The sequence below is a fragment of the Orbicella faveolata genome, unplaced genomic scaffold (genome assembly GCF_042242905.1).
Source record: "Orbicella faveolata isolate gen_17 unplaced genomic scaffold, um_ofav_v1 contig_34, whole genome shotgun sequence".
NCBI lineage: Eukaryota > Metazoa > Cnidaria > Anthozoa > Scleractinia > Merulinidae > Orbicella > Orbicella faveolata.
The window spans coordinates 29,741,647-29,812,271 of NW_028301563.1; the positions used below are offsets into that span (position 1 = coordinate 29,741,647).

The 70,625-nt window shown below is 38.8% G+C and overlaps 5 protein-coding genes, 2 long non-coding RNA genes and 1 other non-coding gene across 9 annotated transcripts; 4 read left to right on the forward strand and 4 right to left on the reverse strand.

Moving 5' to 3' along the window:
* Window positions 1–2,440: 2,440 nt before the first annotated feature.
* Window positions 2,441–5,310, forward strand: LOC149105705 (uncharacterized). The gene is made up of 3 exons (XR_016201319.1): window positions 2,441–2,494; window positions 4,420–4,491; window positions 5,163–5,310. It is a non-coding gene; the product is annotated as an uncharacterized LOC149105705 (long non-coding RNA).
* Window positions 3,565–3,637, reverse strand: Trnat-ugu (transfer RNA threonine (anticodon UGU)). Its single transcript has one exon. It is a non-coding gene; the product is annotated as a tRNA-Thr (tRNA).
* Window positions 5,311–9,000: 3,690 nt separating the features above from the next.
* LOC110048694 (protein phosphatase 1K, mitochondrial-like) lies at window positions 9,001–13,336 on the reverse strand. The gene is made up of 2 exons (XM_020754474.2): window positions 12,774–13,336; window positions 9,001–11,237 (listed from the first exon to the last, which is right to left on the reverse strand). The coding sequence occupies exons 1-2, from the start codon at window positions 13,306–13,308 to the stop codon at window positions 10,654–10,656; spliced, it is 1,119 nt and encodes a 372-aa protein (XP_020610133.2). The 5' UTR covers window positions 13,309–13,336; the 3' UTR covers window positions 9,001–10,653.
* A 1,214-nt stretch (window positions 13,337–14,550) lies between these two features.
* Window positions 14,551–23,356, forward strand: LOC110048603 (uncharacterized). 2 transcript variants are annotated; one of them, XM_020754374.2, is made up of 4 exons: window positions 14,551–14,829; window positions 15,818–16,037; window positions 20,406–20,720; window positions 21,425–23,356. In XM_020754374.2, exons 1-4 carry the CDS (start codon window positions 14,683–14,685, stop codon window positions 21,550–21,552), a joined length of 810 nt encoding a protein of 269 aa, XP_020610033.2. In that variant the 5' UTR covers window positions 14,551–14,682; the 3' UTR covers window positions 21,553–23,356. The 2 variants fall into 2 exon arrangements, with proteins under 2 accessions (XP_020610033.2, XP_020610039.2); XM_020754380.2 differs by having other exon boundaries at window positions 21,428–23,356.
* Window positions 23,357–23,738: 382 nt separating this feature from the next.
* LOC110048617 (leucine-rich melanocyte differentiation-associated protein-like) lies at window positions 23,739–31,087 on the forward strand. Its single transcript, XM_020754390.2, has 6 exons — window positions 23,739–24,001; window positions 25,385–25,485; window positions 26,793–26,919; window positions 27,498–27,637; window positions 28,037–28,166; window positions 28,717–31,087. The coding sequence occupies exons 1-6, from the start codon at window positions 23,960–23,962 to the stop codon at window positions 28,876–28,878; spliced, it is 702 nt and encodes a 233-aa protein (XP_020610049.1). The 5' UTR covers window positions 23,739–23,959; the 3' UTR covers window positions 28,879–31,087.
* Window positions 31,088–33,234: 2,147 nt separating this feature from the next.
* On the forward strand, window positions 33,235–36,331 carry LOC149105707 (uncharacterized). Its single transcript, XR_016201318.1, has 2 exons — window positions 33,235–35,140; window positions 35,177–36,331. It is a non-coding gene; the product is annotated as an uncharacterized LOC149105707 (long non-coding RNA).
* LOC110048705 (wings apart-like protein homolog) lies at window positions 35,426–52,064 on the reverse strand. The gene is made up of 19 exons (XM_020754484.2): window positions 51,436–52,064; window positions 49,560–49,643; window positions 48,663–48,803; window positions 47,795–47,860; window positions 46,849–47,031; window positions 45,550–45,631; window positions 45,172–45,259; window positions 45,002–45,068; window positions 44,575–44,686; window positions 44,079–44,191; window positions 43,495–43,571; window positions 42,602–42,735; window positions 42,084–42,151; window positions 41,194–41,241; window positions 40,518–40,740; window positions 39,665–39,820; window positions 38,299–38,387; window positions 37,755–37,850; window positions 35,426–36,520 (listed from the first exon to the last, which is right to left on the reverse strand). The coding sequence occupies exons 1-19, from the start codon at window positions 51,910–51,912 to the stop codon at window positions 36,455–36,457; spliced, it is 2,370 nt and encodes a 789-aa protein (XP_020610143.2). The 5' UTR covers window positions 51,913–52,064; the 3' UTR covers window positions 35,426–36,454.
* A 5,046-nt stretch (window positions 52,065–57,110) lies between these two features.
* On the reverse strand, window positions 57,111–59,356 carry LOC110048749 (zinc finger protein 503-like). The gene is made up of 2 exons (XM_020754531.2): window positions 58,882–59,356; window positions 57,111–58,724 (listed from the first exon to the last, which is right to left on the reverse strand). The coding sequence occupies exons 1-2, from the start codon at window positions 59,029–59,031 to the stop codon at window positions 57,525–57,527; spliced, it is 1,350 nt and encodes a 449-aa protein (XP_020610190.1). The 5' UTR covers window positions 59,032–59,356; the 3' UTR covers window positions 57,111–57,524.
* Between the last annotated feature and the right edge of the window lie 11,269 nt (window positions 59,357–70,625).

Here is a 70,625-nt window from a genome sequence, read left to right on the forward strand (position 1 = left end):
TTGTTAAACTACCAGCCGACAAAGGACGTGCCACTGTTGTTATGGACAAGACTGATTACTCTGACAAAATGGACGCAATTGTTAACGACAAACAAACTTACGAAGAACTTAAACGCGACCTGACGCCAGCACTTCAACGTAAACGTAACAACTAAATAATTACGCTTAAAAAGACTGACGCCATTGACACTCAGCGCTACTATCAACTGAGGTGCTCAGTACCACAACCACTGAAACTTTACGGACTGCCGAAACTGCACAAACCTGGTATACCGATGCGACCTATAGTGTCATTCTGTGGGTCCCCTACGTATCAACTGTCTAAGTACTTGACGACCATACTGCAACCCCTTCCTGACAAATCAAGACGCAAACTACAATCTACGGAGAACTTTACTGACGCTATTGAGACAGTACGGATACCTGACGACTACAAACTTGTGTCTTTTGATGTGAAATCACTGTTCATTAGTATTCCACTTCAATTGGCATTACAGTGTACCGAGACCGCTATACAACAATCTACTTTTAAACTACCGTTACCGACAGAAGTCATCATGGACTTACTGAACCTTTGCCTTACATCGACTTACTTTCAGGGTTTAGGGTTAACCCTAACCGTAAACACCACAAACATTTGCATGGAACAGCCATGGGGTCGCCTGTTTCTGTTGTTGTCGCAGAAATTGTGATGCAACACGTGGAGGAACGCGCCCTTGCAACTTGCCGACAAACGATACCGCTTTGGTTACGCTACGTTGACGACTCCTCTACCGCCGTTCAAAAAGACGAAATTGACGAAATTGACATCCAGTTTACTATATAGATCGAAGAAAATGAAAAACTTCCTTTTCTAGACTGTCCGGTAAACCGCGACAACAACGAGCTGCGAACGACAGTGTACAGAAAACCGACGCATACCGACAGATTACAAAGAACCAGTTACTTGCTGTACTGCTGCCGGAGTCCACGGTTTGTTGCACAGTTTGGTCGGTGTTGCTAGGAGAGGGGTTGATTTCAGCTAGGTCTGAACCTCCATTAACAGTTGCACTAGCCCCCACAGTGAGATCTGCAACAAACAGTATCGCTAGGACTGCTGCTGGTACTGATGGAGGAACCTGGGCAACTTCCTGCAAGGCACGTTTTCTTTGTCCTGTGATGAAACGTGAACATTTCAATTATAACTAGAAGTGGTGTAATTAGTAACCAATGGGAAGACTATTGTTCGCACGCCTATATTAACCCCATTTGCTCAAATGTTTCTCGACACTTCTCTGTGTTTTGAGGAACGTTCTGGATCGAGCAAGACGAAGTATGCTGTTTAATCTTCATTAATTGCTGGTGTAATCGTGAGCCGAGCTAATTGTCCTTCTCTTTACTGTTTGTAGGTATCATTTACTTTACAGGCAAACGGGGACAAAAGCTGCGTAAGTTTCAAACGATTTTTATTATTCAATATTTTTCCAGTTCCTTTAAAACGGTCGCTAACTACAATCGCATTGTCTGCAGGACTTTCCTACTCTAGCTGAATTTCGTAACTTCGCTCATGCTGTTATTAGGTTTAACGATCTTAGTATTTCAAACGTTTTGTTTCACTGAATCCATAACATGCTTATCCAAGTCTTGATGAGGTTTCCAGGCAATTAATTTAATTTTTGTAGAATTCTCGTATTCGGGCATTTCGAGAACGTTAAGCAAAGCCTAAATTTCTGGTCACACGTTTGTGAGCGCCTTCCCCGTTACACAGTTTGGAGATTCTGACTTCGGGAATGATAAAAGTGTCTTTTTTTGTAATCTAAACTTATTACAGTTAGAAGTTTGAATGGTGTCTTAAACTGGTCGCAGTCAAAGAGAACTAATCAACAAAAATAATCTTCGCGCTTATTTTAACCGACCTCCCTTGTTTGTTTGTTTGTTTTTTTTTGCCTGTTTTTTTTTTTTTTATATATATCTCTTTTTAGTGGAAATGCATAATACAGTTATGTTTTCAGTATACAGTTTTATATTGCTGTATAGGTTTGCCAATCTTCTTTGTAAGAATCATTTCTTCAGACTGATGTATTTTCACCCACAAACGCCAAAAGAAACTACTCGAGGTGTTTTTGAGCGAGACTTAGCTGGCAGTTTACAGCCTTTGTCGGATAAATCAAAATCACCGTTAATATCTAGAGAAGCTACACATTTTCAAGAACAATACTTCCAGTCTGTTAGTTCTCAGAGATTTATTATAAATTTCACAAAGTTGACCTAAGGAATTATTTTTATGTCGCCAGAACCACATCATTAGTGTTGTTTTCAGTTCGTGAATTTGTTGCTTCCACAGTACGATTACATTGTTACTAAACAGAAAACTTCCTAACGGTAAAAGACAGTTTAAAGTTAATATTTGTTGGTCACATGATATTTTTGGATTTTCATATCCCACAGCAAATTACCTTCCTAAAGAAAAAATGACTCAACTAACCCTTGTCCTTCTGGTTCTTGTCATCTTTGGGTAAGTGTGCATAGGATGAGGAAAAAACATTGAGGTGTTCATTCACATTTGTTCAGTTACTTTGATCAATTGATTACGACTTTGAGACAAAAGCTACATTTTGCTCTTTTACTGAAGAAAACTAGAAAATATTGAACGCTTTCCTAATTGATTTCACTTTACATAGTAGAACTCAATGGGATTATTTAATGATAACCGTTTTCAAAGTGTTTATTTTGACTCGGTATTGCTCATGACAAAAAAAGAATTTTTTTCATCGTCATATATGGCTATCTAAGCATATAGAAAGAGATGAAGGCAAAGACAAAATGCAAATAAAGGAAAAGCGCGAAAGCTTCACAACCAGAAACAATGATGTAAACAATGACAGAGTAAAATGACAAATACATCGTTATATGACAAGACCCTGGCTCGGTAAGAGAAAGACAGAAACGATTTATATAACCTAGAAGAACAAAACGAAACAAACAGTCATTGGAACCACAGATAACAGTCCTTTTCTTTGTGCTTCTATCTTCAGAGGCTATATCCCCGGGGGAGGGGAGGGGGGACTCCCATATGGAATGGACGGGGATGATCGTCGTCTCGCTTAGGGTGTTCTGGGCAAAATGTCATTATTTTTAACCGTCAAGGTCTCGTTAAGGGTTGCACGCGAAGAAATAACAAAACACAAAGAATTTTGGTTCTTCATATTTACTCAATTCATATAAACAAATTCGCCATCATTAAAAGTCACTGTACTTTTTATTTGTCTGTTTTATAAACTGGTCTCTTTTAGGGGTCTGCATAAGCTTCGGCCACGCCCAGATTGGTCTCTTTTAGAGGTTAAATTCAAAATTTCCGACGAGCATCCCCGTCCACTCCATATGGGAGTCCCCCCCCCCCCCTTCCCGGGGCTATATCGCCGATGCTCGAGAGAATCACTATAAGATCACTGTATGTACAAAATCGCACTGTCTTAATGAATAACATTTGTCAGGACTGGACATTTTTAACAATACCATTCTTGAAAGAATGAAAGATGCGAATGCAGCCATAACACTACTGGAAAATGACCTGAAAAAATTTCAGGCTCTGAACGGGATTCAAACCCACGACCCTTGCGTTACAGGTGCAATGCTCTACCAACTGAGCTATCAAAGCCACATGAGAGCGGTCGTGTGTGGGTTCGGCCCTATATGTTCAGTGGACGTAATACTCGGCTCAAGTATATGAATTCCATAGTAGCAATTAAATAATGAAAGAATGAAAGATGCGAATGCAGCCATAACACTGCTGGAAAAATGACCTTTGTTATGGCTGCTTTCGCATCTTTCATTCTTTCATTACTTAATTGCTTCTGTTGGACATCAAATCTAAAATTCACGGTGTTTTTAACAGGTTGTATTGTTGCTATAGTAACATGTTATATTAAAAGGATGACCGCAACTTGTTTCCTAATGATTGGGTGCTTGAGTGGCACCATTATTGTAGCATTACTTGATAAACAATGATAGGATTCATCCTTCAAAGTACACTTGTTGAGAATTCGAAAGTACTGGAAACTGCTGCCAGCCTCCTTAAAGGCCTGAAAGATTATACAAGTCTAATTAGGCAGTTGCGAAAATAAGAGGCTGCTTCAACGGAATTCGAACCTCTGGTCTGCTATATCGTGTTCAAACATCTGACAAGTACAGCACAAGGGACTAGCCAGTTTCAAGCTAAGGGTTAGGTTATCGATCGAGGGTCAGTGCCCTAAGGTTCCCCGGCCAAATATAAATGGGCTAAAGATCGAACAGATATTTTAAGAAACAGCCGTTGCATCCCTCTTGTAATTCTTCTTGTTCAAGGTCGTCGTGACCACAGAAAGCAACAGAAGGAATAGTGCAATGTGGTGAACTCCTTTCAATACTTAAAAAATATTTTGATTTTCTCTTGTATTTTAGGAAAGACTCTAGTGGACGTCGGAAGCAATATCTTTTGCTGTGCTGGAGATGCACATTGCTGGGGCACTAATTGTAGGTGGCTTTATGGTAGCTAAATCTATACTCGTACGTGGTTATAATATAAAGAAAGGAAGCTACCGGCGTGTTTTTGGCTCCACCTAGAGTGGAGAAGACGAACTAACTTCTGTGCTATTTGGTTACCCAAGCACGGCAATGCTGCCTCCTCGGGATGACCCGCTGTTTCCCCAATAACACAATGTTCTTTATGCAACAAAGTAAGGTGTAAAACTAAAACTGAGAAAATCATCAAGAGAGATCACGCGGAATCCTTCGGGATGGTTCCCGGTCACGAATACTTGAAAAATAATGGACCGGCAAGAAAGCAATTTGATTGATTGACTTAAGTTATTTGCCCACTGAAATATTAAGTCGTTTGATAAAAGTTTGCACGCGGTGAAAAAACCAACAAACAAACAAACAAACAAACAAACAAACAATGGTTTTGAAAAACACAGATGGCTTTTTCCAGCCGCACATGCTAAAATCTGTATTTTGGCTTTCTTTTGCTTGACCGGTTCTTTTCCTATATTATTCTTACCAAGGGCGAGCAAGAAGACACTCGCTTGTTGGTTGTCCTTACAAAGTTGCATGCCAGATAATCTTACGTACATTTTGTTTACAACACAATGTAGGCGCTTGCAAAGACTACTAAGATCTACTAACGACGTTCATTTATATTTTAGACGACCTGTGTAAATGTGATGGTGGCAAATCAGATACAGTCAGTCCCATGAAAATGGATTTGCTCAAAAGTGTATCGTAGTGTGCTGACAATTACAAGCGGTGGCTTTCTCACGCTGTGCATTCAATTAATGTAACTGTGTGATTGAGAAGGAAAACTAATAAACAAAATTTCTTGAAAGAGAATTCAGAAAGAGTACATGTGATTTGCTCAGAAAGATACCCCCATGCTATTTATGCTTATTTCAGTCTGGTAGCACCCATTCAATAGTACAGTCGAACCTACACTAACGGCTACCTCAGCGCTATGGCCACCAGGGGGCACTTTTTTATGAAGATAACGAAACTTGATCGTACCGTGCGTCGTTGGTCTCTTGTTTCTTTTTTATTGATATATCATGAGGAGGCTGGCAACAGTTTCCAGCACTTTTCTTATAGCTATACTTTGAATGATGAATGCTATCATTGTTTATCACGTGATGCCACAATAATGGTATTAGACAAGTGCTTAATCATTGGGAAACAATATGCAAGTCGCGATCACCCTTTATATATCACAGGTTAAAATAGCAACAATACAACCTGTTGAAAACTCCTTCAACTTTAGCTTTTAAGTGCTTATAACTCAAAAACGAGCTCGGTGACCCCTATTTTTTATTACCGAATTGTGATGAGCATGACCTGATGGAACATTTTACAAAGATTAAAAACATTCTGTAAAGGAATTCAGAGCCGCCTTAATTTTTTTTTTTTACCAGCCTCCTTAGTTGCGTTACTTATCTACATGCTAGAATAAGCATTTTTTAAAGATAAGAATGTTGCACCCCCGAGAAAGACAAAGGGGTCATATTTCACCCCAACCTACCCATAACGACCTCCTCTGGCCACTTTCCTCCGTTCCAAGGTGGCCGTCTTGGAGACGTTCGACTTGTAGCCTTTGTCACAACTGTTTCATTTATTTGTTTCAATTTATTTATTTTTAAATACAAACGTCACAATACTTACAATATTCACTACTTACAGACTTACAGAGATAGAAAACAAAGTACGCACTTACCGAATGATAAGAGACCTTTGTGAACTATTCTGTTTTAAAAAATTTCTTGTCAGGCCGTACTCTTTTTTTTTCTCCGTTTAGCGTCGCCCGACACACCCAAGTTTTAGCCATTTTCCAAAAAAAACAAAAACAAAAACAAAAACAAAAACAAAAGTAATGACGTACAGTCAAACCTCCCGTAAGCGCTTACGGGAGGTGGTCGCTTACGAGAACTTACGCCATAATAGGTCAAAATTTTGCCTCATTAGCATATGGTTACTGCAGGAACTTATATTATCCCGTGTTTTAAATTCAATATTCATGTGAAAAGTCAATTTCGAGAAAAAATCCGCTACTTTCCGTTGTGAAATGCCCGTCTCTTGTACAACCCAGGAATGCGATAATGTTAATTTTAATACAATTTTTTAAAATACAATTTTTGCTCTATTATCTTTCAAGCGGTCGTTTACTGGAGGTTAAAAACAAAAGAAAATTTCAATCTTTCAGCTCTGAAAGTGGTCGCGGTTGCTTACGAGAGGTGGTCGCTTACAGGAGGTTTCAAATATAGTGATTTGACTCAGAAACTTTTCAATTGGTAATTTGGAAAACTGGTCGCTGATGGGAGGCCGCAGGTCGCTTACGCAGCTTACGAGAGGTGGTCGCAACCGGAGGTTCGACGGCTGTAGTTAAACCTTTTTTCACTTCAATTAATTCTTTTAATCTGAAAAATGAGCATACTAACAGCATAGAGAAAAACAGCTGTCTTAATAAGTCCCACGTTGCCTTAATTTTACAGTTACAGCAACCAACTTTTCCGCCATATTGATTTTGGGTTCATGTCTTGTTGTTCTAGGCGGCTAGGCTCCACACCAATGATGCTGAGGTACCAGGCCTCCTATTCAGAGACTTCTTGTGAATTTTTTTGTAGTTTTTAGTGCAGAGTGCACTATTGGGATGGTTTTCAGTGGCAGATCTAGGGGAGGGGCCCAGGGGGCCCAGGCCTTCCCTTATTTTGGGTGAAAAAGAAGAAATGACTGAAGGAAGAAAAGCCGGCAGGGCAAGTAAAACAAAACTGCCCCCCCCCCCCTGCCCCCCTATAAATCATTTTTAAAAATATATATTTTGTATTTTCAATAGCTTGGAAATAAGCGGATAAAATATTTTAAAATTTTAGTTTATGTGCGCCCACGCAGTGGGTTTTTGAGTGGGGTGCTTAAATGCGAAAATTGATTTGACGTCCTCTGAAATGGCTGGAAATGAATCTGAAATTAACAAACGTATTAATAATTTTAATAATAATTTTAATTGCTCCTTGTTTCTGATATCTATGTATTCGTCATATGATAAAAAAGAAACCACCACGAATATCTGAGACTAAATCGCGAATGACATAATTTGAATCTCGTGAAACCTGAGGGCAAAAGCCCTTCCAGCCCTCACCCTGTGCGGTGCCTGTCTTGTACCTTGTACTGGACATACGTCAGTCTGTCAATGTGCGACAGATGCCATTGATACGTTTCAGGGTCGAAAAGTACAAATTTTAGAACTCTGTTCCCTCGTCTTTTTGAACTGTATACAGTTTTCGAGGCATCTTTCAGTCTTATTTTACATTGATCACCTGAGTCAAGAATCTCTGCTTCAGTGAAAGAAAGAGCAAGGCCCGAGACAGTTTCCACAACCGCACGTGGAGTTGGCGCTGTCTGGAAATATATTTTTTTTCTGTGGTTGTGCAGATTTCGTGAAGAAACATATAATGTGGACATTACTTAACATATGTCGACTGCAGGAGAACAGTAATCTGTTGCAAGTGAAGAATGATCATCGCAGTTAATTTTCCAATTTAAGCAATTGGAAAGAAGAAGCCTGAAAAAAATCAGGGCTTCAGCGGGATTCGAACCCGTGACCTCCGCGATACCGGTGCGATGCTCTACCAACTGAGCTATGAAGCCACACACTGGGAGCGAGGTCAATTAATTGAGTTCATATCTTCCCGTGAGGAGTGAAATGATGTGAAGTTTATATGAAATAATTCATATATGAACTGCGGTTGTAGATGAAAGTGAAGAATGATCATCGCAGTTAATTTTCCAATTTAAGCAATTGGAAAGAAGCCTGAAAAAAATCAGGGCTTCAACGGGATTCGAGCCCGTGACCTCCGCGATACCGGTGCGATCCCGTTGAAGCCCTGATTTTTTCAGGCTTCTTCTTTCCAATTGCTTAAATTGGAAAATTAACTGCGATGATCATTCTTCACTTTCATCTACAACCGCAGTTCATATATGAATTATTTCATATAAACTTCACATCAGTAATCTGTTGCATCAGCTGTTTTTAACTGATAACGAGGCCTTGGCTGTTGTTGGAAATTTCTACTCAGTCATTCCACAAAACCTGATGTATAAAAAGGGCACCAACAAAACTAGAAAAGAAATAATACAGGACCTTCTTTCAAATAACCCTCGTAGTAAAAACCAACAAGTCTGGACTCTAGAATTAAAGAAAAAGAAAAGAAGACCAGAGGCCCGTTTCTCAAAAGCCCCGGAAACTTTTCGGGCCCGCAAAGCCATTTTTAGTTAATCGGTATTTGAAGTCAGAGAGGTGTATACGCCTGAAAATTCTTGTATGAAGAGAACCTCTGTTTATATTATGAATATGTGTATAAAACAGCTCTGAAGTGATAAGGTTTGAGATTTTGCTACGGCTTTTCGGGCGCGAAAACTTTTCGAGACCTTCGAGAAACGGGCCCTGCAGCACCAAGATGCCGGGCTTGTAGAAGAATACAAAATGAAGAAGAATTAACTGTCAACGTTAAAGGACTTTATCTATTCTTTATTAATAAATCCAGATAAATAATACTAATAATCCAGACACAACATAAATAACTTACTGGGTGGCAGATCCTGGGGGGGTGGGGGGGGGGGGCAGTTTTTTTGGCATTCCCTGCTGGCTTTTCTTCCTTCTGCAATTTTTTTTAACCCAAAATAAGGGGGGAGGGGGGAGGGGACCTCCCAGGCCCCTCCCCAAGATCTGCCACCACTTACATGTTTGTAACATAATTCAGCAACTTTTAAAGCACAGGTGGATGCCGAGTTCATTTACAGAAATTATGTGGACATGACTGTCTACACAAGGTAGTGCAATATTAACATCCATAGCTAGTATGGGGCGAACCGAGGCACTAGCCTTAGTCATTTGTTTCGTTTCTGTTGTTGGCTTTTTTTGCTGTTGAAGGGGGAAGGCAAAAGACTGCTAAATACCTCGGAAGAAAATTTAATCAAGGATTTTGCCTCAGTTATATTTTTTTTCTGGCTACGACCCTGATTAATGGCGTGTTCAGAACACTCAACATTTAAATACAAAAATAAAGCAAATTAATCTAAAAGGAAATAAATATAATATACAATAAGGAAATAATGTGATTCAATGTATGTCCATTGATGAAGAGTAGTTTTTGTGATTTCTGCAGTTGCTCAACTGAATTGCTCACAAAAGAGTATGGATTTTTTTTTCTAATTATTATTTTAAATTTAGACCATTCACATCATCGCTTTTCTTTGCTAGGCAAATTACTTAGATCTCACAAATTCTATATTTAAATGTGCCTGCATTGTTGTCAGTCACCACTGAACTCAATATTTACTGCATAGAGTTATTGCATAATCTCGAGTAAAATATGGGTTATTTTGCCTTCTGAGATAAACTTTATGCAAGTATGTTAAGAGTGACCAAACGAGGATGGTTATGAAGCTCAGCAAACTTCAAAGGAGCAGAAAAATATAACTTAAGGTAAACATGTTAGATGATTGATGACCGTGCACAAAAATCTTTGTTTAGCACTGATCATGATAAGCTGTGCATGAATTATGTAACCAAAATGTTTCTTTGGTTAGTTGCTAAAGACAAAAGAAACCACTGCGTCTTTGTGTAAAGTTCAGGCATCCCCCCCTCCCCTGTCCCCAATCAAAAAAGGAACAAAAACTAGTGTGGGTCACAGTCTATTAACTATGGTTCATACGCAGGGGCAGATCCAGGATTTTTCTTACGAGGGGTGCATCACTAAGAAATAGGGTAACTGACTGATAAGGTAAACAAATCTGAAAAGCGAATACAAAGAAGAAGGCTTAATCTTGGGGGGGGGGGGGTGCAACCCAGCTGCACCCTTCCCTAGATCTGCCCCTGATACATTATGCTTATTCTACACTGAATATTTCCCTCGTTTCTACTTTAAGTGGGCCACCAAGTGAGCTGGTAAATAACCATGGTCACAAGCCAGTGCACAACACTATTGAAACCAGAGATCTTTGGAATATTGGCGATGCAATACAAAATCCCTGAAACTAATTAAAAGAAATCAGTGGAGCCAGTAGGGAGAATTAGTATTTTGAACTAAGGACTAAAATATAAACCAAAATAGAAAAACCAAAAAATATATTACATCCCAGCAACAAAAATGATTTTTACACATAATTAATTCTCACATTCTTTATCAAACTGTGTTCCTTCTTTACCCACTGTTTGTTGTTTTTAGGCCATAATCTCAGGGGAACCACGACTGCTGTGACATTGTCCTCAGACCCATACTGAACGGCACAACTAGTCAATATATTGGCAGCATGCTCAGCATCAGGACAAGTCCGGACTACATCTGTTATTTCCTTGTCCGACATGACGTGCGACACACCATCAGTGTGTAGAACAATAAAAGAATCTGTCTTATGGTCCAGTTTGAGATGCTGAATTTCAGGAGTGGCAATGACTCCATAAGGCTTTAAATGAAAGTCACCGATCGAACGTGTCATTGCCAGTCTGCCATTAACTTTGGGAGAATTCAATCCCCAATCGATCCAGCCATTGAATAAGTTTATTCTTTGATGTTCTTCCTCTCTTGTTGGGTGATGCGCATTTGCTAGCGAAACAGCTTCTCCCAGTCTGCAAATCAGAGCACCACTGTCGCCAACACTTGCCACTGTCAGATCAGTACCATCCTGTAACAGAGCTACAGTCGCTGTAGTACCACAATGAAGAACATTTTCATTATGCCCTGTAAGGAAAAAATATCAAACACAACATTAAGATTTTTTGACTAACTGATCCCTGAGTAATAAAATGAAAATATATAATGATAATTCAGGGCTGTGCTTTAGGAGTGCCCGGGTGCCACAGGCAACTAACTTAATGCCTTTGGGCGACTGGAAAAACTTACTTTTTCATATAAGCTTAAGTGCTGGGCACCCAGGATTTGATGGCTGGACACCTTTGGACTCCTCGAAATTTTTCTTAGACCATGTGGCAGGAGTCCGATTTGTTAAATCACATCACTGTCAATTTTGTTTCCCGAGTCTTCATTCCCCTTGACCAGCGGTCAGAAAACGAGAGGTCCAGGAGCAACCATTTCAGGCATACACCATAGATGCAGACTGTGCAGTGAAATCAGATGGGCAGAATTACCAGGATTTGCTTATTTCAAAATGGTTGCTCCCAGAGCTCTCGTTTTCCGACTGCTGGTCAAGGGGAACGAAGACTCTGGGAATGGGATTGCGTGACTGTACGATCACAGGCAGAATTGGATAACATGCAGTCCAGTTACTATTATCTTAGTCACATCAGTCTACAATAAAATTTGTTAACCATAACATAATGTAACCATAAACACAAATTAAAATGAAACAGTTGCCTTTGTTTTTGACCAGACAAATATTATATACAAAGAAAGAAACCCATAAAAATACAGCTTCAAAAATATACACAGTGGGTGCATTCCTTTGAGGTGATCCAAGATCACTTGGATCAAGGTGCATCAAAGGAACAGACAAATCCACTCTGGTCATGGATTCATTGGTTCCTATGATGCACCATGATCCGAGTGATCTTGGATCACTGATCCTGATCCAGATCATCCAAAAGGAACGCACCCAGTGTGTCAAATCCAGTAACACTATCCAATTACCTGCATAACACATACATGGTCCAAAATTATTACATAACACATTAATCTTGTTTGGGCTAATATAGGACCTCCTGATAGCCAATCAGATCTCTGAATTTTGTTTTGTTTCAATTAACCTCTTAAACATGCAGGGTTTGAAAAGAAAATTATCTGAATTGAGTGACATATAAGTAAACTCGTTTTCCACAAAATAACATTATTTGTATCATCAAATCTGCAAAGGATAACAAGTACGTTTTATTGAAAAGGAATTGAACAGCCCACTTTCGATAATCAAAATTGTCCGCATTCTAGTACGCACGTGAACAAGAGCGGAACAAATAGAATACGCTGACCTACGTCATTGGGACCTTTACTCAGCAATGAACCGATAAACATAATAATTTAAGATTATCGGGGCCTCAAACAACCTACCAATTCTCAGAAACTTTCATTTAAGGAGCGTAATAAAACAAAGAATTAACGTGAATTAACATAATCAACTCGTCAAAATTTTTAAGCCAACAATCAATGATGCGTAAACTGCCTCAAGGGCAAGCTTCAGCGACCTTTAGCGCCAGTCATAGTTGCATCATACTGTCTCGTAAACAAAAGCACGCAGGCCAAATTTATGAGTACCATATAGCTTACCTTCTGCTATTAACCATTTACAATACTCTTCCAAATCGCTGTTACATTTTGCGAAAGCATCGATTAACACACTTTCGATGTTTTTATCCCGACTGTAAAAGTGAGTAATACATTCGTGAAGCTGGTCGCTTACAAAGTCCACAGCTACCGACCCGCCGTGTCCATCGAATACAGCGTAGTAGTGTAAATCTGGCTGTAATTCTACAAGTTTAAAACTGTCTTCGTTCGCCTGTCGATGTCCTATGGTTGTACTTTTACCAACAGTGTCCACTGAAACATTGTTAAGGAAGGATTTCGCTTCAGCGTCGTGCCAAGCGCCTAAATCGTCAAAGGGATTCGACTCAACTTCTTCCCCGCCGCCATCACTCCACAGACGAAGAGTCGATATTTCATTGTTTGGGACGGCTTCGCTGGCGAAATAACGCGCACATCTGTTCAAAACTGCGGCAAACTGAAGACCGCCTCTTCTTTGAACAACCTTAGGTAAAGAACGTGCTCCGATTTGAGCAAAACCCGTAATTCCGCGCCAAAACATTAATCAACTTTCCCTCCACATCAGGGAGCGAACTATAGTATTGTTATGCGGATGACGAAATGCAATTCGATTTATGAAGAGCATGCCATTCAAACGCGGTTTGTGATTGGCTAGCTTTTGCTCTCATTGAAAAACAAATTGGGATTGGATCAAATTAGGGACAGCGCCCCCGACGTGCCTCCGTGGCTGAGCGCACGTTGCACGTGGCACGAGAAATTCCGATCGTGCAGTTTGTCTCACGTTAACTTTTTGTTGTCTTTACACCTGTTCCCTCGCTGCAAAGAGAACATATATAACTTTATAACCATCGTTTTTCTCAGAGGAAATACGAAACCTCAGCGAGACGCGTTCTAAGTTTATATTTCGACAACATGTCTTGGTGAAATGTACTTCCAGAATTTTGTTGTACAAAGTTGTGATCTGCCTAGACAAAATTGCTTAATACTCTTCCTGCAGGTCTCAAATAAGTCTCTTCTCGGAGAGGAAACCGCAGGAAAGAATATTTCGTTCCGCTCAACCGAACCTTCAGATAAAAATGTATAGGTTGAGAAGGGTTTTCATTATCACTGAAGCAGCTTTAGTAATATGATAGGTTTTTATTCTCTTGATACTATATTAATTACTAATTAGTTTACTAGGCAGACTTACATATTGTACTTTAAATATTGCGCTGAAGGAATTTTTACTGAACAGTAGAGGTAAATTTATCAGTCAATCAATCTATCGATCAATCAATCATTTAAACTAAGGATGTTGGCTAATTCCAAGCCATTGTCTCTACTCAAACAAGGCTATCTTAACCGGATCTTAATTGCTTCCCTTAATTGTTTTCCGTGGCAAAAACTTTAGTTTTGAGTAGTACATCCACCGAATGTTCCGTGAGCTAGCCAGATGCCCAGGATGTCTGCATTTCCTAATTTTCTCAACTTCTTCCGCTTTATTTAAATTCGTTTTTATAGCGAGACAGACAAACTTTAAAGACAAGGAAATGAATCAAACTGCTCATTCCATTTCCTCTTCTGTTCAGATGAATTCTATTTTTAACTCTGGGTGGCAGACGCTTCCTTTTCCAGGCGAGGGGATCGAACGCGCCTGAGGCGAACAAAAAATGGGAAGAAGTAGGGAGAGGTGAGTGATAAAGGGGAGGGGTGGGAGGGATTCATTTTCTACGCCACCCCCTCCCTCCGCAAGAAACGAGTTGGAACACACAACAATACAGAATACATGACGCAGTGTATGCTCCACCATGCGTATGCACGTCCTCGCTGCAGCGGTTTCACGCAGTAACCGTGGTTACAAGTCAGCGAGTTTGGAAAATACGGATTGAAATCCTCGGTTGAATCGGGGGTAAATTTCTTGATTTCACTTTGGAAAATGGACTCCGAGTATCTCAAAAAGCACGTGGGAAATGCGCTTGCTTCTGGTCTGGCTGAAATAGCCGAGAAAAGGCCCGTTGATCCGATCGAATATCTCGCTCACTGGCTCAGGAAATATGTCGAGAATGAAGAGTTTGCAAAGAAGGTAAGCTCGAAAGACATTTGTTCTTACATCGTTTTCACTGTCTTCCTTTACTTTTGCACTGTAAGCTTAGTCTTAAACGAAGATGACGAACATTCATAACACAGATTTCACAGTCCTTTGCCTTCTCCTTTCAGTACTACTCGTTATGAAAGCGTCTTTAAACTGTTGCCATAATATTTTATCAGTTGAGAATTACATTAAAGCTTACAGGAAAAGCGTTCCAAGCATGGTGAAAAATTAATGAATATTCCTACAAGGGAAAGTGGCAGCAAAACTGAGCAGACTGTTTTATAAGAAGTTTCTTTTTCGCTTGTTGTGAACATTTTCTTTTTGTTTATCCACGTGAGATTTTCACTACTGAAGGCTTTGGTCAAGAGTTTGAACTCACAATTATTCTCACTAGTTTAATTTTTGTTTTTTCTTTTTGTTAGATGTATGCTATAATTAAATCTGGGACCAAAGGAAATGCAAATCAAACTAGTTTGAAATCATTACGACGTAAGGTTATAGTAATATACCAAATTACAACGTCTACAGTTTAAGCCTTCAAGTGGCTAATACAGGGGACTCACAATTTGTGGGCCAGGCAGCAGGCAAATTGATGGGTTATGGGGATGATTTTGTCTGCCTGGTTTGACCATCTGGAGAGAAATTTTTCTTATAAAATTTAAGTTCGGTTAAAAATGTTCTGCCTGCCTGCAAAAACTAATAATTGTCTTCAGACTTTTAGCTAGGATTTTAGCCAAATTGTACTACAGGCTCTGCTCTGCTTAGTTATAAAGTAACATTTTAAGTCCACAGGATGCCTGGACACCCATCTGGTTAAAAAGCTGGTAATCTTCTGGCCTGCTGAAACCTGCAATGAAACCACTGCTGATACTTTGCCTTTTCTCTTAACATGATACTCAGAATATCATACTAGAAGCTGCACAATCACCCAATAATGTTCTTCATTTTTTTTAAACTTAGAACTCACATTTCTTTCTAGAAACTGGAAGAGCAAGAAGCTCTTGAGAAGGAAAGAATAGAAGCTGCCGAGGAGCTCATAAGAGAACAGAAAAGAAAAGAGGAAGCGGAGGCTATTGCTCGACAGGAAGCTTATGAAAAGGCAGCCAGTGAAGAAGTCATTATTGACCCAACACCAAGGCCGATACCACCTGAGGTTACTGGCACTTTAGCCCCTGTTGCGGAGGGTGACGAGGTTGAAGGTTAGTACTGAAACAGAATCAAAAGGTGATAAAGTTCTGAAAGTGACAATCTTTGTTACTTTCAGACTTGAGGCCGAGGCCAATTTTTGTTGCTATGTTAAGGGTACTAACAAATGCCATTGAGGTAAAATGAGAGAACTCACCGAGACATTAAGATCCTTGTTGGAAAATCCGAGAATGAGACTAATTTAATGATTTTCAACTGCAAGATGGAACAAAACACATATTCAATAGTCTCCATTACTTATCATACAATGTGTAAAGGATTCTGAGATTTTGAGATTGGATTGAACATTTTCTGTTTTCTAGGTTACTCATTTGTGGCCCCTTGCTTTGGGAGGATACTGACTTTCAGAACTTTCTGGAGGGAGGGGGGAGGGGGGAGGGGGGAGGGGGGAGAGGGGGTGTCAGGTTAAGCTGTAGTGGTTGCCATAATACAGATTGATCCATTCAATAAAATATTAATTAAGTCTTTAAATGAAACTTTACAACAGCAATCTTTGTTTTATACTGTATGCACAATCATATAAGCCAATTAATTAACCAATTTGTAAATTCAATTAGAAATATGAAACATTTCAAAAAGAATTTAGTCATATAGGTACAACATCAAAACAGGGTAACAATTAATATACATGTAGTTAGCCTTTCTTTTTTCAGGGCTTCTGAAATTTCGCGTGGTCATGGAGCTGCCAATTTCAAGTAAATCCGCAAAATCCTGTAAAATTCACAAAAACACACAAAACAGCACAAAATTCGCTAGTAATCTTACCAAATACATATGGGTTATTGACCAAGTGTGAGGTTGAGATGGCTGGATATTGGCCAAGTTCTTTTTTTGCGTGTTTATGGACCAAGATGGAGTCGAGGTCCGTAAACTTGGAAAAAAAGAATGAGGGCAATATCAAGCCATCTTGACCGAACAAGCTTGGTCAATAAAGGATTTATTATGTGGCTTTTGCAGAATTTTCTTTTATGGGACACGGCGGATAGTCCTGAGCAGGCAAGATAGCTCCATCTTGCCTGCTCGGGTAGCCAGTCACAGCACAGGATTATATTTATCTTGCCTGCTCACGGAGCTAGCCATATAATAAATGTTGGTACAACATATTTGAAACTCATCTTGGCTGTTGGGGCTCACTTGCAGTAAACTTCCAAATTTGTCTTGGAACTTCATCATAGACTTTCTCAAAGCCTGTTTCTGCTAGATTAGACAATTAGGTGGCCCGGTGGGACCACCTAAGATTGTCGCTCCTCTCGGGACTTTGTCCCTTGATTTCGTCGTCTTGAGACTCGCTCGCTTTCGCATTTTCGCAGTCAACTTGTGGCAAGTCTAACTTCATCACTGCAATGATGAGTAAACAACATCCCAAAACCACGTGTACCAGGCGTTCTTAGATTAATGTTGCAAAAAACTGTCTCTGAAAATCCTGCCAAATTTGACTTTTTTTATGCGACCTATCAGAAGTCCTGTTTTTTTTGTATGATTACCTTTGCAATAATATTATTGCCCAGGTAATCTTATCACCTCACCACGTTTTTCTGACTCATTGAACATTTCATTATATCAAGTCAAGTTCAGACCATTTCAAGCTGCTTCTTTCAGAATGTAAACACTACTTTCAGTCGGGTCCACTACTTTTAGAAATTATTTACTTGCAACTGAAATTTCATTGCTACATTAATTTTGGAGAGTCGATACATGTACTTTTGGGGACATTATGCTTGGAACTGTTCAGTTACTGTCAGTAGTAAAGAGTGAATGAGGCATGTAATTTTTTGTCACTTTACAGTAGTCCCAAAAGTGCCAATTAATCAAAAAGTTCTTGAAAAAGTGATTTTTTTTTCAATGTTCAACCTTCCATTTAGGTGATTCTCTAGTAAAAGAAACCACCATAGATTTCTGATGAAACTTGGTATGATGTTGTTATAGGAAAAGGAGATATTAAAAACGTAGTAAAAAGAGGGGGTCACCGTGCTTGTTTTCACACCACAATGCTGACAAATACCAGTATGGTTATTTAGGTGACTTGGTAATCTCCGTGTGCAACAAATAAGCTCAATTATTTTTCAATGCAGCGTGTTATATCACACAGAGTTTGACTTTCTTTGATTGTTTTTCGTCTACATCCCAGAAAAATGTCTTTAAATACCCTGCATTTTTTATCCTTTAAAGCAAACATAATTTGGACATGCGCTCGTGGGCCCATTTTGTCTCCCTCTGTAGTATTTATTTCATTAATTGCCAAAAAAGTAGCCATAGATTTCTGCTAATTTTTTTCTCAGGTACTGAGGATATTGTTCTCATTGAAATTATGAAATAAAAAGTGGGGAGCACTGTGCTAAGTTAAGAGAAAAGGAGCAGTTATTTCACTTTTGAGCTTAGTTTGAGGGAAATCTCTTATGTTTTGTACACGCACACGCTCATGTGCACGCGCTAATGACTCGAAAATCATGCAAAGTAGGGATGCGCAGTGCAAATACTAAGGAAGTACCTTAAATTTTATACCAACAGAACTTGTGTTACAAAGTACACAATCAAATTCATGAGTAGGCTATTTTCAGACCTAATAAATAGTTTTTCAGGGAAAAAATAGCATACAAGTATAGACTGCACTGATACAATGGAAGATGAAGTGGATATCATCAACAACCAGCTAACAGTGAATAAATGCTCTTTTAACTTTCTTTTCCACCTTAAAGTTTACATCATTCACTAACTAAAGTTACATGGGATGGTCAGGGTCAATTAACAAACTTCCTTCAAGATCAGCTGTATCCTCAGTAATACTTTTAATTTATATAACTGACTGACTACATCTGATGAGTTGCTGCAAATACCTTGCTAGTAATAGCTAGTTTACTAAGATTTTTTGTTTCATTTGTGATGCAGGAAAGCCAAAGCCTGACTAGATCAGATGCATGCTTCATGTAAAACTCATCAGGATGTCATCTTCATTGATGAAAGTCTTTAAATGCATCAATTGATTAATTCCACATTTAAGCCTTTATAACAGTTTCGTAACTTTGTTCTTGAATCTTTTCAAAGCTTCATTCAAATATCTCTATGACAAAGAGAATGATAAAGAAAATTACAGTTTAATATTTGTTTCGATATATGAATTTACTTGTTGACCTTTGGAATTCTTCAGGTCTGTTAAATTGTGAATTTTACGCTATTACAAAGAAATTGAAGATTTCCTTGTACAATTTATGCTCTTAAATATTATAATAAAAGAAAATTTTATATAGTTATTTGCTAAAGATAAATTGAGAAATAATATATATTACAGTTTCACATTTATAGTTTATCAAAGGTACATTAATATTGTATAATTCAATTTATTAGACAGAGTTAATTTCAAAATTATCTGGACAGAAAATTGTAATGATTCCAAAGTTATAGTTAATAAATTTCATTGTCAATTCAAGTTTCACTTGAACTGGCATGGCACTTGTTTGAATATTGAATAAAAAACAGTTATTTCAAGTGGCTTTACAACATGAAGATCTTTTGTGAATGTGTTGAGCCAAAAAAAATCTAACATTATTGCCCACTTTCTGATACCTTCTCCCCCTCTCTTTTCTTCTTTTCTACATTATTCTTTTCTTTAAAGGTCATTTCACCTTCAAATTCTGTGAAACTTCTAGCCTCTTACTAACTGAGTGCCAGGGCCATACTGGGGAATATTGCCTTCGAGTTGTGGCAGTATAGTAATAGACGAAGCTCAGTGAGGTCCATAAAAAAGTAATGTTGCCCAATACTTCACAGTACAGCTCCAGTAAACTAGGCTAGTAAGTGGTTAGTCATATGGCAAGAAAGAATCAATCAGAACTTTAATTAACCTTGAGACTACCTTGTCATATAATAATACTATTTACTTAAATGTCTCTATTTGGCAGAGGGGTGGTACATGTATCTAACCTTGACGAAGATGGGACTAACTTCTTAAAAAAAGTCGAAAATTACACTAAAGTGGGGCTTGTACATGTAAGAGAGGGGAATTGATGCCAGAAGGTTGTAGTAATTAAGCAAAAATGATACGGCAAAGATGTTTGTTTTTGTTTAAAGATAATAATTTGAGTAGCAATGGCAAAGGGTCCCCTGCCACTGATTTGTAAATACAGCGGTTTTACCGTTTCTAGTTCAGTTATGGCCCTCTCTCTGTCACTCTACATGGAGAGAGAGGGTCCCTTTCTCCTGATGTTGCGTGACACAGAGAGGGCCAGAACTGGGCCATTCCGCTCCCTACTGAGAAGGGTGAGCACGAGTGATGGAAGACTCTATTTACTCACTGGTCTCCCTTCGTCCCTTTTGCCGGTCAGGATATGAGGTAAAAGTTTTCTCTGTTGTGATTCATCAAACAGAACAAGACAACAACAAGGCAGAGGAAGCAGAGAAGAATAATGAAGAGACAGCGCCTGCAGGCGAGGCTCAGGGTGCTACTGAGGAGGCGAAAACCGAGGGTGAAGAAGAGAAGGCCGGCGAGGAGGAGAAGCCAGCCAGTGAGGTGGAGGGTGAGGAGAAGCCTGCTGAAGGAGGCACGGAGGAGGCCGCGGGGGAATCGGAGCAGGCAGCTGCGGGATCAGGACAGGCAGCCGGGGAGTCAGAGCAGGCAGGAGGGAAAGAGAAAGGCGAAACAGCAGGGGACGAAAAAGCAGGGGGACAGCAGGAAACGGAAGGTGCGTTCAGCAAGTCTTGATACCTACAGGTATTCCAGGGACGTTAGTTTAAAAGCGCAAGAGCGCCAATGCCTTCTGCTTTGCATGATCGCACAATCTTGAGGTAAATTGCTTGACAGGCCAAGTCAACGTCTGACGCAACGTCCGACGAAGCCTTTGAGAAAGCGTTTGCCCCCGGGTGTTAACCATAGTATTATCTCTCAAAATACTCCGTTTTGATGGATTGTGTTACATGTAAAGCAGAAGAAGGCGTTGGTGTGCTTGCATTTAAGACGAGCGTCCCTGGATTATCTGCTTTGCATGTAACGCATTCTTTGAGGGCTTATCGGATGATACGTTGCGTGACAAGTCAATGTCTGCGCTGTCACTATGAGGTGGTTAGCAGGGGCTTTTCAGAGACTCAGCTTTCGCTCTCACAATCCTCCGTTTCCTCAGGGAAACCAGGGATAAATCAGGTTAAGTATTAGTCTGCGAATGGGAACGAATCCTTAGTTGGTACTTCAGACAAAAATCCGTCTGTGTTGACTTTGCTTCGCTTGTTTTAAAACCGGGTTTAAGTCCACTTTCCAGCCACGTTAGATGTCACAGGACCAGTCAAAGCAGCGTGACAGTTCTGAGTTGGTGTGACTTTAGGGCCCCTCGAGGGTAGCATGTGAACTGGAGCTCAAGGTATTTATCACTGTGCATGTCTGCCTTTTCTCCAGCAGCCGAAACAGCCCCCGAACAACCAAAGGAAGACAGCGAGACTACAGAAGATGCAGAAAAACCACCCGCCATTGAACGATCTGATCCTCCACCTCAAGTACAGGAACCTGAAGCACCACAAGAATAGGAGTTGAATTATTCTTTAAAGTATTTTAGTTTGCAAGACGAACGTCATACAGTTGTCGCTGTACATACTCATTCTGACGTCACGCTTACTTCGCAACCGTTATAGTTTGTCACGTAACGGTGAGAGGAATATTGTGTGACAAGGTTATCTTTGAGTGAAGGAAGACGAGACTCGACGTCTGCGAACGGGATTTAAGTCAATATTCGCATTTATGAAGGAAATTTAGGGGTTGACTTCTAAAATGCTTAGAAATTGCATTACCCTGTGCCTTTATTTTTCTATAAAAGGAACTTTGCAGCATTTGTAAAGTTTCCAACGTTTTTTACAGGTTGACATCAAAGGGGTTTTTAATACTACACTCGATATTTATTTAGCTGTACTAAAAAAATCATTTAGTGTTAGTTTTATATTGAACGTATTTACTGGCTTCTGGTCCCGGGCTTCTGTTAAACTAGACAGATTTTATCAAGTTATAGAAGTGTTACAGTTAGGTTGTAACTGTTGTAGATCGATCTAGCTAATAATAAGTAAATATTAAATTAATATTGGATAACAAGACAATTTAGTACAATACAGTGGAAAATTACCAAAATCAGGTAGGTCGTTAGAATGGTTAAATAATGTTTTCGTGTTTAGTGAGGTTACTTGTAGTCTGAGAACACAAGACAAATTTGTTAAGCAGTAGAGATAACGAATTTGTAGCCCTGTATTGCGTTTTTCCAGCCGATAGTGTCAAAGTTTTGTTAATACGCGCTTTAATACGTTCACAACTAGTCGATACTAGCCTTTTACTCCGACTGAAGCCATTCTACGCAATATTTAAGTGTGTCTACTTTATACCAAAATCGATGGGCACTTTTTTATGAGGTATACATTCGTTCGTTTTATTTATTATGTTTTGTATTTACAGAAACAAGTTATTTGATATCAGATCTAAGGTGCCATTCTTTTATAAACGTTAATTATAAGCGATATCTGATGTATGGAATTATCTGCCAACTATGTGATAGATAAGAGATCAATATCTTACTCAGACAAATTCCATGTTAATACGGATCATATTTTCAACAGTTTCAATGACTTCCGAATAGAATCCAGTCGACACATCTAGTTGTCAACCTTTGTTGCATATCAAAGTTTTTCCAATTTGAAATCCATTTTTCATTAAAACATTTCTACATCGATGCATTTTATCCCGTCTTCAGGCATCCGAAATTCCTTACATGTACACATATAAATGAAATTCTTTCATTTTTTCGAGTACCGTGGTACGAGGTAGATTTAATCAGTGGCGTTCAAGTTTTTAAAATTATTTTCAGAACTAGTTGCATTTATACATAGGCTTCTAAAAACGGCTAAAGGAAAAAACTGGAAAATACGGAGTTTTGTATGTAAGCTTACACGGGTATCCGGGGGGTCTCCCATATAAAGAGGACGGGGGTGCTTGTCGTACCTTTAAGGGTTAAAAGAGCGGTTTTGGTACCTCCAAGGGTGTTAGCCTCTAAAGATCCACAGCGGGCGCTTTTGCGCTGCCTTTTAGGGTAGTGAACCGAAAAAAGTTTGACAGGAGAAAATGTGTTGTTGCATAGAATTGGTACCTCTTCTTTATAGGGGTAAAAAAAAAAAAATTCAAGCCACGCCCATGAAACAGGATGGGCTCTTTTCAAAATTTCCGACGACCACCCCCGTCCTTTTTATATGGGAGTACCCCCCCCCCCGGGACAGATATATATCGATGTGCATGTTCAGTATTGGAAGTTTCCAAAGTACCAAATAAAATGAAGAATAAACTCAGTTTTTTTAACGTCAGTTGTCAATCATTGCTGTGTTCAATCATTAGAAGCTCCTGTCAAAGGTATAATGGTTTATAATTATTGTAACCAAAGGAGAGTATCACGAGAGATCAAAAGATCAGAAAAATTACATCATGAACATATATAAACACGGGCAGCAACTGAAACTGGAAACAAGCTGAAGAGGGATATTGGTAAAAGACTTAAAACTCGTGACGGTAAAAATTGGTAAAACACGTGAGTGACGTGACGCTCTGTGTCATTGATGACAGCGTGACGGACCCGTGACCTTAACGTGACGTGAACGGATCTACATTCATTTGTGAAGTTCAAAGTATAGAAGGCTAAAAGATCGGAATATATTTTCATGCTTGGGCCAGATGTCAATTCTGTTCACAGTGTCTTTATCCTCAATTCAATGTCCCTGATCTCCCACAATGTAAACGATCATTTTCGTGAGAGTGGGTGCCTGGGGGCATCAATCGTCTTGTCCAGTCTACTCCCGGGAACAGGAAGTAATAGGCCTGGTACCGAATTCACAGCCATGCAAAACATGATCGACATGAGGTAACTCACAAATTCTGCGACGCTTTTGTGGTCTTTTTAACTGAAAGATGGAAAATCCCGAAGCAGCTGTGGTGCTTAATGGTTCTCAGGTAATAGAGGCATCTTTCTTCTTCGTCTATGTTCGCTTACAAATTTACATGTCTGTGGGAAACTTTGCTACTTGATTAAGCTTGTATCTGCAGCAACACATAAAGAACTTGTTACTGACTTGCAAATTAAAGCGTATTGTATCACGACATCATATGATTTGTAAAGAAGAACTGGCATTGCTTGTATTTACAAGACTGAATTCAAACACTATAGTTTAATTCTGATCTCGTTTAAAGCCAGGAAAGTTTAACTTTTGTAAAATATGGATGCGTGTAAAATTTATATCTGCTTAAATCTATTAAGTTAATTGTTTAAGCGTAGCTCGAGGCTAACAGTTGCCGTGATTTTCAAACATGACGCTTTCCACAGCAGGGCAAAACTACTGGGGCCGTATATATACAGTTTGTTTATTGAGTAAAAAGATGTTAGAAATTGCACAGTTTCTTCGTTTTGAAGTAAACATTGCTTTAATTTTGAAATTAAAATTAACAAACTTAATCTTACAACTGCGGCCATGTCAATTGACAATTGGACGACGTTTAGCAAAATATTGTGATTTGACAGTGGCAAAACGCAATTGTTAATATGCGAGATACTGACAAATCACAATATTTTGCACTAACCAAGTTCAATAATTTTTTTTCTCATTCAATCACCAAATTTGTTTCTATGAAGTCACTCACTGACAGCTCAGGGAATTAGTGACCAGCCCTTTTTTCACACAAGAGCATGGTTACAACTACACATGAGCAGAATGCTATTTGCAGCAAAACACAACCGAAGAAAAATTTAAGTATTTTATACAGACAGGATAACAGAAATAGTGGACCATTTAAAAGGCCAGAGACAAATTTGTTTTAAGTCAGAATGAACTGCAGTATGAGGCTGGCAGCAAAGAATTCACTGAAGGCGGGAAGATTATTTGCAGCCAACTACATTTTGACAGAGCTTTATAGGGACAGCTCAAGAAAATTGAGTTAAAAGTGCCAAAGAAATTGTGACAGAGCACAAGCCATTCCCACCCCTCCCCAAACCTAAAGAAAAATTCTATTCTGGAGGTGGTTGATCAATTTTTTTTCTGAAAATACAAGAAGAAAAGGGGGTGGGGGGGTGGGAAGGGGCATGACCTCCTCTGCTTCTCCCTAAATACGCTTCTGCTGTGACTATATAGCTACATTTAAACTGCACCAAATACAAATAGACCCACTTTTTGTAAATTGGCTTAATTGTAGACAATTAACCAGATGATGACATTATAAACTACTGAAAGATACCTTTGGGTTCAATTTCCAGACTATTTGTTCATGTACGCAAACATAAGCTTCCTTTCAAATTGTTGATAAAATTTTTAAACTATGCAGGTGATCAATTTTTTCTCGCAGTTGTCGTTTGTTGGCCAAGAGGCTGAGAGCATGCCAGGAATTATTGGAAGCAAATATGGGAAGGTGATCACAAGATTGGATCTGAGCTCCAATCAGCTAAGGTGACCACATGTATAATTTAACAAAATAATTCAAATTATAGATTTTTTAGCTTGGGCAGGTTGTTGCCCCATTTCAGACCATGGAATGATACTCTTGAGAATTCTATTTTCCAAACATTCATCAATTAGTCGCATGTATATGAATAAATAATTTTTAGATGGATAAAAGAAGAAAAATTCTCCAGAGAATATCAGGTGTTTTTTTATGGGAAAACAAACTGCCCCAAGCTAAAAAGGTCTATTACATGGTTCATATTGCAAGTAATAATAAATTTTATTATTTTATAGTTAATTTATTTATCAGACAACAGCCAACAAAACTTTAAGGTGGAAATCCATGAAACAGCACAGTCACATTTCGAAAGCAGGTTTAGATTTAGCTTCCCTTCCACATATATGCAAATTACTCCCCAGAAGTCAACGGCCGAAGGGGAGAATATTTGTGCTCACAAGCTCAAATTGTTGCTATTAATTAGCAGCATAATTTTAAATTCCAATTCTCATGCTATTTAAATTCAAGAATTTTCATTTTATCTTTTAATTAAATATTATTTATAGTGGGCCATGATCTTCTACCTTATCTTACAACAAAGTAATCACATGGCCGCATGAACAATGGCAAAGTCCGACAACTTACTAAGTGATTACTTGTGTGTATTGGCCAAATTTTTCACCTACCTGTCAAGTGTGACTTTTTGAAGCCAAAAGAAAAGAGATTAGTTTTTCACGATCCTTTTGTGGCCATGATGCTAGAGGTGACACCCAGAGGAGGTTGGCCTGGCCACTTTATATTTAAAACTACAAGATGGCTACAAAAACATGATAATGTGAAGGGCACAAAATACAGCAGATGCTTGAAATTTCTTGTTACCAAGCTTACTTCCTATTGCATAAATGATTATTGCTGCAAAATTTAGTGTGAAGCTACGCGTACTCTGCTGTCTTAAAGATTTGTCAATGAGACGCAATGCCAAGCTTGTTTGTCACAAGTTGATTGCTGTAACCAGAGTAACTGGCAATATAGAATTGATCAAGAAGTGGGTGGAACTCCGGCGGTCACCGGCTTGTTTTGAAAACATTGATGCAGGCCTGACAAAGTCCCACTGAGTCATGACTGGGAAACATATCAAGTTTGATTATTAATTATCTGCATTAATAACAGGCACTCAAATGCATTCTCAAGCATGTTTTTAATTTACTTGCACAAATTTTACTTGTCCATATGACAAATAGTGTGAAAAGTAAGTCAAATTCTATCCCTGCCATTATATGCCGGCTAAACTATGTTTTTGTTATTCTCTCAACAGAACACTTAATGGCCTCAACAGTTTTGTGAAACTTGAGGAACTCATCCTTGATAACAACCAGCTGGGAGATGACATGGAAATTCCTGAATTGACTCATTTGCACACACTCACATTAAACAAGAATAGAATATCCTTTAGATCAGCTTGATCTTGACCTTTAAATCAGATATGAGTCTGAAAAAGAAATTTACTCAAAACGGTAATTATAATTAGTAAAAGAAGTAAAACCAGTCCACGGTGATGGATCAACATCAAATCAGAAAAGTTAATAGCTAAAATATTGGAATATGTTTCCCTGCATGAGCTGTAATGCCAATCCTGTTCACAGAGGCTTCATTGTCATCAGGAAGTCCCTGATCCCACACTTTAATCAATTTTATTTGGAAGAGAGGGGTGGATAGGGGGAAGTTTGGGGACTCGGTGTCTGAAAGAAAAAAAATGCATGGAAAAGATTCAAAACTGAAATCAATATTTGATCATGCTTTGAACAACCAGGCATTGGAGTGAAAGTCTTGGCAAATGTTTGCCTTGAGGAAACATTCACATAACTTAATCTCATAATATTATTTAATATGGAAACTAGGGTAAGATCTAAATATTAATATTAATTGTTTGCAAGCTATATGGTCTGTGCTTTACCTTGAACTTAATGTTAATTTAACGAAAATAATTCTTAGTGAGACAAATTGTCCTTAACTTTAGCACATAGCCAATCTAGATGTACTCTTGGACAAGATTTCCAAGAATCTCCCTTCGTTAAAGTACATTAGTCTGCTAAATAACCAAGCCTGTCCAAACGAGCTCTCATCTTCACTCAGGGACGAGGAAGACTATCAGCGATACAGGTAACTTCCTCACACCAATTTCATCTCAATGTGAGATAATTAATAAAATCAAATTTCATCCTAAGATGAGATAATTAAATCCCTGAGGCTTGCTTTGCTTCAGGATAGCCCACAAACACATGTAGACAAACTTCAGATTTTTGTTTCACAATGTAAAAAAAATTTCAGTAGTGTGAAACAAAAGCCAGAAATCCATCTGTGATTGCACGCTAGCTTCAGGATCATCCAATGGTGATTCATCTCTTTGGATGTTCCGAGGCTCATAACGTGACAAATAGGCAATCAGAAGAGAAACAAGAATCGAAAAGATGCATACATATAGATTTAGCCATTTTGGAAATGCCATTTATTGCATTTATCAACAGGATTCCTAAGCCTTGCATATGATTGTTTTGGCAGATATTACATCCTTTATCGCTTGCCGAATTTAACATTTCTCGACTCAAGACCTATTAAAAAGGAGGAGAAGGATGAAGCACAGAGAGTGGGTGCATACATGAAGATTGTGGCTCCTTCCTCTGATGAGTTGGTCAGTAAAAACCTATCAACTTGATTGTTTTATGTTGAAATTAGGGTTTCTGTACAGCTGATGCAATGTTCATGTGTTACTGACAACTTGATTTTATTGAGAGAAAGAAAGATGGTAAATGCTAAGGTTGTTCATAAGCAGGGCTGTGCTCTAGGAGCACGCGGATGCCACCGGGGACTAACTTTTACCTTTAGGTGACTGGAAAAACTTAATACTTTTTTCATATAAGCTTAAGTGCTGGGCACTCAGGATTTCATGGTTAGGTACCTTTGGGCTCCTCGTGACTTTTCTTATGTGTACATTGCCACCTTGATAAGGTAACCTGGGTTACGTGTGCATCAGCTCAGAGGCTCATACACGCAGAGCTTATCCTGGGTTTCTGTAAGCAACTGGCAGTATTTTTACCCCTCCCTGGATGGGATGCTAGTCCATTGCAACATCCAGCTGATACGTGGCAGGTCTTGTATTCCACTTGCATCAGGGACTCAGAATTTGTCTTCATGACAAATCGCATTTATTTACTTATATCTTGATTGTTGTTGATCCACAGGCTTCTCAGTACGAAGAGAGCATGGAAAGACCACATTACACTCCATTACCCAACAACTCCATAACCCCAGGAGATCACAGAGGAACCTTTGGGCGTAGCCGGTTCATCTACCAAGGCAAGCATTCAGAAGGAAACAGATTTATAAGAAACAATGAACTTTAAGTCGTGTGGGCACTTTAAGTATTATTTTATAACAAATTATTTTAGTTTTTAAGTTAAAGGCTGGGAGTACTGAAAAGATGCAATGGGAGAATACAGTCAACCTCCTATAAGTGGATTGGCTTGGGACATGAAAAAGTATTCGTGTAAGGGAGTTGGCTGTGGGATGGGAGGTCATACATGAAGTGTCTCGATAATTATATAAAGTGGCGACGAGATGATCACTAAGTGTCTATTAACAAGAGGTGTCTGCCTTTGGGTGACCAGTGCATTAGTGGGGTACAACTGTACATGTTTGTCCTGGCACTTTGCCTCCCTCACAATTCAGTGTGGTATTCAATAGGCTACATATCAGACTAAGCCAACTGCTGGTAAAGTTTGACTTCAATGTAGGATTAGGGTTTTATTTTTATGTCGCAAAAATGAAACTTAATAAGGTCTAACCATTAGACTTGCTGACTGAATGAGTCAATCAGCATTCTAAGCCATAATTCCTGTTTTAGATTTTGCTCTGGATTGTATAGAGTTGTACAAATGTTTTTTCTTTTTTTTTTTGAAGTTGCAGAACTCAGCTTACGCTGACAGTCAGCTAACAGTTAAATGTAAAACCATTTTTCATGTTAACGAATTATTATTAAAGAAGACACATGTGTTGCCTATAGTGCTGTAGTCCTACTGCACAGTTCCAGCCCACAATCCTATCACTTTGCTCTGACATCAGCCTCACTAACTCACTATGGATATTAATATACAGTGCAACCCTTATTAAAAGGCCACCCTAGGGGAAATGGATAGTGGCCGCTTAAGAAGGGGGCTGGTGGCTTAATAGAGGTAAAAACAATAGAAAAGCCCTCATGAAGACTTGATTACTGGCCGCCTAGTAAAGGTGGCCATTTAATAAGTGGCTGCTCAATAGGGGTTCGACTGTACTTTTATCAACTGCAAGTGGATAAAGAGCTCAATGTTACCGGACATGCAGTCATGCTAACTTCCAGTATGCATTGCAAAATATTTACATAATTTATTTATATACTTTGATCAGCCAGAAATTCTTTGGGTACTTTCAGAGGATCAGAAAGCAAGAGCTATTTTTATCTCCTAAATCAGTGAATCATTTACGTCATGTAATTTTGATAAAAAATTATATTCCTCATATTTAATATGCTGGAAACATGTGAGGGTTGTTCTTGATGATGTCCGAAAATGATTACTTTCAACGCAGTTTTTCCTTCACGTCAAGCCGAATTGGAATTATCTAATAGAATAATTTGAACTTTGTGTGTGTGTTTCTGTGGATAATTTTGTTTGTTTAGTGTTTGAAGTTCTATCTTACCGATTAACAGTAAGGTTAATTTATGAGTAATAAAATAATTTACATCTTATAGCTTTGATGAAATCAGACCAGAATGTTTATCTACTTTTGAAATGGAGCAATTGTTTTACATGATCATGAAATTAGGTATCACCAGTGTGACCAAAGATATTACTGGTTATCTTAAAGGGACAAGAAACAGATATAGAGGGGTTTTCAGTTGAGTAGTCAAACAGTTACTTTCAATTGGTTTTGGTTTTGATTTTGGTTTTACCACGATTTGAGATTGGCTGTGTAGTATAATTGCTAAGTAATTTATTTGGATTTGTTTTTTACGACACTCAATTGAAAACAGCTCTATTGTTGTAATTAATGACGTTGATTGATTATAGATAACATAATGATATAGAGCGGCTTTCGCTTGAGCGCCACCTTTTCATTCAGTCAGAAGCTAGACCAAAACCAATCATGACTCGCGCGCATTCATTTTCCCGTGCTTTGCGTCAGCTACATGAAATTACTTCGAGTTTTGATTGGTTCACTGTATTGTCAGCGTCTTTCGTGATTGGCCAGAGTGATTACTTTGGTTTTGGTTTTACGACACTCAGTTGAACACCGCTCTAACTTAACGTCTTTTAGTGATTTTTGTAGCTGTACATATAAATGATTTTATTGTCTTTTTATTATTATTATTATTATTATTATTATTATTATTATTATTATTATTGTTATGATCATCATCTTTAAAATAGGTTGATTAAAAGTATTTCTTAAAACCAGAGCGGAGTTATTTTGTTACGTGAAGACACAGTTGTACTCGAAGTAGAACTGAAATTATGTTGTATCTAGATTTACTGTAACGTGGTAATAAAATTTACGGAAAGATATGCCAGAAACGAAGTTATCTCGAGAATTTATGACTTATTTCGCGATTTTAGAGAGTGGCGACTGAGAACTAACTTCCTTCGAAAGTAGACGTATTTCCGGCTGTCATCACGTCTCCATTCGCAGACTAATATGAGAGGAGGGAGCCATTATGTAAACACTGTTGAAATAGGTTTTAATAGTTTATTTCTTTTACTTACTTTTACCTTGTATATACCTCTTTTTTTTAATAATAATAATAATAATAATAATAATAATAATAATAAGTTTCTTATTGCACATTTAGAATTCTCAATGCGCTTACAATTGCATGTGATTAAAAAGAATAAAAACCTAACTAAAAGATGCAATTATTAAAATATATGACTAGGTTAAAAACTATTACAAAAAAGAAATGTTTTAAGGTTCTTTTTCAATTCATTTTGTGTTTTAATAAGCTTTCTTGGATTGTCTAGATTTAAGACAGACGAGTGTGCTTTAAAAGAACTGGTGCGTAGAATAGCTCTTTTCACAGTTTAGATTTCTCATTTTCATTTACATTGCAATATAATCTAGCATGTTTGTGAGGCAATTTTACTACTTTCTAGTTTCAGCCCGAAATTACCTCGCGTCCACGTTGGATCACACTGTAATGCAAATGCGAAAAACTAACCGTGAAAAGGGCTATTGCTTAAATGCATAACCTCCCCCCCCTCCGGGGGGTCTCCGATGTGAAAAAGTCGGGGATGCTCGTCGTCTCATCAAGGATTTTAGTCTCGAGGTGTTCACGACGAAACGCCACTATTTTTTAAGCATCAAGTATCTTTTAGGGTTTCACTCGAAGAAAACAATGACAAAACGCTTTCTGTCCGTTTCAAAGTGGTGTCATTTTGGTCTTTTATAAAGCTTGAGCCACGCCCAGATATACCTTTCGCCCCTCCCCCCCCCTCCCCGGCCACACACACACATACATCCCGGGCATGACTATGTCTCTTAAAGGATCTCAATCACGGTATTTTGAGTTATTTTGGCCACATACAAAATTACCTTTAAATGGTAGGAAACCTGAAAATAACAGTTTAATAACATAGAAAAACACCAAAGACATAATGATTAACCATAAAGGAAGAAAGATGGCTAAGGATGGGGAAGATTAACACCGATTACAAACGACGAATTATTTGAAAAATTGAGGTAAACTTTTCAATATGCGCAAACCGTGACTGAGCTAACATTGCTAGCCTGACGTTGGGTTTGGTGTAGAGTGCACGTGTGTATGTCAAGTCTTGCGTGGACGCCCTGTTTAGTGTGATCTGGAGGGATAATTTTGTCATCTTGGGGGTGGTACATTGTCTACCATTGGTTGTGTTTTAACCTGGTGCCCAGTGCTAACCGCGCTTATGTGGGGTAAAAATGGGGTTCCACGTGTTAATGGCGGCAATTTTCAAATTGGTGTTTTGTTTTATGGAGCTCCTAATTCAGTTAAAAAACAAGGTATGTCCAGGTAAGTGCAATTGTGTTTTATAAAAGCATACATTACAGGATATATTGATCAAAATCACTCAAGTCAGCTCAGACAACATAGCGATATGCCGGCGATAGAAAGCAACATCAGAATGTTTGATTGGGACAGTAAAATTTTATTGATAGAAAGTCTTTGTTCTAAATGAGTGCTTGATACCGTGAAAAAAGAGTTGAGTTTGTAAAAAAAAAAACGGTATTATCGTAAGGAAATTTGCGTTTCAAAAAACGTGCGTTGGGATGCTGCTCTTGAAACTTATTAAAATTCAGACTTGCTCACGTGGGAAGGAGGGGAATAAAGCAAAAATCATCAAGTCCAGGTTGAGGGATAAATAAATAATTATTTCTTTTGTTTTATTTCCCTTGACCTCGGAGCCAAGTTAGAATTTTAAGATATCGGCTTCTATCAATCTGTACTTTAGTCTACTATTTATAAGCTTAATTACAGAGATTAAAAATTCGCAAGTACTTATAGTATAACTAATGTCCGTGTTAACCTTTACTTTAACGTATAAGCTTTCACGCAATCTGCAGAAAACTAAACGCCTTCAGTGATCTACACCGAGTGCAAATATGACGAGTGAAGTGAGTGAAGGCAGGTGGATCTTCGTGTATTCATACATGAAGCCATTCCACGAAATCGATCCAGTCCTTCCCGGTTTCGTCGCCATATTGAATTGTCACGCAGTTTATACTTTTGTTCAATGTTTGTTCCGTCCAAGATCAGCTAAAAAGTTAAAAATGGTGACAATAATTAACGGAGAAATTGTACAAGATAACGACCCTCGCGCTCAAGAGTTTCGAAACCGCGGAAGAAGGCAGGAACAACAGCAGCGACAGTCACAACAGCAATGGTCTCACAGCCAAAATCCACCTCAGGAACAACAAGGGGGGTCCATATTTGATCAACTGAATAACCGCCTGATCTCTGCCGGACTTCCTCGCTGGAATTTAGGTCAAAATGTCGTCGAACCAATCGTATCTGTAGCGTTAATTCTTGCTCTGGTACTGTTTGGAATTCAAGGAGTTTTATTGGTTGGCGTAGTGTGGTTTATAATGTAACAAAGTCGGCAGAGATAGGCAATGATGTTCATAAAATATCGTGGATGTGTTTACTTATTTTGTTTACATTCGCTCAGACACGTCAATGAAGGTATCAGTTCATTGGTGACCGCAAAACACCAATAACTGGACAAATTATTCAGGGCGAAACTATCATAAATTAATTTAGCTATTATAGAAATTGACGGCTACTTGTAACCGATATCGTAGGAAATCAGGACAGTGGCAAAGGCGTTTAATTTTGGATGCAGTAAAATGGAACAATGACAGACAGCCTAGGGTGTGTACAGTGTAACAAAAGCCTGGGTCGGCCAGTTACAGCATCTCTGTCAACCCTGGCTTTTACTAAATCAACTTTGTGTACTTTCTGATAACCATGGGCATTGTGAATGGTAAATGCGAGGGCTTGCCAAGAAGGTAAGACTACTGTTTTTCTTTGCAAGACCAAGACCTCGAGAGTGTTGCAAATGCAAGCAAGAGAAATTCTGACTCTAAGCTATTCAGATGTCATTCATGGAAACAAACATCCAAACAGATCGGGACTTCGAGGGTTTTTTGGTCTAGCAGGGAAATCAAGACTCCAAGACCGCTTGTGAAAGAATCAAGACTGCAAGATGCACATAACCACTAAACAAAAACGAGACAGCAAGACCCATGAAATATTGGACAAAAATGTTACAAGACCCATGGCCTTTTTTAGCCTAGTGCATATTAGCATAATTATTTCCACATTTTAGGATAATTATAAGCTTTATGCTGATACTGATATTGGCGTGAATTGCCAGCTTTATGAGCTACCTATGATCATTACCTGAAGAGTCTAGGATATGTTGCCCAGGAAAATAAACAAACCAAAACACTCCAACCACTTGTATCTGATCAAATCTTCCAAAAGAATTTATTGTGAGCTACGTAACAAACTAACTAAAAGGTAAAATAACCATCGCTGACTTGCAGCCTCAATACCCTATTACGGTCAATTAGTGACAACATATTAAATTATTTATACCAATAATATTAATGTCACTGACACTAATATCATTAGTGACAAGAATTTACTAATTGATAGCAGTCTTACATCTGGACATGTGAGATTTTGTCTGGCCCTTTCTATGTTATGTTGAATGACGGAGAGAGGGCCAGAACTGGACTATTTACTTTTATTTTTGTTAGTGTGAATCTGAAATTAAGACCCTTGAGACATAGATATGTTTAAGCATCAAAGATGTTGGTGATTAATTTGAAATTATGTTGAGAGATAACAATATCTGCACTGTGGCTTGTGTCATAGAAAATCCAGACCATGAGCAGGCTCTCGTGTCATAAACTCCCAAAGCGAAAAGCCTGTTAGTAGCACTTGAGCACAAAACTCAAACACTAGAGCCCGCTCGAGGCTATAGAAAGTTTCATTTATTTTTAAATGTTAACTTGCACTCAATAACGATAATTCAAATAAATATACAGAAGAACTCCGTCAACGTGACCAATTTGGACCATAAGATTGCAGTCGTATTAAAGGGATGGTTGGTTTGTTGCAAACAGGCACATTTCAGTCTGACTAAATCAAGGAAATATATTTTTGCTGTTGCCCTTTGGGAAAGTCGGAATGATTGTGTGTGGTAGCCCGGTCTTACCTGTAATATGTCCAAAAAGCATATCTTATTGCCTATTGCTGGCAGGTAACTTGGGGATAAAATCCACCAGCTGAAGTACATTTACTTCCTTCCCAAATTAAATGGGGAAGGAGGCTAATGTACACAGGCTTATAACTCTACTATCACAACAGAACAATCCATCAATGCATGTTTATTAGAACAGGTTTTTTTTTTTCTACATTGTACCAGGCTACTTCATAAGTTTGGTACCACTTCTGTAGACAGACCTACACTAGGCCTACACTCTGCTATCACAACAGAACAATCCACCAATGCAGGTCTATTAGAACAGGTTTTTTTTTTTCTACATTGCACAAGGTTACTTCATGAGGTTGGTATCACTGCCATACACTGGTCATGACAGTGGACTAATATGAGAGAGACACGAAAAAAATAGATAATATGCTTCTGCAAGGTCTGAAAACAGTTTGTGATTACATGGGAAGTGTCTTCCAGTTATGAGACTTGCATGTTTTCACATGAGTTTTTAATATTATAACAGTTATGTAAAGAGTCAGCCAGCCCCATAGAGTGTGTACCATTAAGCCAAAAAGTCCAGAAATTTTGGTTGAAAGTCAAATGCATGTTGAGTAATTTTACGAAAAATCTGTTCAGAAATTGACGACTACATCCCGAGGTAGTCCTCTTTTTCTGTTTGGAATGGAAGGGACTGGTGGAAATTTCCTTACTCTTTGCTGAATTTTCTAGTTTACAATCTTTCCTCAGCGGAAAAAAATTATGGGAAATCAAATTGTATGCGCCACATGGTTTGCTTGCTTTGTTGATTAATTTAATCAATTATTTCAATTAATTGATTTTTGGTAAAACCTTACCATTATTCCACAGTCATTCCACGTGGTGTATTCGGACAAAAGGTAAGCACCCCTTGTGTACAAAGTGATGGAGAAACAAGGAATTATCTTGATTCATCGATATAGTACCCTTCATTATCAAGAATGCATAGTTTTGCCAATGAAATTACTGCATCAAGCAAAAAGAAAAGAAAATTAAAATAAAAATATTATGATGAATATGTACAACACTACTGAATTGATTGTGATTGAGTTGTGCTTTGCATGAAATAAAGTACATTATACACTAAACTAAACTTAAATTCCTAAGTTGTAATAGATATTATCTTCTTTTCCAAAATAGCTTGGCTTTCTCATTTTGTCTGGCAACTTTCCAACACTTTAACTATCTTTTCAATGGCATGTCCACTTGTACCACTCTACAAAAAAAGTTTATCAACCATAAATATCAAGGTATTCTTAATGAAGAGGTGTATTTAGGATTAAATTCATGATGCACTGATGCATCCCTGGGTTCAAGTGATGCCCATGATGGGGCAGCTTCCTCAAACCAACAATAAATTTTAGTTTGAGGAGGAAATCTATAACCAAGTCAAACTGGGATAGTGGTTCGAACATTATTACTATATGGTTGCCACAGAAATCAGGTTTCAAATTCCCTTATTTTTCCCTGATAAAAATAAAATTTCCCTGACCAAAATTAACATACTGGTAGTACACAAAATGTCAGATACAGTAATGGCAGCATACCAGCCGGCAAACAGGCTCTTGGTGAGCCCAAATGAAGCAAGGGAGCCTGTAGACATTCTACTGATGCCACCGTTCTGTGATACCAGCTCCTGGTATCATAAAATGATTGGTTGAATTGCTAATTGTTGACATCTTTGAGATAAATATTTGACTGATCTTTGTAAAATTACACGACTCCTACAGTTTGTGACAATTGTGCATTTGCCGTTCTCTCTCTGGAGGGACAAAGTTTGAAATATTCTGTGAACATGTTGCTTACTTGCAATCTGTATTATGACTGATTTTGTTACAGGCTAATCGCCAAGGGTGGATAGGCACATCAAAAACAAAGTCTACAGGTTCCCCTGCCCCACCCTGATTGCTTTGCTCTCTGAATTCTTCTGTTTCGCACTTGCTGAATTTTTTTCCCATCCTTGCCGGGAGCCTGTTCGCAGGCTACAAGCATACTCCTCACAGCCATTCTTTTTCATTAAGAAAAAACAACATGGAAATCACAATGACCTGAAATGTTTCTAAGCCTTCAACGGTATTTAATCAGCAGAGTAATCATGTAAATTTTCCCACATTTCTTTAAAATGTCTACTTTCCCTCACTCAAAATAAAATTCCTGACTTTTCCCTGATCTTGAAAAATGTCTTAACCCCTGACCATTTCCTGATTTGTGGCTGCCCTGAAATAACTGATTTTTTAAACTTGCATAGATTTTTATAATTTTACTTCAATCCCTGTTTATTTCTTAGTTTCAGTTTTGTCTGAGATGATTTATTTTATTCAAAAATGGCTTCCAGTACAAACTGAATCAAGAGAGTAGCAATGGTTAACTAAAATTTCATTTCAAAAAGGAAATTTGGAGGAACGTCCAGTCAATGAAAACAGCACAGCATGGAATTATTGACTACTTACTGTGAGTTTCATGAAACGTAGAAATTTTCTCAAAACATTGACAAGAAGAGAAAAATCTCCTTCAGGTAAAAGGCCACGAACAAAGCACTGGTTTGCCTTTAGAAGTACAGAAAAACAATAATATTATTGAATGAAAAGATTCAACTAAATCATTTGCTGCATTGGAAGGTATTGCTTCCTTGGGAGTCACTGACATTTTGGAGATGACATCTAGGGTAGAATGCAAATTAATGTAGCTAAGAGTTTCAATAGATGGAAATTTCATAACAATCAATGTACAGTCATTTTAAGATGTATCACAAAGTTTTCACATCCACACATGGTTTTCAAGCAGGGAGATATATATTTACAATCTGAACCTTCCCATTTCTGGACCAAGAGAGACCTTAAGAGCTAATTAATGTTAAACAATTAAGTTGAAATCCAACTGCATTTATTAAACCTATCCAATGACTCCCTTTCAATTCCTATGTTTTTACTATTTCGTGCTACTGTAAAATACTATAAAATTTACAACCGAGTACAAGACCCTTTTCATACTAACTTCATTCTCCTGTAATATGCAGCCAAGAAGCAGAGCCACATAAGCTGCCACAACACTATCTTCCATGTGTTTTCCAGCCTTTTGTAAAGCTGTACAAAAAAAAAATTGTTTTATTATATATGATGATAGTAACAAAAACACAAATGGATAGGGTTCTGCTAGGAGTTACTAGTATCTTCTTGCACATCTTGTTATTTAGACATATCTTACGCGACCTCACTCAGGCTGCAAAAGATAAGTCTTGAGAGAGAATGGCATGATACAGGGCTAGCTGACAGAAGTTAGGGTGCAAAGTATGATTCAGAAATTATCCAGACCACCCAAAGGAGGGTATTGCAAATTCCAAGGTTGAGGGAAGGTCTCCAAAGTCACAATTTTTAAAGAAAACCCTGTACCAAAAATTGTTAATTTTCAGAAAGATTGGTGGGAGGAGGTTAAACCAAAACACCCTCTGTACTAGGGTTACAAAAATTTTCTGGAACAACAAAATGGACTAGTGTCACCTTCCAGAAGAGTAGCAAGACAGTGGTTACTTCACATTATAAAAACCAAAGATAAGACAGACAGACAGACAGACAGACATACAGACAGACAGACATACAGACAGACATACAGACAGACATACAGACAGACAGACAGACAGACATACATACATACATACATACATACATACATACATACATATACTTTATTTAACCTCGAATTTACAGAGACCTGGTAATTCCTTTGGATTGAGTATAAGGCTCCAAAACAGCTTTACCACTCTCAGCCTAATACACCATCAATATGCCATGAGAGACAAATTTGCCATTTCACAGTTGCACAGAGAACTGGGGCAAGTTTCAAATTTCAACCAACTGATATTAAACTGACACCACCCCATGAAAGATCAAATCATAATTTAGTCATTTGAGTAGTTTTGATGCTTTTAGGGTGAACAGAGACCAACTTATGGACCTTGAAACTTGGTTCAAAATCCATGTCTCTAATTTTGAGACAGCACCTCCCTCCCCCAAACCATTACAAACTGTTAAATGTTTTTAAAATGATTTCTGTGATACTCTTAAAAATGGGCAAACATAGTGATTTTCCTCTCATCTTAAAAGTATAGCTGCATGAAGGGATCGTACAGTTGTCACACAAACGTCACTGTCATTAAGTTTTGATTCACCAGTAACCTTGATCTTTACACCTGTAACAAACTTGTTTGTACTTTATAGGTGAATTAATTGTGTCAACTACAGGCACCTTCACCCATAACATGAAGGGTCCATCAAGCATACTCAGCCATAACAGGTTGTATGGGTTACAGCCCTTATTGACAGCCCTACGAAAGTGATAAACTAATAATGATCAATGGCCTCACCTTTCCCAAGTTGTACCTCCAGTGGAACTTCATCTTCTTCCTCTTGCACTTCTGCAGCTTTCTTGTTTCCTTCATCAACAGAAACATCGATATCTTCGCCACAAATCCATCCCATGCCATCTTTTGTTGGTTTAAAAGACTCTTGACTACTTTCCTCTGATTTAGTCATAAAATAATATGATTGTTAGCACTACAGTGAAATCTCCCAGTTATTTACATGTAAAGCAATTTTTTGCTCCCTTGCATGATTCCAGCTAATTTTGCAATGTAGCCTGGTGTCAATAAGGAGTTCCAATGGGTCAACTCCCACTGCTCCCAGCAAATCACTATCAATTTTTTATTTTAAATTTGTTAGGCCATGTGGCTGACCTTGTCGGGTTTTTGACTTGAGACCCCTCACTTATCTGGAACACTACCTTGGCAGACACATTTAAAGAAATTCTTACTGCCTGAGCAAGAAATATGCTCAATTTTTTGAGCCAATTTCCATTCCCCTGGGTTAGAAAATTAAGGATTCCATTCTGTTAAGAAAATAAAGTTGTTATACAGTTGTGTTGACATGAGCAATACATACCTGTCCAATGAATGTAACAAATTGACTGTGTTGTGTATAAAAAAAGTAATTTTATCATACTGTTCACTGTACAGTCCCACTTTCCCAGTTCAGTAGAAAACAACTTCTTAGCTCACATGAAGTAGGACTGGAAAAGTTGACATGAAGGGCCTCAGTCTATATCCCATTTGATAATGATTTGGTCAATCCTTATCACCTGCGTGATGGAGTTTGTATTAATAATTACCACGAGAAATTTGATTTTAATCACTCTGACTTATGCAGTCCATCGTCATTTACCTTCTGTTGATAAGCCTGATGTCATCTCATCTGTGTTCCTAGCAGCTTGTTCTCTAATGAGGAACAGCTGAACAAGGGCCTCAATTGAACTGAGTTGTCCCCCATGATCTTCTTGTTCTTGACTACTATCTTGACTCTCGTGGCAGGGGGAGGTACGCAGCTGAACCAGGGAGGCAATGTTCGGTTTACTCTCCTCCACTAAGTTAATCAAGAGTTCCAAGCTCTAGTGACAGTAAATCAACCAATTCTACTATTACTACATTGAAATGACACAATTCAGCAGAACAATGTGTTGGACCAGGGTGCACCAAAACCTCTGCCTAATGGTTGTTATAATTACAGTTCAATTTGACATACAAACAAGACAAAAGGTCTATTCTGCTTTACATTAATGTTTTCGCCTCGCTTGTATGCATTTTTCGACAAATGAATATTGATTTTGACCACAGACTCAACTGTACTAACAGATACTTTGACAGGGACAAGTAGTAATTGGTCTGGACAGGTAAATCCTTGACATGACTTGCCCAAGGGACAAGGAAAACACTTCAAGTACATACATGTATTGATGTACATGTAGTATGTACAATAGTGACACAAACTGAGATACACAGAATAAGATAATTATTTAACAGTATAATTCAGAATCTATTATTTTCAATTTTTGAACACTTACCAGGACAAGTAAGTCAAATCTCTTGCTCTCTGTAACAAACTGTGGCAACTATGAGAAAAATAACTATGATTGAAAGATGATTAAGTTTAGATAATTAGACCGCTCTGAGACAGGAGTTCAAATGAATGTCATGAAACCAAATCCAAAGTAATCACTCCAGCCAATCACAAAGGAAACAGACAATCCAATAAGCTACATGTAATCAAAACTCAGAGTAAGTGCATGAAGCTGACATGAGGTACGGGAAAACTTGTGGAAACCATAGTCAGGATTTGTTTGGGTTTTACAGTACTTCTGACTGCACGAGAAAGCGGCATGAGTTCTGTAAATTACCATAATGATATAACTTAGTGCCCTAACCACTTATTTTCTTTGGGTACCTCAAGGGAGGGTGCTTATTCAAGACAGGGCACTTATTGCTTTATTGAGAAACAACCGAATGTTCAAAACAAAACTTTAATACAGTAAAAAGGAACAATTATAGCAGAAACTGTAATAGTAACAAATATAAGGTGAATGTTCACTTAACATGAGAGAATTTTACTCTATTTTGACGCTGATAGAGATCATTCATTTGAAGGAACTATGCACTCACATGGACATAATAGTTGAGAAACTCAGACGGAGACCAATACGTGTGTGAGCAATTAGGGAAGATGAACCTCCGTTGATACGTATTCTGAAGGCGCTGTAATATCATAGTATTAGATAGAATAGGGACACTTATTGGCACACTCAAGTGCAGGGGGGGGGGCAGTTATTCGAAAAGGGGCGCTTATTGGAAGAAGGGTGCTAAATCAAATCATTACGGTACTGATAACAGACACTTAAATTGTTAAAAAAAATCCAATACTTAATTAAATCTACGTTTATGAAAGTTGTTGACTAACCTGTAGAACAGTCAACAGAAGTGATGAAAGAAAGTCATCCTGTTGACCAATACAAGAGCTGCCTGCCTCTATAGAATGAAAGGTAAATACATGTCTGGCAACTAAACAAAAAAATCCTGACTAATTTCTAAGGGGAAGTGTGATTTGGTTCTTTCCATTATGCCAAAAATTCCAGAAATTTCCGTTGCAAGGCAAATGGAAAGGTCTGTTTCAATTCAATCTGACCAGAATATTCAGGGAAGGAAGTCTACTTTCATCGGTCTGACCAGTCGGATCAAAATTTGACACTACATTTTGACAAACCAGTTCACTGCCCAACTTCTCTTCAGTAGATTTCACTCATGTGGGGAACGGCATAAAAAAAAGTAAGAGCCATTCCTCTCGCTTGGCCCAGTTTGGTAAGAAAAATAATGTTGTTCCATTTTTTCCTCCAGTAGTCCCACTGGTCTCGGACTCAACCGAATCAACAATAATAGCATTCACATAAAATGTAATAACTTTTGACCCTAGGAACTTACCAAAGTTGTGAGTCAGATTCAAGAAAACTTTAAGAATGCTAAAGAAACAATGTTCAAATGCCTTGTCTGGTTTTTTCTTGGCTTGCTTTGGAGAAACACCATGGTTGAGCGTGTTCAGACACAGTTGCAACAACCTAAAACGACATTTTAAACTCAGTCTATTAAATAAAAACTTTTGCACCATAAGAACTTGGTTACTGATGGTTGAAATGTTTTATATAAGCAATTCATTCAAAACTAATTTGAAAACTTGTCTCAACCTTAGCAAGGGCATTTTTTATTGGAAATAATTATGTCTGTCCTTAAAAAGTCAGCAACTACTTTCATTTACAGTGTTATAGTGACATTGTGTTTTTCCAGAAAATATTTATACCCACCCTAAAGAAGGACACTGGAAATTCCAAAGGGGTGAGGGAACATTAAAGCCTAGTAAATTTTTCCAAGAATACATGCATGTATAAGCTGAACTGAAAGGGGGGGGGGGGGGGGGGAGGATCATACCAAAACATGACCCTGGTTATAGGAGGGTATTAATATTTGCTGGAACGACACAATTTACTATTAGTTGTAATATATCATTTTAATCAAACATGAAAGACCATGTTTGACCACATTTCCAAACACCGAGAGGAGAGTTGAAAATATGACGCACAGTGGAGTATTTCTCACGAACTGCGAGGTGTTTAGAAATGTAGTCAAACACTGCCTTGAGTGCTTGATATATCTTCTCAATCGAAACTAAAACTAAGGAGAAAACGGAGAAATAAAATCGTAAAAATCTATGCTAATTAAGATCAGATATCCAAACACCATCACGGTCATGATTTCCTTTGTTTCAACTTGATGAATTATTAATGAGTTTCAGAAGAATTAATCAAGCTCTAAGCCTTTACCTGACCAAAGAAGTCACAAAAGATCCCTTTTCATAAAGAATCATGTACTCCTGGTTAGCGGAATGCTGGACTGTGACCTGGAGAGTATAAATGACTAGCTCTTGTTATACATCTAGGCTTAAATGTGGGTCAACTGGATTGATTGGTGAATTATCAGGATGAAAAATCTGTGCTAAAAGGGAAGGGAGCTTGTTATTCTTAAGAAGAGTGGCCAGACAATCATGGATATGTACATATCCAATGTAGGAAGTTGAAGTTCCAATTTTAAAACAATTAGATTAAGAGCTCGAAATTTCTATTGCGTGATATCACATATAAAAATCAAGAGCAAACAATCTAATTGTTTTAATATAAACCTATCTGCTATTCATTCAAAACTTTATCTAAATCCTCTTCAAAAACACTGGAAATGCAAATAAGTGGCCAACATTTTGTTGACAACTGCATGCTGCTAGACAACTCACTGTCTACAACAGAATACATAATAAGTAACATAGTCAATAAGAGAACAGCATTCATGATAGATCACAGGTAGATTTATAAATTATAAATGAATATGATTACCTAGCACTGTCTATACTCACATTCTCCAATAGCCTCATGCATCTTGTCATCTTTTTCACCTTAGCTATTGCTACACCCTCGTGTAATCTGCCATCGGCATACCTTGTTAGAAGGTTGTCGATAGTCTGAATTGCTAGACAAAACATAACAGTCAGTTAATAACCAGCAATAACAGTCACAACAGTCAGCAGATGATAACTGAACTTAAAGTTACCTAGCCCGGCAGTCAGTCCCACCATTACTTTGACAGGTTAACCTATAGCCAGGGCAGGAAAAAAAACCTTAAGTTTTCTTCACTTATGGCTTTTGCAGCGGAAGTGAAATTGTTTGGTATTTCATTGGTGTTTATAGATAATAAATAGGACATAACATGGCTGCTTAGATATACCAACTTTCTCTTCTTGTGTTGAATTTTTTTCTTTTTTTCAGCACTCGCAATTTCGTATCCCTGTGTGGCCATGTGATATCCTTTATATATCAGGGTTTTCAACAAAATTCAACTTTTTTGGTATCAACCTATGTCCATGATGTGATCCAGGCCTCGCAATACTCGAATCTCCTCTTTAAACCACTCCCCAGTCCTCTGGGACGTCAAAGACAGCATCGACTCACATATGAGAGAGGCAGGCTGTGATCAAGATAATTAATACTAACAGTTAAATTCCTTTCTCATCCATTATCCTTAGTTAGATAGGTTAAGTCAGCATATGAGCCCATCAGGCTGGCACTTATCTCCAGTTTCTGAAGGAAGCATGAAGCGACTACAGTATTTCTACCCCCTTCCTCACCCCACTCCACCTTACCGGATGGGATGCTAGTCCATTGCAGGGTTATCCCTCGGCATTAAATTCACTTGGGTAGAGAGAGGCACTCAAGAGAGTAAAGTGTCTTGCCCGAGAACACAACACAATGTTCCAAGCCAGGGCTAGCTAATGCAACTTACATTTATGTCCTCATCTCCTGCAGCGAGTAGTTCATCATCTGATCCACCTTGTTTTTCTAGTAATGTTCTAAAATATTAATTTATACATTAATTTGTCAATAACAGATCACATAAATTATCTCGCATTGAAATAATTATTAAACTGATAAATGAAAATGAGGGACACTAACCTCACTTTTGTGATGTATTGATTGTAATCCTTTGAAGACTTTGATTGCTGCTTGTTGCTGTCTGCAGCTAACAGCTTCATCATCAGCTCTGAAAATTATTGGTAGACAAACAACAAGGTCTAAGAATCAAAGGCTAGGAAATTCTTATGTTGGTCTATGACTTTCACATCCAAATATGGGCAAGTATGTTGACATTATACAGGTCTTGTTCAGGGTAGTCACAAAGTCTTGAAGTAATTGCTGCAAGTTACATTTCACAACTGCAAAACAGAAAGCCTTTCTAGTCTGCCTTTGTTTTGTGTAATATTAGAAATCTATGACTCCAAATGTTTTTTTTTTCCTTTTTTGAAACATCTGATCAACAACTAAAATTCTCACCAAGAACAGATCTGTCTAAATCAGCATTCTGTCGGTCTTGAGATAACATCAAGGTAATTGCTGATGTACAAAGAGCAAGACACTGAAAACAATCGATGATGAATGACATTAAATGAAGATACATTGTATAGAGCAGACACATGTACACATCAAGTACCTATTTGGTGGAGTGCACCCTACTTTCTTTATGTTTTTATACAGAGATTAGTTTGTGCACAACACCTCTTAAAGATCATGGATAGATTAGTACACAGGTCCTATTGATTGGTCAGAATCAGTTGCACATGTATAGTTGAGTTGCCAACAGTCAATCTAACACTGAGTCTGAAATATCTATAATTTATGTCAGTACCTCAATTAGATACCAGGGGAAACTCAAACTAATAACTTAGAATTGGCATTTTCAGTCAACTCTTGTTATTGTGGACACCCTCAAGACTGTCATTTGTTATCATCAAGAGTGAGAGTCCGCAATAGTGGGTAGGTAAAGTCTGCATTAAGCCAAGTAGCTCTTACATCAGGCCAGAGCTTAGCCCAGTTTCAGTAGCATGAAGCCACTAGGAAAATTTCTGCTTCCCCCTGGATGGGAAACTAGTCCATTGCAGGGTTACGCCCCAGCATTAAATTTGCCGGTACCCATTTATACACCTGGGCAGAGAGAGGCACTGTGAGAGTAAAGTGTCTTGCCCAAGAACACAACACAATGTCCTTGACCAGGGCTCCAACCCAGACCGCTCGCTCTGGAGTCGAGTGCACTAACCATGAGGCCACCGCACCTCCCACCCGCAACAGTGGGATGGAATGAACGAGACCCATTTTTGGGTTCGGAATTGTCACATATAATGTACACTGTTACAGGTATTACATACTCTTTTCAATTAAGATGTCCTGTTCCTTTAATTTTGTAGTACACATAGTCTTTTACTTTTATAGAGAATTAACTGTAATTAAACCTGGTGTGTATATTCAGGGACCCAATATATAATTGAGAATTATATTATTATATTTTAGAATATTTTATGCCATTTTATTATAACAAAATTGTAGCTAGTCACATTAAGGAAATCAACTAAACACCAAAACGCAAAACCCCAACTACCTCAAATAGCATTTATTTAAAACCTGATGTTACCGACTTGGCATTTTTTTGGACGAGATGTTTATTATGGATCTTGAATATAATAAGCAAGATACATGTATCATTTTACTATACCACAAGATTCTCAGTAATAAAATAAAAATAACTATATGACAAGGAGTTGGGAGAATTTAACACCTCTTCGTCAAGACAACTCTCACCTTATCAGAAGGTGCATCTTGAAGGGCTGAGAAGATTTTCGGTGCAATGCCATGGGCTCTTAGGCTCACTCTGAATGAGGGCTTAGAGCAATGGGACGCAAAGTCCAGTGCACTTAAGCACCGGGTCGCTATTGAACGGGATTGTTTGAGACCATCCAGCAGGTACTCCACATCATCAAAAAACTGAAGTCAAAAGACAGTCTTTGATAAAAGAACATCTAATTTCTTGTCTGAATAAAACTAATAATAATATTATTATGCACAAAAGGTTACTTAACAGCCTTTCAGGTGTTAAGTAATAGACTATTGAATAGTGAAAACTGTCCCGTTTGGATCTCACATTAATTTATGCAAATACAGCATGCGCCAAATTTGCTGGGACATCCCCCAACAAACACCCCCCACCCTTCCAGGGTGGGGCTAATACAACATATCAGGTACCAGGGTACCTTTCATGTTTGAGAAGGGGCTTAATATAGAGGGGTGGAGGTGGGGGGGCAACTATCAGGTTATCATACTACCACTCTTTTTTGTATGGTACTTTGAACGATAAAGTTTCTCGGCTAGTACAAGTAACAATCCCCCAAAGCTTGTGCATACTGTATGGAAATCTGTGCCGGCATAAAAGTGCACAGTTAAAATGAACAGACATAACAATTAAAAATACAGCTGAACCTGCTTTTTTCAAATTCTCAGGGGAATCATAAAATAGTTTGAAATAGTGAGAGTTTGAAAAAGCCAATAGTAAATATGTGAAGAACAAATTTAAGGGAAATGGTTTTGAGTTCGAAATAAGCGGGAATTCAAAATAACCGAGGGCGAATTACCGGGGTCTGACTGTAGTTATACACTATTGTCAATACACTCATTTTGCATTATTTAGGACACTTGTTGGTAGAAGGAATGTGTGGACTACTGAATATACATACAATTTAATGAAACTTACTTGCTGGTCTTCTCCAGACTCCAAGCATTCATGAACTTGTTTGACATTCTGTACGACAGTAAACAGCTAGAAAAAAAATACATGTTACAGTTGCTATATAATCAAATGGCACTCTTAGAACACTAAACTCCTGTTGACACACTTAACTAGCCAATCTTTAACATCCAACAGATTAATGCCATAAAATTCTGGTTATAAGCCATGCTAGCAGCAGGCTTATACAACTTCACAAGGGCTTTTGGGTGGGCTCATAAACAGGGGCTTATATGACCGCAGGGTCTTATAACCTTAAGGTAAAAAAAATGGTCCCCTTTTTGATAAGCTAACAAAACCAACATGTGGCAGTATAAGATGTTTTGTGTTCTTGAGAACAAGTAACACAGGGCACAAGTACACTGTAAGGAAACAAGTGTGCAAAGCGCTGAAGTACATGTAAGGTTCTTCATAAAAGGTTGGCACTAAAGCAGTGAGGTACACAAAGTAAAAGAGGGTTGAGTTGGGTTTGGGTTGGGTGGGGGCCAACTAGAACAGTTTTTTTTTGTACACATATATTTGGGCCTATAACATATATTTGGGCTTATAACCAGTTGGAGAGGGGTGGGGTGGGGGGGGGGGGGGCTTAAAATGGGAACTTTACAGTATTGCTAAATAAAATAATCTTTCTAAAGTGTAGATACCAGGCTGTCATAAGAGCCGCAACCCATAACACCTGTTACAGGTGAGTATGCTCAAGAGACGCACTTGATGTTACAGGTGAAATTGCCTTTTGTTATTATAATTCACCCACCATGTAACAAGTTTGTTACAGATGTGAAGATCAAGGCTACAGATGACTGAAAACTTAATTACAGGCCTGAATGCTACTCACAGGTTTCTCTGTTCTCTTTACTCTCACAACACTGGAAGAATCTTCCTCTTTCCTCCGTGGCCACGATGCAGAGCGGCCAAGATTTGGAACATCAGGAGATACCTCGTCCTGCGAGTCCTCACTGAAGTCAGCACTTGTTGGCTTTTCAAAAACAACAGTAAATATTGATTAAAACTATATGTACCAGAATGCTTGACAAGGCAGTACCCTACCCTTAAAAATATACATACCCTTCTGCTGGTGCCTACAAGTTTTACAAATCCCCCTGGATCTAGTCTTCAAAAAATCATGACTTGGTATTTCATCAGGTTAAACCACTTTACTGCTCCTTTCAAGAACATGCGGACTCTAAAATTCAAAGGGCAACCAACAAATGCAGTTTTGGCTACCATCAATCAAATATTCGGCGGCTCCTCTCAGCTTCCGACTATGTTGTCTGAACCATGCTCAACAATTTACTTTGATTATCGCGCACTCTGCAGTAGTGGGAAGCTGGGAGGAGCCCCCGAACATTTGATTGACGGTAGCGAAAAACACATTTGTCGGTTGAGCTTTGAATTTTAGAGTGCACATGTCATTGAAAGTCACAGTAAACAATTAACTTGTTGATCCCCATTGTAGTAACAGCGTATTGTAAAAACCAGAATGCTGCCACGCCAGGTGACAGTTCAATAGTGGTTTATAGTCTTGTTTGCGTAAGCTTCTTAGGGTGTTCTGAGAGGTTTGCATATTGCTCACCTCAATACAGCGTGTTTACCAGGGTTCAAAGGGGCACTGTCAGAGGAAAATTCTCAAAACCACAAAAAGAATTGACTCCAGGAAGGAGTCAAAACAAACCCCTGGCCACCTCCTTCACATCAAAATTTTTAACCAACAAGATTTTAAAAATGCTCTTACCAAAGCAGAAAGTCTTCTTGAAGATTTTTCTTTCTTTGGTGACAGTGACTTGTCATTGTTCTTCAGAAAACTCTTGAACGGTGACTGTAGAGTAGAAATGAAAGACAAATAACAAACGGGTCACATATAGTTATACTGAATTATTACTAACAGATTCTGTACTACGAAAGGACTAAAATGAGCTTATTGTATGATGTAACAAACCATTTCTACAGGCTAGTTTTCAGTTGCAGTCAGAGCCAGAGGAACAAGAACAACCAAGTGAAAGTCAAAAATCGGAATTATCCATGTGAGCTTGACGGAATCGGAATTGGACAAATCGGAACATTTCCATTTTTTTTCTGTATTTGGGTAGCTGCACTATTGTAAACAACGCATTGTATATTCTTTAGGTATAATTAGGCTACGATTAGTAATTATAATTTGTTGTATGTAATCTATTGTAGTTATGACGTATTGTAAGTATTGTAACTAGTGTTATGTCTTGTGTTGTATTGTATGTATTATAACCCAAAATGTTGAAAAAAAAATAAAAATTACAAAAAAAAAAAAAATGATGTAACAAACCATTTCTACAGGCTAGTTTTCAGTTGCAGTCAGAGCCAGAGGAACAAGAACAACCAAGTGAAAGTCAAAAATCGGAATTATCCATGTGAGCTTGACGGAATCGGAATTGGAAGAATCGGAACATTTCCATTTTCTTTCAATTCCACTTACAACTCCATTGCTTATGATCTAGTGAAAACTAGATTGTCAGAGTTGGAAGCAGAAGTGGAAGAACCAACCAATCCCAATGCCTGGAATTGAGCATTGTGATTGGTTTATTATTTGGCTTCTGCGTGTGACTCAGACAATCTAGTTTTCATTAGATCATAAGCAACAGAATCATTAGCAGAAACATTATATAACTCTACTTCTGACTCCGTCAGTTTGATTTTCAATAGATTATATCACTCAGCCCTTCTGATAAATACTCTGACTCCAATACCATCACTAGCGAAAACCAGCCTTACAGTGTAAATACGACACATCTGGACTGCTATTATATTAGGAGCACACTTTGTTTAAGATTCAACCTTACCATCACCCCTTACACCATGGACGAAGCTCTTGAGAACAAGATCAGTGGGAAGCCAATAAGATGAAGGTCAGCAAACACGAGTGGACTAGACCCTTCGACTAGTCCCCTGAAGACTTTACACGAAGGGACCGGTCGCAAGGACTTTTCCCACGAACAGTTCACACGAAGCGTTTTGAGGAACAAGTCGCAGGGACTTGACCCAAAAATTCAAACTGGTTTCAATTTGTGGGACTAGTCGCAGGGACCAAACTTTAAAGCAAAAATGGCCAGTTCACACGATGGGACTTGTCCCCGCGACTTGTTGCAGGCACTAGTCGCAGGGACTGGCCCCCCGTGTGTGCCGACCTTAAAGATGGTAGGAAAACATTTTGAAAGGGTTCCAACAGGAAGAAAAAAACAACAACTGGGTTGGTGGGAATTGATTTCATCCATTAAGGAAGGGTATTAAATAGCAGCTGGATCATAAATGGAACATGGCAGGGAGTCTTATTTTATTCGATTTAGTCGTTTATTATGTTTAAATAGTTAAACTAAGTGGAGGGATTTTTTTTCTTTCAGTGCTATTGAGAAAGTAGTTTAAACCATCATCGTAATAATCAAGATTATCCTTAGTTTACACATCAACAACATGGCTTGTTTTGTTTACAACTGTTTGTTTTTAAGCTACATGTAAATCTAAATTGTATTTATTATCACTGCGTTACTAAATTGTTAAATATTTTAAGCTTAAATATTTATGTTTACAGTTAGACAATTCAAAGAACGCATCTAAATGAGACAAGTTCCGTTACGTACCGCTGTGAGTTTCTTCCAACCAATCCTTCTTTCACCTCCTTGTGAAGAACTTTCACTTAATTCTTGGGAGCTGCTATAAGCTTCATCGTCAGTACTTTTATCAGTTAATTCTGTCGATGAAGTTCGGATTGATTGCCCGGTGGCGTTACCTCGAAATGTACTTTCTTGTGAGCTTGAGGCAGTCACGTCGTCTTCGTCGAAGGCAAACGGATCTCTCTCTTCAATCACTCCTAATTTTCTTCTTTTACTTGTCTTCGATGAATCAACAGCTGCCTCCTTTATGACACTAAGATTACTTTCCACAATTCTACTCGTCCTTGACCATGGAGACCTTCTTGCAAGCCTTCTTGTGAATGTGTTTTCCGAAGTAACGTTTGCTTTCGCATTCTCACTTTTTTTAATCTCGTCAAATTCCTTGGAAATTTTCGTTTCTCTGGCGCGATTTCGACCATAAGTCTTCGTGTCGTACTTCGGCATGAGTTCTATCTTGTGAAGAAAGATGTTTAGCGAGAATCAAGAGAAAATTTCGCTTGTTTTCGAGCGTGTGATCATGGTTAAAAGTTCTTCTCTGATAAATTCGTAATTTACCGGGAAGCCAGTCGCGCATATTGTTGCTTTGGTGGCCGCTGTCATTTCCAGCGGGCGCGAATTTATGGCGCGAAAACAAAGTGAAACATAGGCACGTAGTGCGTCCAAATACTTATTACGGGTTTTTGACTGGAGGGCCATTAGCCTAGCCTGGGCATTACACTTTTAGAAAGAAAGGGGGAGAGAGGCTGGAGAGAGGAGAAAAAAAAGCAGTATCCTGAGGGGAGGAGAGAGGAGAGGAAGGCAGAAGCTTTTCTCCTTTTCCCCTCTTCCTTCCCCTTAGCAACGCCTGACACCCAGGCTAGAGGGTCGCGCAGGCATTGGTAGTACTAGAGACTTATAACTAGAGAAGTTTAGAAATGAAAATTATATGAAATTGAGAATTACAGGGTTCCCGGAAGTACAGTGAAACCTGTATTAAGCGGACACCCTTGGGATATTCAGTATTGCCCGCTTAATACATGTCCGCTCTAAGCAGGTTCTAAGATATTGGATATATGGTTAATTATTAACCCTTTTGTAACACAGTGCAAAGACTGCTCATAGCACAATGTCCAGTTAGTCAATGCATCAATCTGGAATAATTTACTTATTGCGGCCTCAACTGATGACATCTCTGAACAATGTTAAAGGAGTATGAGCTGAGCTTTTTGAAGTAAAGAGCCCTTGAAGTGTCCGCTTATTGCAGGTTTTGCGCTAAAAAATGGCTTAATATTGGTGTCGGCGTCCGCTTAACAGAGGTGTCCGCTGAATGCAGGTATATTTTACAGTAAATGTGGGAAGAAAATTTTGGGACTCAAGCTGGTGTCCACTTAATAGAGGGTGTCCGCTTAACATGGGATCCGCTTAATACAGGTCTCACTATATTAAATAATAATACTGTATATTTTGGTCTTGCAACTATCAGCCTGCTTGTAGTTCGGTTCTTTCCTGTTTGTGAAGTTCGAAGAGTCAATTCACAAGCCAAAATAAAACTAATAAAAACGTAGAACGTTAAAACGTAAAACGTCATTAATGATCAAGAGTTCGGGAAACGTAGAAAGTGTAGAAACAATGATCTAGTTTTTGCAAAAAAAAATACGACACTTTCAGTTCAAGGTATTGTGAGGCTTGTAAGTTACGTTAGGAGCCCAGGTTATGTGCGCACGCGGATGTTGAGCTCAATTTGAAAACGTTGGGCCGACGTATTCAATTGGCTTGACTTGTAATCCTGGAAAAAATCGCCCAAGACAAATTACAATTCCCCTCCCCCCTCCCCCTCAATTATCCACTAACTCAATCTTCATCGTCAGCACATTTTATATGAGTGAAGATACTTTGTGATAAATTGTGTATCGTTTTTACCATGGAAAGAGTCGAGAAATCCACGATGAAGGTTTCCTTGTTTCCTCAGTCTACCGTCAAACAAGTGAACGGTGGAACTGAAAAAAAAACATACGTCGAAGCTAACTTTATGACCCAAATTTTTGTGCACTTGCCAAGTAAAATCATTCGGAAACAGTGTTTCGTTGTAAAATTAACTTCGGTTTTACCGAAGCCAGATCTGGTTATATTAGCCCGACAGCATTACAACGTGGGGACTGACTAACTTTTGGTCACAGATGCACATCTTCTCATTTTCAACTTCGTGTAGCTCACGCGCGGTTATGACGAAACGTCGCGCGCACATGGAGATTTCAGCGATCACGCGCATACAGAAATCAGATAGATCACAGAGCATTTCTTCTAATCAGCTAGCATGTTGCTTTCCTCTTATGGCTTGACAACTGACAAGTGATCGGCTTACAATCTCTCATGTCTCAGCGCTTGGTGCCAGTTGGTCTTGATAGAAGATGTAATTTTCCATTTCTTGACATCACATCGTGCGAGCGTCACGTATTCAATTGACAAGGTGATATCAGCATGAGCAGAAACCTACTTCTCCTAGCCGCTATCGAACAGATCCACTTGATAGCGATTTCCTAGTTAACTTGTGTCTGTCAAGCTGTCGCCAGTCGGTCTGGAGAATTCCTTATCGTGGTTCTTTCACTTGCAGCTTGTCGCCAAAGAACTTTATAGCAAGATGAAACACGAATCGCTCGAGCGCCGGCCATCCATGCTTGCTCGTTCCAACATTGCACGTGAAATTTTTAGTCAACTTCACTAAAAAAAAAACTCTGCTTTTTAAGAGATTTTTGATGTCGGTTAGATTTAGCGAAAACGTTCATGTAATGAAAAAATTTTTTCTCCAACTCAAAGGCCACTGTGATCATTGTTTTGTCAATGACAGTAGTTTTGCAGGAGTTTCTAAGTGCCCGCAGGTCTTACGTTAGGAAGATGTTAGGAAGAGAGTCCATTTTCCAATTGGAACTGACCGACGTGCCACTCATCTCTGAGGTAAACATTACGTTGTTTGCCTAAATTTTATAACTTCAGGCGCAATCAGCAGTGGCATCGGCGCCCGATTCGGAATCGACCAGTTCGTCAGTTTGTTTCGTTTCGTCGTTTCGGATTTTCCCTTACCAAGAGCACACAAGACAAAAACTTACTTCTCAAAAATCTTATTTTCGTAAATGCGTCAATTTTTTCACGATATTTTTTTTACTCTGTTTACGGCGCTTTATATATACAGCCCAATTTTTTAAACTGGCTTTTGAGAAAGCACTTATGAATTAATATTTTTATTGCAGACTTGTTTTTTGTCCGAGATGTTAGTTTATTGTTTAAGCTTTAATTCCACATTCACTTCAAGGATACAACAGCACTAGAACTAAAGGGGGAGAGATGAATGGCCGTATTTTGACATATTGAATCTTCCCTTGTTTTCTCGATATTTAAATACACCTAAACTAGCAGACACTCTGGCCCCTCGGCGGATTGACTAGCTAACTGAAATCCAGTTCAAACTATGGAGAAGCGAATCGACAGGGTTTTAATGGGATGTAGTTTTATTTTATCTTTGAATGAGGTATTTCCGATTTGTCATTACGACAAACCTCTCCATGACCCGAGGATTTTGAGAGAGAAATATTGAAACGTCGAGGTAAAATAAAATGCATTTAATTTTTTCCGTGTTTTCGAATGGTTTCCTTGACAAAACTGAAATGAAATACAGGGGTGTTTTTATATTTATGAAAACGTGTTTGGAGCCTATCATTCCTAGAATGAAGGCGCAAATGAGAAGAAAAACGTCTAAAGAAAAGGCGTGAAAACTTGATAGAACGGAACGGCAAGGGGGTGTAAAAAATAACAAGAGAAGAAGTGCTGCGAGGAAGAATTGTGCGCAATTGTATTTGAACAATTTAAAACGACTCAAAACAGATTACCCTCAATAAAAGGCCGGAATAACAGCCTATCGACCTCCAACGTGAGCGAAGAATTGACTTCAATGAAGCTTCGTTGTAAGATTCTAGATTTCAAGCTTGCTTCCATCTGGAAGCTCTTAAAATTAATAACACACGCTGTCACTGTTTGCACATCCACAGTGGATCTAGGCTTGGCGCCCACTGCTTCAACAAGTCAAGGCCAAAATTAGCATCAAGAACAAACAGACAAGCAGCTGAATTCCTTTTTAAGATAAATTTGCTTTTGTGCAATGTATCGGGCGAAGGAGTTGTGCCATTCGGCTACAAGACAATGACGCTGGCGGCAACTTTATCATTGAGCCCTTGGCAACCATTTTCTTAGCTACGCAAACCCAATGTATTACACAAGGCAAAGAGAAAGGCCATTTATTAGACTGAATTAAAGAAATCAGCTAGCGGATCAAAGCCTCGGCCACAATTACTTCTTGTCCTATTTTCATTACTCTCCATTTGAAAACTGTCGAGATCAAATCAACTTTTTCGGAGCTCAATAATCTTTGGAGAATCTTGTCTGTGGTGAAAGCTTTCGCTCATGATCAAACACAACCGACAACGCAAAACCTCACCGACGTCTATCACGCCTGTCGCCTAAAGCTTGATAACAGCAATAACTATCACTCTGGTAGAATCTCGCTATTAAGACAAGTGACAGCTCAACAGCTCAGCTGTCGAGGGGACGATCTAAATTACCTGCATAAAATATGTACAAAATTCGAGCAATTTTGCTGATATTATCACTCTACTTTTCTGCGCTACCACAATTTTATACGAACTAGTACTGCTTCAGTGATGCGATCAAGATAAATCAACCAGAACTCGATCCATATCGAAAGACCACTCTCAGATAAAGATCGATGCGTTCTATCGTGTTCATAAGATTGATAACACTTTAGTGAGGCATTTGGAGACGCCGGCGTATTTTTATTCCCCTAAAAGCAATTTTCATTTCTCATTTTCAGCGCGGTATCACATTGACCTGCCAAATTCAACACGACCTCTTTCTGCTTGTTTGACAACTTCGACAGGCGGCCTTGTTTTAAGTAAAGGTGATTTACAGTTGCTAATGTTATCTCATTAAGATAGATCAACTTGAAAATATTCATTTAATTTTTAGTTAGGAATCCACAATTTGACAGTTCATTTCCTTCGAAGCGACAGCGCGAGATTGGTTTTCGCAGCGGGCGAGCCACGAATCCACAGATTGATTGACAGTTGGTAATCGATATTGTGTGAAACGTGTGCTAAGATACGACAGAATAAACAAATAGCTGGTAATTGTCGTTTTCGCCCTCAAACCGAAAATTGAACTCCCTTGTGAAAACTATTTGGACATGTGGCAAAACTCATGAAAATGTCTTTTAAGTTGCCGCTTCCTTTAGACATGTCAGAACTGTCAATACAAACGTGATCAGTTGTTAATGACAGAGACTTATTTCTGTCAATCAAACATTCAAAAGGCTTGTTCGCGAATAAAAGGAAAATAGCTTCAAACTTTCTGTCTCCAAGTAATGCCCCGCAGCGAAAGAAAAAACCGCTATCTCAAAATTACCACGTTTATCAAAATGATTCCATCTAGGATGTTCTTTAAGAGATCTCTGCGGTCATTTTCATTTTAAAGATAACGTCTAGAACATTTTCTCTCTCTCATAACACGGACTAGAAACTGTACAAGCGGCAAAGAAAAAAAGATTCCGAAAAAGATAAACTCAATTCTTGTTTCTCAAGCAAAACAAACGAGACAGCTTTTAAGCTAAAATAACATGTTTTATTCATTGGATACAAGTATGTTCTTTTTATCTAACAAAGTCTACACTTTTCAGGCGAACAAATGTCGCTCCGAAATGGTTTATTCTAAGTGCAAAAATTACTCCCCATTATAAACCAACAATAAAATGCGCTAGAGAATTACTCCAAATTCATTCGTATTTACACCCAAACCATTTATCTTCCTTCAATATACAACGGTTAGCATCTCGAGTGCTCTGTTTCGTCTTTGTTTAAAAATCACTAGAGTCACAGAGCAGTTTCCGTTAAGTCCATTTTCATGCAAGCACTCATCACTCGCTTTGACTTACTTCAGGCCAATATTAAAGGCTGTAAATTTAGCAAGGTTCGTTGCCATTCAATCTCTAACGCACTGTCTATTGCACATGTCGATTATTTGAAAAGTCTGTGCGTGTCGTAACCGTGAAGGGGATATGGCGAGTAGCAGCCTGTCGGAGCTGGTGAAAAAACCGGTGGTTTGTAATAGTAGGGCCTGTATCGCGCGGAATGCAAAGTGGATTGAATAGGACTTGTCCTAAGCTTGCACGGACACCCATGTACGTTACATGTCGTTTGCGCGTATGGCGAATTCACTTGGCTTCCCGCTTGCGTGTGGGTTCGTAGATGCTGAAAGAGATCTTCCGAGGTTGAGAACGATTTTCCACAGTGTTTGCTCCCTGCCACCCAGTTACACACGTATGGGGACGCCTCATCGGCCGCCCCTGGCTTGTAGAGTGCCATACCATGGGGGTAACCGAAGCACGAAAAAGGCGATTGTGGGCTTTGTTCCGTTTTCACACCGTCGCATTGAGCGCAATGAGGACCGCACTGAATAGGCGTCGGATAGGCGTACGGTGAAAACTGGGGCTTACAGTTTGTGCAGTTTACATCGCGACACACGGTTCTCTGGAGGTAGTCCATGTAGGGCGTGTTGGCAGCGGGGCTATGTAGCGGGAATTGATGACGTCCAGCGCTGAGTGCCGGTGCTGCATCCCCAGTGTGTGGCGAGCAGAACCCGCATCCACACTGCGGAAAGCTTGTTGGAAAATTCAGCGGCATCGACGAGGCTAGACCGTGCGTTTTCAGACTAGAAGAGACAGTGTCCTGTCCTGTTGGCATCGGATACGGTTGTATCGTTGTCTTGAACGGCAGAATAGACGCTGGATGAACGCAACCAGCCCCGCACTCTTTATGCAGTGAATGAACACCAAAACTTTGCTGACTCGGATCTAAGAACATACCGCACACTCTACTTTGCGAACTCCCACGGTGGCTTTCGTCGCTTGTCGGGTATTGCAACGAAGAGGTCTTCGCTCGTTCCTCCTTGCTGCTCGTAATAGGCGATACAGAGGTGTTATTTTCTTTGCTCGGAGCGCGGAAACCGGCCTTTTCAGCGCTCATTTCGTCGAGTTTTTCGCCGGCGGTGTGTTTGTAGGGTTTAAAGGAAGATCTTGTTTCGTCGTCGCTTATCTTTCGGGCTCGAGACGTGTTATCTCCCTCAGATTCGCCTGTTTCTTTTGAAGGCTCGGTTTTCCCAATGCTGCTACAAGTCGCCGCTAGAAGAGCCAGAGGAGACTTTTTCTGCTCATCATCCTAGCGAAATAAAATAAATAAAACTGCGGTTTGAGTTGACCGGTAAGAAGTGAAAATTAAGGTTAATTTTACCAAAAGGCTACTTTCGCATTACTCGATAACTTAAGAAACCTTCGTGAGATATTTCAAAACATTTAGCCGACATTCGCCGTAGTACCTTGAAAGGAAGTGGCTGAATATACTCCGGGTTACATTTTGAGACACTTTGCGTCAACATTTGTAAAGCTTCCAACGGTACCCGATTGCTAGGACGAGAGATATCAGGCGAAGATTCTGTAGCTTTATGAGCGATTGTTCTCGTCGGCATATCTGGTCTGTGTGTGTGTGCGGTAGGCCTTGTGAAATATTAAATACTGGACAATGAAAGGTGTAGATACACAAGAAACGAGGCCGACTACAGACAAAGCCTGAGCGCTCTTCTGTCGTAAATGAATTGGCTAGATTAGAGAACATTCGCCGCCGACCAATCAGATCGCATCTTTAGCGATATTTCACTCCTTCATTGGATAATCAAACTGACAAACTTGTCATTCTTGGACATCAAAGTAATTGGCTATATAAGATATTGATTGATGATTTGCCGTTTGGCCAATCACGACACAGGAGTTAATTAAGTAGTGGATCGCCTACGGTGTCAGCGCGCTGCTCAGAAGCAATCAAGCTGTCAATCTTCGTCAATTATTTTTGTCACCTATTGTTTGAAGATATGTGTTGAAGAGAGTTGTGTAAAACTTGTCAATTTCCAGCTTGGTGTCCGTTGTGTGTTTAAAATCGCGCTTTTGTCCGCATTGTTTCTGCTGAAGAGCTTCGCATAAAGCGCGTTTCAGCGGGGTTTTCAAGGTCCACTGGTACGTTGGCGTCGCGTTGACGTGTGACCGCGGTTGGAAACAAGGTTCTCCTAACATATGTATACGGTTCGGCGCTGTTTGATCCGATGACACTTCTTAGCGTTATCTTATCAGTCCATCAATCAAACCTACGGGCGTTCGAGGCTTATGAATAAGATAAGATAATGTGTTGACATGTCTAATAGCCTTGACAGCTCTGTCAACTAACTCCAAATGCTTGACTGAACATTTAGAACACCATTAGTACTGACCAAAGGACCGCCAGGACGTGTAATAACATATCCTTCAAAAATCTTTATTAACCAAACAAAGGCCTTCAGGCCAACGGGAAACTCATTTCAAACTCGAACATCGCCAATATGGCTTTCGAAAACAACGCAAAACATTCACCCTTCAGACGCCTGTATTTGCATAATTAATTCTGCAACTAATAAAGCAATTATAAGAAGCGATAACAGATCTTAAGAAGCTTAAAATAACGAAGAAGAGAGAATTCTCTGTGTTGTTTTTTCCGAACGGTCGAGAGTTCAGTGGATAACTACATTAATTTTCATTCTTAGTGAGAGGAGGTTGGCATCTTGTGTTATTTATCTAGATTTCGTTCAATTTCGAATGAAAGACAGTTCGCTGGCAACAAGAACAGGCCCCGGACAGCTGGGAGCGCTTTCACAATAACCTTTATAAACAGCATGTAGGAGTGTTTGCTTGGACCCCAAATAAAAGCAGATGATCTTATAAGATAAGAATTGAAAATTCGCTCGGGAAGTTATTAAATGATAGCCGTCACACGAACGCCATCGCGACTGGAGACAGAAGACTACGAAGACTATCACTTCGCCAAAAATAAGCCCTTAACTAAACAAAACTTTTCTTTCAAAGAAAAAAAACAGGAATCTTTTTTTTTCATCCGCTCTGTGGGCTTTTTCATCAAATATTCCATTAAAAAGCTACCAAATCCCCCCGGACAAAGACTTCTTGCGGCTAGCTTTGACAATACGATGAAGTGGTGAAAAACTTTTACAATACAAACAAAGGCCCTGGATAATTTTTATTTTACAGTCACAACTCATTCCGTTTTTGACAGGTAATCTATAGTTATCAAAAACAAACAATTGCCGCCGCCACAACTGTCAAAACAAGCCATCCGCCCGTCAGGCTGTCACTGCTTTCATTAGAACTAAAAACACAACCCCTTTTGCGGCAAAAGCACACGCGTACCCTTATTGAGTTTAATACACCGTCAAACAATCTTATTAGAAGTGCTCTTAATAACTCGTCTGGGTCCGAGAAGAGGGCATTGCCGCAAATTGAGCGTGGAATTATTCGGGGCTTTACTTGACTAACAAAGTAATTAAATCTTGTACGACGTGTTTTGCAAGGCTCTGCTACTTAAATAGCTCATTAGCGCCTGAAGCTGTCATGTGAAAAGATGTTTGGCGCTCTTGCAATATGACTGATCGCCACCGAACAAGATGAAAGAGTGCCGCGCTCTAGAAGCTGTCATTTTAAGGCGGAAATGTCAGCCGTTTCTCAAGTGTCCTGTCGAACTTGTCTGCATATCAAACAAACCCAACTAAATGCTCTTGGGCATTTGGCGCCAGCCTGACCAAAACATGCGAGCAAAACGCCACGCCTTCACTACCTTGCACAGACCAGTACCTGAGTGCCCGGGGGAGTAATCGCTGAAATTTTATGTGGGGGTATGCGGCCCGCTTCCCAAAACCCTTACCCTTTTTTAGACCAAAATCTGCGATTTTCCCTACCGTATTTACGACCTGAGCAAAAATTCGAGACCCTATTTAAGACCTGACCTTTAACAGAATACCCAGTTTCAGGCCTCCCTTATATAATTAGTTCCCTGGTTCAGGAGACCAATGTTTCGGTAATGATTATATGCTTTTATTAGGTAGGATAGCTTTTTCTAAAAAAAACTTACCCAACTCAAGACTAGAGTGCAAAAACAATACCCTATTTGAGACCAAAATGGCCACAACTGATGCGCTACTTCTGATCAAAACGGCTAAAAACAACCATACATTTTGAGGCCATACATACCTATATGGACGATATAAGAGTGAGTAACCCCCTTCCCCTCCCCCCCCCCGGGCCTAAGGGGCTCTAACTATTAAAACTATTAGTCAATATATCTAATACATTAAAACGAAAACTGAGCAATTTTTCGCTATTTCTCTTTCAATTTTGCAACATCACTCATTTTTCACTTGCCCCAACAACACACCGTCTTTCTGTCGCCGACTGCCATATGTACTAGATATTTGCATGTGTCTCTGATGCATGGCTCGACATGTTGAGCAGATGATGCTATGATAGCATAAATATATTTTTACAGCGATCTACAAATGATGTATTTTCAAAGGTGCTTGTATTGTCTTCAATTTAAATACTTTCTGGTATCAAGTCGTATCAGGCTTTTAAAGTATTTCATTCTCTGAAAAAAAAAGTCTTCTTAAGTTCTCTGGCGACGCACGTTTATATGTATATATATGCCAGAGACCGTATTGTAATTTACAGCGCAGGTGAAGAGGAAGTTAAAATGAAAAAAAAAAACACCCACAAAACTTGGGAATTTGGCATGAAAATTTCCATGGCCCTCTTTAAGTTTTACTCAAAGTGTCGCTTAGTTATTTAAAACATGAAATTAATCCAATTCCTGCGAGCGAATGAACTCGGCTCTAATTAAAAATTTGCCGCGTTCTATTCAAACAAAACTCTTTGTCGAAATACTCAACAATTTATTTAGTATTTTACATTTCTTTCATATTTTCTTAGGTAGTTATTATAGCGGAATATCTCGCTTGTCTGCAAAATATCGGAGCTCAACAGTCGAGCGCCGGGTGTCAAGAATAACTGCCAGGCAAAGCTTTGAATTGGTTGGAAGTTGTATTTTTTGGTCCCATTTGGCAAGTTCCGGAGTAGATAGCAAATTGTTGGACGAATGTCAAATGCTAAAAAACTCAAAACCCTCGAAGCCACTTGTGATGTAAGTGCTAAGAAAGGAAGAGGTTGTGTTGCACATTCAGTGTATTTCCTACGCGCGGCCACAAAATCTAAAGAAACATTCAGGAGTAATTTGGCACGCGCGCTCCGAGTGGCCACGTTTCGTGTGCACTCGTGCGCTGCGTGGCCTCGATTGAAACCATGGTGGGCGGCTGTTGTTTGAAAATTGATCGAAGCCCGACGGAGTATTAATGATTTACCTGACAAGATGTTTGTATTAGTTATTGTTTTCAGTTGATGGGTGGGTGGGATTGGAAAAAATTTCACCGCCTTGCTGAGCACTCGAAAGAAAAGCCATGAATCATTTTGCGGTTCAGTAATCCTTAAACGCGCTTACGCTGCGTTGCTGCGATTTCGTGTCGATTTCAATCTTTCCTGACTAAGACATTTGTCATTTTCTTGCCGAAATCAATCATCTCGAGACAGATTATGTCAGTTTCAAACCGCCAGCAAATAATTCAACACTTTAATCAGCATATAAATAGCGCAGTTCAATATAGCCATGATTAAAAATCGCCAGTTTGGCCTATTAGAAAATCAATTTTAAGTGTAATAAACGCGCCCAACCTCTGAGTCATTTTGTGGAATGATTCCACTCTTTGTGTTTCCTTGTCTTTATCTCGAACGACAGTCACGTTTTGTTTTCAACCATTCATGTACAGATGCAAATTAATCATAAAGTGATACATTTTGATTCCGCTCGATGAGTGGATGCGAAAAAACGTGGCAAAATTCACTCTACTATAATTAAAAGTTTTTTGTATGTTCGTTTTATCCTTGAACGCAGTGTAGTCTTCTCAAAGCGACACAGTATCTTTGGCTGATGGGAGAATCTTAGCAACGTTAATGTGGTCTTTTTATTGTCTTCCTGCACAACCTTAAAAGTATAAAGTTTCGTAATTAAAACTTCCAAGATCCGCTCTTCACAATATCAAACATGATATATGGTGTTTTTGAACGACACGCTAAAAGGGTCTGGCAATGAACGGAAAACCCATCAAGTGCAAAACTGCGCTACCTGACAGCTGTCACTTGAAATTGATAAGTCGCTGTTGACAGCCAACATCAGCGCGTTTGTGAATATTCTGCAGATGAGTCAACTGCTGCAAGAGATTTGGCATTAGTGGTCGGCGACCAGACTGAAAGGCTCCGAATTGCAGATAATGATGTTCGCTATTATCTCATCTTTTACCTTGATTTTGACTGCTAGCGAGTTAATGACTTAGGCTGCGCTCGACAGCTGAAGTCTGTAGTGGACAGAACGCCACGACGCAAATCTTTTCTTTTTCTCAGTTTTGCGACCAAACGAAGTAACCCTATTCAATAAGAGTCAAAAATTGTATGCGTTGAATATGTGAGTCAAAAATTAGAAAAGATTTCCAAACGTAGCGAGCATATTCCAGAAGTCTCTAGATTTCTGAAGGGCACGCATAAAACCCCCTTAACACAACGAATTTAAAATCGTCTCGTCCTTTAGTTTTCTTGATTTCACTTCCGTGACTCTTGGACTTTTTTTATTTCGTATAAACAAACACCTGTATTTTTTTTATTCTTTACTAAGTTCGCTCTTTCACTGACTGCGTAACAGTTTCATTTGAACGAAAATAAGATTTATGTTTTCTGAGAAAAATTTAAATTGGAGCTTACCTTCTAGAAAACGATTACAGTTTCAGTATTCTGGAAACATCGTTTCCGATATATTCTCAAACTTCAAGAGTACTTGCAAAAACATGTCTAGTTTCAGTTCCTCAATGGCACTTCTGTACTTCGCCAGTGCGAATTCGCTTGATATACATAAATACATGTTTCTCGTGAATTTTTTTCTTTTAAAATTCTCTCTTACCCTAGAAGTTTCATTAGCACCAACCGACAGAATATATTACTCCATATTTGTGTTGTTTATATAGCTCTGTTTGATTTCGAGTTTTAATTTATATCTCCTTCTTTTCAGCTGTGTGTTATTCTTTGAAACGCAACGAGCGTCGTTTAGCATTGAAGTTTTAAACAGGAGAAATTTAAGATTCCTTCACTCCGCAGAGGAGCGAGGTCAGTTGTCAGGCCTAACACGCTATACGTCCACTGCGACACGTACAAAAAAGCCGCAGTTTTTCAAAATTCTGAAAATTCTCGATACCTTAGTACATACCCAAGACATTACCTCACAGATCCTTAACAACTTTCAAGGCCATCTTCAGCATTGCCTTGCCTTTAAAATGAAATTCGAGATTTTCTACTCTCCGCGGCCAAGAGCGCACACCACAACATACAGAGTCGTTCGTTTGCTCGTTCAATCACTTGCCGGCAGAGAGCCGCATGTGGCTTGCAAAATTTCCAGCGTTAATTTGGATACCCACCTAAGATTTTTATTAGAAATAACCTAGCAATTGAAAGGTAGTTAAACTTCTTTGATTAACTTAAACTACACACTGCATGTGTCGTATTACGCAAAGCAGGTGAAAATTGAAAGAAAACTTTTTGTATTGTGACTTCTTTCTCCGACGTGTTACGGTTTGGCCAGATTTTATTGTGGCACGTAAAATAAACTTTTCCTCATCATGATTTAGTTGAAACATTTAGTGTGTAAATTGAAAATTTTCCAGCAAAAACAAAAACAAAAACAATCTGTTAGCGTGTCGGTCGAGTTTCGTTCAAACCACGTTAAGAATTAAAGCTGCTTTGAATTTCGTGGCACCATTTGAATAATAATTTGATTGCCCCCTTAGTGAAGCTAACTCGTCAAGCACAACAACAGCGTGTTAAATAAATTGCTACGCAGCAAGCCAAACATGCCATTATGTCTTGTCTTATGAACTCAATAGGGAATTCGCGCCCCAAGTTCCCGGTAGCTTCGCAGTGACTTCTAATGCGTCTAACATTCAAGTTTTTCAGCTATAGCAGACGTGTTTGCTTGTTTATGCGACAAATCAGTCTACCAAGGTCAGCATTATGTTCTCCTCGCTCAGTCACGCGCAAAACTGATGTTGATGGTACGTACAGACCAACTAAGTCTGTTCTGCATTCGAGCAAAAACGCGTTTTAGGACAAAAAAAAACTTGAAAAAAGAGTAAAAGAAATGTTTCTTTCGAGATAATAAAGTCAGCAAGATTCATACGATTTTACAATTTCTACTTTGACCGCTAACCGTTTTTTGACGTAGTTGTTGTTGTCGCCCGGGTGATTTCCGCCGTAATCCGTAATCTACACAAAATCATTTTGCTGAGACAAAATAAGCGTTGGAAGTTTTGTTCTCAGAAATATGAAAATTGTTGCTCACCACCCGTTGCATAAAAGGCGAAAAGATAAAAAAGCAGTAAAATTAAAGGTCTTGAACTTCTCGAGAAGGAAGTTGTACTTAACTTAGGTTCATTGCTTGAATGTAGTAATGTTTTTTTCACACCATTACAGCTAATTAAACTACAAATATTTTACATAAAATCGATTTTACGATCCAATTAATTCTCTCAGCTTGATCGTCACCCTCGTAAGACGACCAAACTTTAGTACACATGCAGTTTACACAAAGTTTTACTGTCGACTTTCACAAAAGTTTTATCAAAATACTTCACTACTCCGAGAACCAATTAGTGGGTTAACCTGTACAAAGCTATACTTTTATGAAATTTGTTTTGCTCTGAGGTGACCAGCTTCCAGTTGACTTGATAGCTCAGTAGTAGAACACTCCACCGGTATCGCAGAGGTCATGGGTTTGAATCCCGTTCACGCCTGAATGTCTTTTCAGGCTACATTTGAGAACTGCTTAATAAGTTGTGTGTATAACTGCGATGATCAATCATGTCTTCGCATCATCTCTTTCTCTGAAGTTCAAATATACGATTTTTCATATATTCACTTGCATTGAAGTGCTTTCGTTGGCTCAGAAACCCTTTCTTTATAGAGATTTTTTTAATCTTACTGAACTTTTTTTTAATTAATGCTTAATTTGAGATTTAAGCTTATGAATTTCTTGCCTTTTAAGAGTCTCGTAAATGATGAAGTTCTCCTTAAAGATGATTGGCTGATTTTTACGAAGATATTTTTTCATGTATATCAGTGATATTCTCACTTATTGACACGACTTGAAAGCTTGCGTTTATGCTGTGGCTCAATTTTACTCTCGCAACAATTTGGCAATTTCCTTTGGTCGATCTGGTGCAAGGTAATGTATTAAAATGTACTGATGAAACAAAAGAAAATGCGAAATTGTATCCAGGATAAAATTGAACCACAACGTATCAAAACATTATGCGAAGCAACCCTTCTGTAGGTTCCTTTGTCAAACAAATCATGTCCATGAAGTAACAGGAAAAAGTAAATTAAATGAGTTATTTGTCCTGGGCCTTGCTCGGGGCCCGGAGGTCTGAAACGGGTAAAACTGTGCCCTAAGGGTTTTTCCCTTTGCGGGCCCCCCGGCTGACAAATGACATGTACATATCAATATGTATTTCATGTCGTTCTTTCTTAATCATTATTTTACCTCTAAAAACCTTTTAAAAGGCTTCTTAAATATACATTAATTTCTGTATTCCGAAGCCGGAGTCACCGCCTAACACACTAGGCAAAGTCACGAATTTTTATTTCAGTTTTTTATCTGTTTTATTGTTGAGCTGACCTTGGTAAATTAAAAGGCATAATATTCAATCAGATAACAAGGCTGGTTAAAGACATAATCAAGCCAAGTCATCGGGAAACAAAAGCGATTGTAGAAGGAAAGACTGAAATTTTGTAGCCGTCTTGGCGAAGAGAGGCTTACTTAAATGAAGTGCTTTTACAGAATATGGTCGGCGCCAGTTATGACACCTTCCGAGTCAGCACCAATATTTCAATTAAAAAAGAAAAAAACTGTCAACTCTTCATGATACACAAGAGACAGCATTCCAAAATAGCAGCCAGTTTATTATTCTTTTGTTCACATGGTAATTAGCCCTCTTTGCCTCGTCAACATGTACAAAATATAAAAGAATTTTCAAGTGAAACTGTGGCAAAGAGGGCTAATTAACATGCAAACAAAAGAATAATAAATCGGCCGCTTTTTTGGAATAACACGTGGGCAAGAGCTTCACCTTTTGTTGGCAAGATCACTACAACTATAACTACGTATCAAAAGGGAAAGATCTTATCCCGACTTTGCGAAATTAAACAAGAGCGTGGTTAATGTTTGAAAAATTAGGTGGAACAATATTATACTCCAATCTTATGAAAACCCAATTACTAAGCGCCAATATCAGTATAACCCTTTACTGTGATTTAGAACTCTCGATTTCGCTTATAAAATAGACTACGAGTAGTCCCTCTTTCGCTTAGTCCATCGTGCGTGACACGAAAGAAAACCGCGAGAAAAAAATGGCCGCGCGAAATCCTGGAGACGAGGAGCGCGCGAAAGGAGGGACTACCGCTTAAGCCCAAGAGTTTGAATTATGCGTTGCTCTCACAACGCAAAAATATGATTGGCTTATGTTACTAGCGTTGACAACGTGTTGTCAACATTCGAGATACGTGTGACGTGTTGCAGGAATGTTTTGGAACCGGAGCAAACCGAAGCGGTACAAGAGCAAATCGAAGCGTTGGATATCGCGCTTCGCAAGCCGTGATTTTCTTGCGAATCTGCCAACAGGTTTTGGAAAGATTTAAATTTATCGTGTTTTGTTTGGCAAAGCTTTCCGCCTTCGACCCGACTGCGAGCATGTTAGTGATTTCGCCGCTCAACACCATCGTCTAAGTCAGCGAATTTAAATTCATTGAACTTGGTCTTTCTGCCATCCAGTTGAAAGATTGAACCGGACTGACACTTGTAACCGGACATTCACCTGAAATTTTCCGCTGCTATCGGCAAACATTTCACCGCAGTTGGAAGATCTCCTATGTCAAATACAAAATAAATTCTCGGTTAAAACTCTGCATCTGAAATTTTCGCAATAACGTTTAGGTTTACACTTACAGACGCAGCGAAAATCGTTACAAGATGCCTCATTCGCCGTCTTTTTAAAACTTCTTTGGCAGTTTCACTGAACGAACACTGAACGAAGATATACTTCTCACGGCATAAGTTTTTGCCTGGCTACTTGAAGAGTAGAGTAAAGCAGTTTTATTCAAGATATCTCCCGGGGTTACTGACAACAGGCGATAATAAGAGGACGTCAAGATGAGAAATCCTACACCGAAAAATCACTCGGCCGTGAAAGGGCAAACTCTTGGGCTTAGGCGGTAGTCCCTCCTTTCGCGCGCTCCTCGCCCCCAGGATTTCACGCGGACATTTTTTTCTCGCGGTTTTCTTTCGCGTCACGCACGACGGACTAAGCGAAAGAGGGACTACTCGTAGTCTACTTATAAAATCTTATCATATGAAGTTCTGAATATAGCGCCAACATATTTTGTTTCAGTGATGGTGTCGGGAAGGCGAGTCAATGGACCTTTTCGGTGATACGGCGGCCATTTTGAATTCTTTTGTTCCAAATAGCTATTGTGGGATGCTTAGGGGGCAAATACAAATATGCCCCCTAAGCATCCCATAATAGATAGAATTCAAAATGGCCGCCGTATCCCCGAAAAGGTCCATTCACTTTGCCTTTAAATGGGTGTTCAATACTTTCTGTAACAATAACAATAACAATAACATTTATTATTTGTATTGCGCCTTTTCTATAAAATATTCAAAAGCGCATCACAACAATAATTAATAACTAAAATTTTACAAATCTTCCTATCAAAATCATAAAAAATATTTACATTAAATGGGTAAAAGATAATTGCAAATAAAGATATAGATATGCTAAGATAACTGAAATGATTCCTTAAATAAAAATGTCTTAAGTAAACCTCAGTCGGTTTAGTGTTATAACCACTCGTCCAGACCACAGAGTTGTTTCTAGAACATTTTTGTTGCTTCAGATTACTATTCCATTCTAACACTCTCTTTTTTGTTTTCCCAACCTCAAAATCTCAATTTTCCTCGTTAATTGCAGTTTATCCTTTAATGTAAGTTCTTGCAATTTTGCGGTACAATTAGCAAAACAAATTCCTAGTTGATGATCTTCTTTATACTCATCACCTGTGTGCTTGAAAATATATTGGTATGGTTAGGAGAAATTAGGCGTTGATCTCAGTAAAAAGGTCCTTTGATAAGCAAGGCACTTGAGCCAAGAAGCGTTCAGAACTTTAATCTTGCCATTGTTTTTCTTTAAGAATAGACCAAATTAATGTATAAAAAAAACATTCGTTGGCCAATCAAAAGAGCTTAGAAAGCCGTTTAAGCTTTATGTCAATTGAAATTTCTTCTCATTTCTCAAAGGGAAAAAGGTGCGAGTTGAGCTCACCTAAGATGTTAAAGGTGCCAGCTAATTACTTTAGTCTGTGTGTAAAAACTATTTATATTTAATAGAGCCATGATTTATAAAGGAAATGATTAGTGCTAACGTGTTTTCGTTTTTGAGAGGCCAGGACAGAGTCATTATTAAACTTTTTCTTTGATATAGTCCATGCTGGAATTTGAAATTTCGAATTCCCTTTTAAACTTAATTAAACTATGTAGATAGAGAGAAGCGGCTGTTCCCCATTTGTTTTATAAAACAAACCCAACAAAAAGCAATCCGCGATCCATCATACCCACTGTTACGTAACCTTGTGCAAACCAACCACACAATCAATCAGAGCGTGCGTTGAGTTATATGAACACCGTTTTCTAACACAGCCAATCAGAGCTCAACACCGAATGCAGTAATTAATCATTAGCAAGTTTGATGTTACTACAGAATTTTGATGTCTTCATTGTCTTCATTATGTTTGTCGAATCATACCATCATTTTGTTCAAAAAAAGCAAATATAAGAGATGTTTGCTAAAGATCACCAAGGATAATTGACAGCATTTCGAAGCAAGAGCGCGGACGCGCGGTCGAAAGATATTTAACGTAAATAATCATTTTCAAATCAAAGAAAACTCAAACTAATAGTTTTCATATTGTCGCGACGATGCCAGAGAAATAAGAGGTATTAGTGGCTGTGAACTCGCAGGTGATTATCTGAGAAGGACTGGAAACGGAT

Excerpts from the sequence above, each read along its gene's own strand:
- LOC110048694 (XM_020754474.2), bottom strand. The coding sequence starts at position 13,308 with ATGTTTTGGCGCGGAATTACGGGTTTTGCTCAAATCGGAGCACGTTCT. Across the intron at positions 11,238-12,773 it reads TAAATGGTTAATAGCAGAAG|GGCATAATGAAAATGTTCTT; the intron begins GTAAGCTATATG and ends TTTTCCTTACAG.
- LOC110048603 (XM_020754374.2), top strand. The coding sequence starts at position 14,683 with ATGGACTCCGAGTATCTCAAAAAGCACGTGGGAAATGCGCTTGCTTCT. Across the intron at positions 14,830-15,817 it reads ATGAAGAGTTTGCAAAGAAG|AAACTGGAAGAGCAAGAAGC; the intron begins GTAAGCTCGAAA and ends ATTTCTTTCTAG. Across the intron at positions 20,721-21,424 it reads GGGACAGCAGGAAACGGAAG|CAGCCGAAACAGCCCCCGAA; the intron begins GTGCGTTCAGCA and ends CCTTTTCTCCAG.
- LOC110048617 (XM_020754390.2), top strand. The coding sequence starts at position 23,960 with ATGGAAAATCCCGAAGCAGCTGTGGTGCTTAATGGTTCTCAG. Across the intron at positions 27,638-28,036 it reads GAAGACTATCAGCGATACAG|ATATTACATCCTTTATCGCT; the intron begins GTAACTTCCTCA and ends TTGTTTTGGCAG. Across the intron at positions 28,167-28,716 it reads CTCCTTCCTCTGATGAGTTG|GCTTCTCAGTACGAAGAGAG; the intron begins GTCAGTAAAAAC and ends GTTGATCCACAG.
- LOC110048705 (XM_020754484.2), bottom strand. The coding sequence starts at position 51,912 with ATGCCGAAGTACGACACGAAGACTTATGGTCGAAATCGCGCCAGAGAA. Across the intron at positions 44,192-44,574 it reads GGATCACATCATGGACATAG|CAATTCAGACTATCGACAAC; the intron begins GTTGATACCAAA and ends TGTTTTGTCTAG. Across the intron at positions 38,388-39,664 it reads GGAGGTACAACTTGGGAAAG|CTTTACAAAAGGCTGGAAAA; the intron begins GTGAGGCCATTG and ends TTTTTTGTACAG.
- LOC110048749 (XM_020754531.2), bottom strand. The coding sequence starts at position 59,031 with ATGCCGACGAGAACAATCGCTCATAAAGCTACAGAATCTTCGCCTGAT. Across the intron at positions 58,725-58,881 it reads TTCAGCCACTTCCTTTCAAG|GATGATGAGCAGAAAAAGTC; the intron begins GTACTACGGCGA and ends TTATTTCGCTAG.